This window comes from Tachypleus tridentatus, chromosome 13 (genome assembly GCF_004210375.1).
Source record: "Tachypleus tridentatus isolate NWPU-2018 chromosome 13, ASM421037v1, whole genome shotgun sequence".
Classification (NCBI taxonomy): Eukaryota; Metazoa; Arthropoda; class Merostomata; order Xiphosura; family Limulidae; genus Tachypleus; species Tachypleus tridentatus.
The window spans coordinates 75291051-75363139 of record NC_134837.1 but is presented as its reverse complement, the minus strand read 5'-3'; the positions used below and the strand labels follow the sequence as shown (position 1 = coordinate 75363139).

At 35.2% G+C, this 72089-nt stretch overlaps 1 long non-coding RNA gene across 3 annotated transcripts; it reads right to left on the bottom strand.

The window, feature by feature from the left end:
- Positions 1 to 21624: 21624 nt before the first annotated feature.
- LOC143240681 (uncharacterized) lies at positions 21625 to 57750 on the bottom strand. 3 transcript variants are annotated; one of them, XR_013021877.1, is made up of 3 exons: positions 57431 to 57750; positions 23098 to 23153; positions 21625 to 22626 (listed from the first exon to the last, which is right to left on the bottom strand). It is a non-coding gene; the product is annotated as an uncharacterized LOC143240681 (long non-coding RNA). The 3 variants fall into 3 exon arrangements; XR_013021875.1 differs by lacking the exon at positions 23098 to 23153 and having other exon boundaries at positions 21627 to 22626; positions 57431 to 57749; XR_013021876.1 differs by lacking the exons at positions 21625 to 22626; positions 23098 to 23153 and adding an exon at positions 41597 to 41742 and having other exon boundaries at positions 57431 to 57740.
- Positions 57751 to 72089: the final 14339 nt, after the last annotated feature.

Here is a 72089-nt window from a genome sequence, read left to right as displayed (position 1 = left end):
AGTATTAAACAAATTGTCATATGGACGAAATGATGATTTTATTTTCTTACCAAAATAATTTGAAAACCTTTAACGTCGTCTACACTACTTTAAATCGTGACAACGTTTCTTCTAGCTTTCTCTGGTGGTGATTTGCGGACTTAATCCTAAACATATTTTCAAACTTCGTGGCTGTCACACGTTCTATTTCTCATGAATGCTTTTACTCTTTCTCACACGGACTTGTCTCACGAACAAGTTGTTTACATTCACCTAGACATAGGTTCTGTTTTAGGTATTGCAACAAAATTTTGATACAAAACTTTGTTTTATTATAAGCATGACAACGTATAAGAAATCAACACAACAAGAATGCCACTCAAGTTTAAGAACTGTTTGCACTCTGCCTTTTGGCAAACCAGAAATGTATTGCTAAATAACCCAATTTACAGGGACAACAACGAGTTCTTTATTAAATAGTTCTTATCTGTACCGTCGAATAATGTTTGAGAATTGTGTTAATTGAGCTAAAAAGTGTAAAATAATTTGACTTAATTTAATAATAAGGTTTGATAATTTCTATGGTACATTAAAGGTACATGATATGCCCGCCCAGACTTAAATTTACATGGAAGACGAAGGCATGCGCAGATTGACATAATAATATTAACATACAGCGCATCGACGAAATCTGATGGCATTTTGAGCAAACTTAGAGAGAGTTGTTTTCATTTTTCACGTACGTCTCACTTGGTCACGAACTTTGAAAAATCAATCTCTACAAGCATTCTCAATAACGAACACAAAATTACACTAAAACAGTCCACCTCAATAAAACCGCATTAGATTGATTCTCCATCTACCAAGGGTATTATGCTTTGATGGTAAATGTAATTCAACAACTTCAAATTTGAGAAGTCAATATAGCGTGACTAGCTTCCAAATGTGAACCAGCTAAATCACACAGTTTGTTACACCCTGTCTGTTTTATTTATATAAATGAACCAACTAAACTACACAGTTTTTTAAACCCTGTCTGTTTTCTTTATATAAATGAACCAACTAAACTACACAGTTTGTAAAACTCTGTCTGTTTTCTTTATACAAATGAATCAACTAAACTACACAGTTTGCAAAACCTTGTCTGTTTTCTTTATATAAATGAACCAACTAAACTACACAGTTTGTAACACCCTGTCTGTTCTCTTTATATTAATGAACCAGCTAAATCACACCCTGTCTGTTCTCTTTATATTAATGAACCAGCTAAATCACACCCTGTCTGTTTCCTTCAAAAAAGTAAACAAGTTAAAAGCATAATTTGTACAACATTTCTTGTCTGCACCAGGTAAGTCAATAATTAAACTACAATTTACTAATCACCAAACCATCATTCTTTCCTCCAAATAAATAAATTCATTCTTTTATAAAATCAGTGAAATTACGTAATATTTTTTGCGGTAAACTTTGACTACTGAAAACAAAAACTTAGTGTACACATGCTGTCTATTTTCTCCATACAACCTGCGTTAGTTTAAACTATCTCAATAACTATTCCTAATTTGAAGTAAATGATCCTAAACTAAGTATTACAGTTTTCTAAGTCTAAAAATCATACAACTCATTTTACGACCCGAAACCACATAAAAACGTGTGAAAACGTTAAAAGTTTGCTGCACATTTCCCCACACTTTAAAAACTAATTAGTTTAATGTTTTTCAAGCTCCAGAGTGTTGGCCTAAAATTATTACCCGTCATTTGGATGACGTTAATAAACACATCAGTTCCGAATAAAATGGCGAAAAAACGAAACTTTTCTCGAATAAGAATAAGGTTTCAAATTGTTTTTTCTTTGTCTAATAGACAAGAAAAATACGGTCTTTACTAGAACTGCTCTATCATGATAGGTTAACAAACGTTACAGTTTTAAACTTTACCTAAACACGTCTCATTGTGTTCAGCGCCCTCATTAAATCGACTAAGTTGGCAAGAATTATGTATAGAATTTATAGAAAAACTACACAAGTTTCGTCACGTACATCATTATTCTTAGAAACATTCATTAATTGCGTAATTAGAATCCCATACTTATTATTCTCAATAAATATAATTTCATTTGAAATACGCACATACATATAATTATAAATAGTATTCAATAATTCTTCCATTTTCCGTCTTCAAAAAAAAAGAAAAAATAGAAAGAAAATCGTTTCCTTCGAATCTTACCTCACTGTATTCATGATTACAATTAACTTGTTCGATTTTTTTGCCTAGTGTTGTTCGGGTCTCAGATTGGTTCACTTTAGTGTTAGTATGTAAGTGGTTAAAACATATTTTGTCAAGAGAAATGTTTCTTGGTTTATGAACTACTGTGCGACAGCCAGAAGTCTCCGTACTCTTTCGTACCGCAGGTTTTACTGATCTTTATCGGTACTCCGTACTTTGATACATGAAAGCAGCTCCGTATTTCCTTCACAAAAAAGAAAGAAAAAAAACGTAACCACTGAAAGTTACGTTTAATCTTGCAAAGTAATTTGATGGCCTCGTCTGTCAAAAAACATGAGAACTTCCTTACGAGAGATATAACCTGGAATCTCTGCCGATCCCCGTCGTGAAATCACACTCAAACACAAGTTTGTTCGAGACTACTTCAATGGGCGAGCGAGGATATCACGTCACGTTAACACACACACGGCACGACTGCAAGCGAGGCTGCACCAGCCCTCCAAAGCTTTTCTTGCGCATGTACTCTACACATAGGTGCAAACGTAAATACAAGTGAGGAGAATTATGGCAGCACAAACGAAGGGAGATATCGACCGACCAGTGAGAAGCGTCCAATCACAGAGGACTCTGAAAAACAACGATAAATACGCCTTTTGACAACAGGGAGAAATCATCAGGAGGAGGAAAGATGGTCCTTAAGGAACTTGCATTATGTCAGCTACCTACTAGTAAGAACAGAATAGACACTACAGGTTCTTCTAGCGGGAAAAAGAGCAAACGTAATCAATAACTCTGATGACGCAAAGACATTCAATGGAACCGGTCAGAAAAGTGAGTTATAGTTAATACGATTTACCACACGGTGTTCTTACGACTTCATAAATCTAATCTTAAATACACTGTAAACAACAATAAATGAAACAAGTGACGATTAAATTTATTTTGGTTACACATAAGCACAGTGCATAAATATAAGCACGGTGCAAATCAGGAAAAAATAACGTGGAACATTCTGATAAATAATTTATTTAGAAAACAAATCAGCAACTCGTAAGATGTAACCTTTTGCAAGAACGTTTAAAAAAACAGTACGTAACTTTAGATTCTCAGACTGTGGTGTTTCTTTTTTTTGTCTTGTTTGTTTTAGAATTTACGCGCAAAGCTACAAAGGACCATCTACATATAGTTATTATTAATTTTGAACTGACAAACTATATGGTATGCCACGCTTCTGACCGAAATGTTGGATTTAACTGTCACTCTTATAATGCACTTATGGCTTCAAATTGCCAAGCGCGTTTTACCAGTAACGGGATGTGAACGCTGCACGCTCGGATTCAGTATCCGTGCACGCCAACATCGTGTAGTTTATTTTATTTTGATGATATATGTATCCAGGCCTAAATCTGACACTTTAGTAAGACGTTAGTTTTTTTAATATATACAATATGCTAATCTTTATGTATAAACATGTTGAAAGTGCTTTAAGTTTGATTGTTTTTTTTTAATGCGAACTGTTTGTTTTAAATTTCGCGCAAAGCTACACGAAGGCTATCTGCGTTACCCGTCATTAATTTAGCAGTGTAAGGTTACAAGGAAAGTAACTACTCATCACCACCCACCACCAACTTTGGACTACTCTTTCACCAACAAATAATGGAATTGACCGAAATATTATAAAGCCCACCCGGGTGAAAAGGCGAACGTGTTCAGTGTGACGGAGATTCGAACCCGGGGCTCTCAGATTACTAATCGAACGCCCTAACCATCTTGCCATGCCGGGGCTGAGAGAGAAGAGCAAAGACTTACTAGATAGTGAAATATAATATAAATATTAATCAAACTAAATTAATCAAAATAAAACTAAGCAACAACAACAAAGAAAAAAAAACAATTATGACATTGGTAACAAAATTGTACTACATGTCGCGCAACAAGCTAATTTTTTTGATGGGTCTAATTATACTTTCGAGATAACCTTAAGCCTAAAATCAAGCTGAAATAGCTACTTCGAGTTAAAAATACTCTTCTAATTGGCCTAACATGGCCAGGTGGTTAAGGAAATCCGAGGGTCACGGGTTCGAATCCTTGTCACACCAAACATGCTCGCCTTTTCAGCCGTGGGGTTGTTATAATGTTTCAGTCAATCCCACTATTCGTTGGTAATATAGTAGCCCAAGAGTTGGCGGTGGGTGGTGATGACTAGCTGTCTTCCCTCTGGTCTCACACTGCAAAATTAGGGACGGCGAGTGCAGATAGCCCTGGTGCAGCTTTGCGCGAAAATCAGTATAAACCAAACTCTTCTAATACATTCAATATTTCAGGGTGTCTGCTACATCAATATAGTCCTTGTAAATGAGCTCCTTTCTGACAGGTCTATTTCTGCTTCTATTTGATGATACTCGTGTACAAGTGATAAAAATACCTGTCCCATAAAATATTCTACATTCATTTGGAACAGGTTTCTTAACTTGAAACAAAGTATATGACAAGCATATGTATTACTTACTTCATTTCAAGCCGGGTTCGTATCCTTGCAATACCACAAAACATTACATGCAGCTCAGGCTTGTTTGCGTTATAAGAGTGACAGTCAGCCACTTAACGTGAATGGTGAGTGGACAGGTGCCGCTGACTGGCCGACTTTCATCTGTTTAGAACTTCGAAATCAGTAGCCTTGTCATAAATACAAATACAACATTTACACACGTTCTTCTTTCCAACCATATGACTTTCTTTTTTCGCCTATCAATTACAAATATGCAATGTGGTTTCTTTCTCTTTCTAACACTTTCTACCTCCCTTTCAGGCACGACATGGGTAGGTGATTAAGGCGATCGACTCGTAATCTAAGGGTCGCGGGTTCGAATCCCCGTCACACCAAACATGTTCGCTCTTTCAGCCGTGGAGGCGTTATAATGTGCGGTCGATTCCACTATTCGTTGGAAAAAGAGTATCTCAAGACTTGGCGATGAGTGGTGATGACTAGCTGCCTTCCTTCTAGTCTTTAACTGCTAAATTAGGAACGGTTAGCACAGTACCCTTTGCGTAGCTTGGCGCAAAATTAAAAAAAATATATATCTCACTTTTAATCTGTTTTTCTGCGGACATTCTTTACTGCGCATGTCACAAGGTTTTTTTAGCGAGTTACATTCAAAGTTTAATTAAACTATTTTTTGTTTGTGGTGTACTAATAAACGTAGCCTTTCTTTCATATCTTAATAATATATGCTGTAATTTTATATGGCGGTACTGAAAAAAAATGTTTACTCTATTACTTCTTTCGTCTTCTTAAATCATCAAATGTCAACGGTGCCATTAACTTTGACTTTCCAATCTTAAGTTTAACATAGTTCTCTTTTGCTATACCTTCTTTAATTTGTACTTATAATAATCAGAGAAAAGTTTTCTCTATTCTTTTTCTTACAAAACCTTCGGGACTACTCATATTATGATTTTTTCCACTACATGCTTTTCCTATGACTGAAAAAAAAATTTTTTTATTAAATTTCTTAAGACCTTACTTTGGTCATCTTTTCCTTACACCACTAAAATGTATTGTGTTTAGTTACAGACCTGCAAGTGCAGGTCCGGCAAGACGAGGTGGTTAAGACATTTAACTTGCAATCTAAGAATCGTGGGTTCGATTCACCATTACGCCAAACATGTTCGCCCTGTCAGCCATGTGAACGATATAATGTAATAATCAATCCCACTATTCGTTGGAAAAAAATAGTCCTAAAGATAACGGTTGGTGTTGTTGAATAGTAGCCTTTCCCTCTATACCACCGCTTTAAAATTTTGAACAGCTAGAACAAATAATCCTTCAGCAGTTTGACACTAATATATTTGAAGAAAAAACAGCATTATTTCTTATACCTAACTTTCCAAATTATATTTTCCAAATGTATTTTTGTTTGTTTTTTAAATCTCGCGAAAAGCTGCACGAGGACTATCTGCGCTAGCCTTCCCTGATGTAACAGTGTAAGGCTAGAGAGAAGGCCGCTAGATATCACTACCCACCGCCAACTCTTGGACTACTCTCTTATCAGCGAATAGTGGTATTGACCGTCACATTATAATTCCCCCACGGCTGAAAGGGCGAGCATGTTTGGCGTGACGGAGATTCGAACCCGCGATCCCCAGATTACGAGCCAATCGCCTTAACCACCTGGCCATGCCGGGCCTTTCCAAATGTAAAAAGGTGTGTTTTTTTTCTGAGTAATTCAACGATCCATTTTATACATCTACCCTCAACGTCTTTAACTTTTTACTCTTTTACAGCTTTTACAACTTCAAATTTCGTGTCAGTTGTTTACTTAGCCAAATTTTCAATGTAGCTCTTTTATCTGGTCACATCTTTTTTCCTGACTTTTTGTTTAAAGTAATTGAAATTCATTTATAAAACGCTGTATCTTTTTTCTGTTTTAGATCTCACGTGCATTCCTGGTAATCCTCCACTTCAAATATTCATACGGCCCGTCATGGATCGGTAGTTAAGGCACTCAACTCGTAATCCGAGGGTCGGGTGTTCGAATCCCCACCACACCAAACATCTTCGCCCCTTCAGCCGTGGGAGCATTATTATGTGACGGGCAATCCCACTATTCATTGGTAAAAGAGTAGCCCCAGAGTTGGCGGTGGGTGGTGATGACTAGCTGCTTTCCCTCTAGACTTATACTGCTAAATTAGGGACGGCTAGCGCAGATAGCCCTCGAGTAGCTTTGTGTGAAATTCAAACTTTTCATACTTTCTATTTTTTGTGCTGTTCCATTTTGAACGTTTACCCTTTACCTTCCCCCATTTTAAAACCTTTGACTTCTATAAATTAAGGTCATTGTATTTATTTCTAAACATTTTCCAAACGACATTAACATATTCTGCATTTCTTCCGCAAGAGTATTGATTTACATTTTGTTTGAAGTTAATCACAAAGCTACACAATGAACCATCTGTGCTCTTTCCACCACGGGTATCGAAATCCGGTTTTAGGGTTGTAAGTCCGCAGACCTGCCGCTGTTCCACTAGAGAGCTATAACTGTGTAATCTACAAACAATCTTTAAACAAAATAACTTTAATTTCCTATCACATTTATTCTTACGTTATTTTTCATCCAGTCGTCCTCTAAGTTATTCCAATAATTTAAAAATAATATCCGATTTAATGAACATTCTCGTCGAATTCCTTTGCAAAAAAAAAAAAAACACTGTCTGAACTTTTTTGTGTGCGGTATGTCTGCAGAAATGGTGTTTCGACATCGATGGTGGGCAGAGCACAGATAGCACATTGTGTAACTTTGTGCTTAATTATAAAGAAACTTTTTGCTTTTTCTCACCGTGTTCTGTATCTCCTCATACGTTTTTACTATATTTTATACCCCACCCGCTAGTACAGCGGTAAGTCTACGGAATTACAATGCAAAAATCAGGGTTTCGATTACCCTGGGTGGGCTCAGCAGATAGCCCGATGTGGCTTTGCTATAAAAAACGCACATATGCACTATATTCTACATTTTTCTACAGTTCTTTTTCTTAACTTTCTTAAATAACCGATTTCCATCTGTAGAATAATATGTCAATTTAATGGCAATAAAAAAAGACATACAACCATTTGTTTCTTTCATACTGTTTAAAATAAGCAGATTATCCTCTACTGCATATCCCTTTCTAAAACCAACTTGACTTTATATTATTTTATATAAACAAAAATTATCGTAAAACACCTTTATAAGTAACCCAATTCCTCTACAATATTTCATTTCTTTCTTATTTCGTGCATTATAAATCGGACAAATAATTGCCTTTTTTTTTGCATTTTCTTATAGTTTTTATTGCTTCTCACATTGGAGTTAAATATGGAGAGCTCATTTTTCCTATTTTTGCTACATTATAATATAACTCATTCAACTCTTCATCTTTGCTAAAGTTTTATCCCTCCTTCATCTCTTTACCTTGTTCTCTAATTCCTCTTCCATATAGGTTTCATGTTGTTCCTCATCTAATATTTTATTTACCCACTTTTAACATTCATCTGGATTTTACTCTCGTTTTTATAAAGTTTCCATAAAAATAATTATTTCAATTACTCTAAATCTGTTCATAATTTTACAAAATTCATTGCTATTTCTCCCACAATGTCCACTGTCTTCCTTATTCTTGTGACATATTTTATCAGATATCTTTATTTCTCTTCTAACATGTTCCTCTTATCTTTCCCCGTCCTCTGGAAAAATTTCAACTGCTTCTTTACCTCTCTTTTCCTTTTGCTCCTTTCGGTTATCCCTCAATTTCTACTCTTTTATTTGTCTTTCTCTTGTTAGACTTGATACAATTCCAGAAGTTTCCCCTTCTCTCTTGTCCTCTTAGTTGTTTTTCTTACTCTTCCTTCTTCTCTGACCTCTGACACAACACACACGTCACTTTGTTCTATTTTTCAGTTTACATATAAACATAATCACCTCCGTTGCCACATTACGATCCTGAATGCTTTATTTCTATTACAAAGTCCTGCTATAAGCCGCCATCTTTGTCCTCTCTTTTATCTTCTTTTCCTTTATATATCCTTTAATTATATCCATTCTTATTATTCATCTTCTCAGATTTCGTTTTAAATCTGACCACTTTCTTCCAGTTTGGGAATCTAATTTCAATCTCTTCTTTACCCCAGCTTGTTCCTTTGTTCATTCCTTTCGTGTCCCTGACATTCAAGTATTAACTCACAAAAGACTCGTTTTATCTGTGTCTTCAGTTTCTGCCACTTCTACGAGTCCTCTCTTTACCACATCCTATATTTCTGTTCCTTTTCGTTTTCCTTCATAATCCTTTCCTCTTAATCTGATCTTGAAATGTATTACTGGTCTTAAAGTAATTTATTTAAGTTTAAATTCCTCGTTATTAACTGATTCAATGTTGTTTTTATCTCTTCTCAAAACTCCTTTCTTTTACACACTAAGTTCTGCCTTCCGTTTCGAATTTTACTTCCGATCACTTCCACTTGTAATTCCTCCTTTTATCTATTTCTCTTCCTCTTGTTTTTGCTTCATTATTTCTTGAATTCTTTCACTTATTTTCGTAGTCTCCCCATTCACTTCTCGTCAAAGCGTGTTTCGTGATAGATTTCTTCTACTTTATTTCAAAATGGGGCTTTTTGTTCTTGATTCATTTCTTATATTTCTACTCTTTTCTCTTTTAAATCAGTGTATGTATTAAACTTTTAAACTTTCCGAAAACATTTCTTTTCTAGCCACAAAGATACATCTGTTTCAAACATTACTGTTTTGCTCTTCCTTCCAATAAATAAACTGTTCTATGTCTTCAGATATTTAACCTCACATCATTGTTCGTTCATTTCTTTTCTTCTTCAATGCTGTTTTCCTCTTCCATAAATTTCTTTTTATTTTATTCATTCAGAAAGTTTTATACTAAATAAACTTCGTTTAACACTCTCACTAGTACATTTCAGTAGTTTCAACAATACACGCTGAGCAGTCACCGCTGTCAAGTAACGCCTTGCTATACAAATATAAATACATACATAATTACCAATATATATGTTTGTGTGTATCATCAACAAGGTTGAGAAGTGTATGTCATGATATATCTATCTATCCGTATGTTTGGTTTGTTTGTTTGTTTTTAATTTCGCGCAAAGCTACACGAGCGCTATCTGCACTACCCATCCCTATTTTAGCAGTGTAACACTAGAGAGAAGGCAAGTAGACATCACCACCCACCGCCAACTCTTGGATTACTCTTTTACCAACGAATAGTGGGATTGACTGTCACATTATAACGCTCTCATGGCTGAAAGGGCAAGCATGTTTGGTGTGATGAGGATTCGAACCCGCGACCCTCGGATTACAAGTCAGATGCATTAACCACCTGGCCATGCCGGGCCTGTAGGGGCGGGGTTTATAATGAAATAATGTTTGGTACATTGTAAGTACATATTACACTGGGGAACACTTTTTCAGTAACTTTGAGTTGCATTGGATATTTTAACTGATTCTGAAGGAGTTTTAGGCGCTGATTTCAAATCTGAAATTAGTTTTTCTCTACAAGCTCTGGTTTGTATGCAATTTGAGGTTAATGAAATTGTACAAATGTGAACTTGCGTAAACCATGTATAAGCATTTTCACGTCCATATATATAGATAGCTTCTACTATTTTGATCATTCTTCTTTTGTTTCAGATCAAACATGGCTTCCAAAAATAGATATCGTTGCAGAAACAAGCCTGATGCCTTCTGCTACATATGTGGATGCTACACACTCAATCGTCAGAGACGTAACATATCCTCGTTCGTCAAGCGTGCCTACAAGGCATATTTTGAAGTTAATCTTGGTGATCAAGACAAGCAATGGGCTCCTCATGTTGTGTGCCACAATTGTGAGGAAATGCTTCGAGACTGGACCAAAGGAAAACGCAATGGTCTGCCTTAAAAAATAAATAAAAATGTCAAATTGCATAAAATCTGTGGCTTGCAGACAAAAACCGACTTCAGATTTGAAATCAACACACTCAAATACACTACAGAAAGGTCTTTTTTTAAATGCAACAAAATGAGTGTTCCCCAGTGTTATTAATGTACTAGCTTTCTGGTCAAAAGTAGACAGGGTCCAGGAAGGGAGTTAGTTACCTGTATCTTCCACTCAGTAATATAACCCACTACTACGTACATATATTGACTGTGGATATAAAAATGAAAACATTTGGAGAAAACTTATGTCATTTTAAACCCTTTTACACTTCTGATTCTTCCTACATAACTAATCATGACTTGATGAAAATTGTTGAATATCACAATTTCACTATATTTAGAAAACTACGAGATGAAAATAGATTTTGCCCACATCGTTTTCATTCAGAGTTCGCCTGGGATGGCAGGGTGGTTAGGGCGCTCGACTGGTAACCTGAGAATCGTGGGTTCGAATCCCCGTCACACCAAACACGCTCGCCCTTTCAGCCATGGGGGCGTTATAATTGTACAATCAATCCCACTATTCGTTGGTAAAAGAGTAGCTTTATATTTTATGGTGGATGGTAATGTCTAATTGCCTTCCCTCTTATCTTACACTGCTAAATTAGAAGTGTCTAGTGCAGATAGTCCTCGTGCAGCTTTGCGCGAAATTCAAAACAAAAAACGTTCTCAGCTTCAGACTGATTGATAAAATAGGCTTTTTTCTTTTTAAAAGCGAAAAACGTTATTAGAAAATTGATACGTGCACTGTAAGTTCGTCAATATTTCATATTCAATGGGAAGAATTACTGCTAATTCTGATTCAGTGTGAACATGTGTTGGCTGGAAGTACATGATACCTCGAAATAAAATATCACACAAAAAAACAACTTATATCACATTTTCACTTTAGATAGAAATGTTTAGGATGGTTTTCTCTGACAAAATATCAAATTAGGCATTTTCCTTACAGTACGTTGAATCTGTAAAAGTTATTTCGTCATTATAGCTAGGCTATAATATATACAAATATTTTTCAAGTCTATACAACCCCCTTGATGGCTCAGTGGTAAGTCTATAGCCTTACAACGTTAAAAATCGGGTTTCGATTCCTGCTATGGGCAGAGTATAGATTTAATTATTGCATTTATAGGCTTTATTTGCTGTATTAAAATCATGAGCACGGAAGGTTTCCAATCTTTTCATGTTAGAACAAATGTTTATTGATTTAATACTTGGCTTTGAATAATTAGTGAATTAAAAATTACTTGGGACAACGCTAAAATCTGGGGTTCGATTCCCCTCGATGGACGTAATAGATAGCCTAATGTAGCTTTGATATTATAAAAAACTCAAACAGTCAGTATTGTGTAACTTTGTACTCAACTACAAACCAACAATGTATATACAATGTTAATTCACTTTAACACATTTTTATGACAACAGAGCAGTGTTCTTGTTTTTTTACAGTCCGCTGCTGTTAAACAAATGTAGCTAATGAAAATATATTAGAATATATTTTCTCAAAATTTATAACACACGTATGCAAACTGTAAATGTATGTGTGTATCGCACAGGAGCCAACCAACAAGATAATTATTAACAGTTCGCTAAGCCTGGTTACACATATAAAAAAAATTAATTTTGATAATAAAACAGAAAATAAAAAATAGCACATTTACTACAGCAAACGTCATTAACTAAACCTATGTCAAAACGAGTTAAATTATAATTAATGTTGTCGATCTACCTGAAAATATCACTCAGTGAAACAGATGGGAAATAGAATTAGTTAATATTTTGAAACAGGTATAAACATAAACATAGCTTAAATGTTCACATAATAAACACGAACAACGAGAGTCTTTGGAGAACTAGTTCTACATACTAAATAAAAAAAAAATCACAGCAGAATTATTCCTTCCATGTTGGGGCCTGGCATGACCAAATGGTTAAGGCACTCGACTCGCAATCTGAGGGTCTCGGGTTCAAATCCCCATCGCACCAAACATGCTCGCCCTTTCAGCCGTGGGGGCGTTATAATGTTACGCTCAATCCCGATATTCGTTGATAAAAGAGTAGCCCAAGAGTTGGAGGTGGGTGGTGATGACTAGCTGCCTTCCCTCTAGTCTTATACTGCTAAATTAGGGACCGCTAGCGCAGATAGCCCTCAAGTAGCTTTGCGCGAAATTCAAAACAAATAATTCGTTTTTACCAACGAATAGTGGGATTAACCGTAACATTATAACGCCACACGGCTGATAAGGTGAGCATCTTTCGTGTGACAGGGATTTGATCCCGCGACCCTCGGATTACGAGTCGAGTGCCTTAACCACCTGGCCAGGCCGAACCAACCTAACTCTGGCTTTATTTCATCCTAGTAATTCTCCAAGATTGAATTTTAGGTTCATATATAAAGCACTTTCATGTGTGTTGATTACATATACTAATACACGTACGCTATGGCACACACACACAAGATTGTGGGAGGTGAGAAATGTCATGTTTCTTAGTAAAGTATGTGATTTGTAATTTTTTTTATAAATATTGCACTTCCTGTTTCAGAATAATTAAATATGAAACATACACTTTTATATAACGTGTGACAAGATGTCAGTTTCACGTCAGTGATTTACAAAACCAGTGTTACATCGTTTCGTTATCATTTTATTTTGTTTGTCGTTTAAGTGGTAGCAGTTCAAACAGAAAGCACAACTCGGGGAGGGTGTAAAAACACTGCGGTAAGATGCAACGTCAGCTCTCTTACTGTATTCCATTAAATCTCTTATGAAAATTCAATACAACCCACTACGTGATGTGTAATTCAATACTTTCCTCCAGGTGATATTTAATTCAGTTCTGTTCACTACGTGATATGTAATTCAGAACTATCCAATATGTAGTGTAAAATTAATTAATATCCACTACAGTGTGTGTAATTCAGTATTATCCATAATGTGATGTGCAATTCACCACTGTCCACTTCGTGAAACATAATTCAATTCTGTCCAGTTCGTGATGTATATACACTACATAAACTCGAGCCACATATAATCCACATAATATTAGACCAACGTAACCTGGTTTATTATACAAGAAGTTTCATTTCTCTTCTAAATAAGAGAAACTGCTAACATATCACAATATACGGCACGTATAAAGACTGTTACTATATGTCACAATAAACCGCACGTAATATATCAGTGGGAGTTCAATCCCATGACGTCCTGTGCATGAGTTTTGAACACAATATTATATTGTTGACCAGCTAGATCGGTAAGCTCTGAAACAAGAGATCTTGACCACAGTGATATTACTTCCAATCAAAGTTACATTTCTTACCGGTAGTTCATGTGGTTCTGCGAAAATTCACGTGCATAAAAAAAATATCAAAATCAAGTAAGCGTTGTTTTTTCACACCTTTTATGATTTTCGAGCTTTGTCAATTTCAAGTCTTAGGGATTCTGATGTACGGTCGTTTTCTCTTTGTCTTTGTATCCATTACAAAAAAGGCCCGGCATGACCAGGTGGTTAAGGCACTCGACTCGCAATCCGAGGGTCGTGGGTTCGAATCCCCTTCACATCAAACATGCTCGCCCTTTGAACCGTGGTGGCATTATAATGTTACGGTCAATCCCACTATTCGTTGGTAAAAGAGTAGCCCAAGAGTTGGAAGTGGGTGGTGATTAGCTTCCTTCCCTCTAGTTTTACACTGTTAAATTAGGAACCACTAGCGCAGATAGCCCTCGAGTAGCTTTGCGCGAAATTCAAAACAAACAAACCATTACAAAAAAAAAAAAGAGGTTAATAAGAGGCCACTTTATAACTAGTCAGAATCTGCGGACATTGTTTAATCAGTCATGTTCTCGACCAAACTACTTAAAATATTAGACACATGTGATTCATTGAAGAAGTTCTATGACGACGAGCAGAGACAAAATAGTTTATGGCCTGAAGATGGGTATGTAACAGAATGTATGTTTTCAAGAAAAAATCCTATATAATCCTGTTATCGTGCTACTTAATACCATCAGATATCACGTACTGCATGTCCATGTATGTGAAGAGCAAAGCCTGTAAAGTGAAGGTTAAAAAATGTCAAGTCCATAATTCAAAGGATAAACAAGAAATTCGACAATAAGGTAGAGGCTGAAACTGCTTTATAGGACTTTTAATGTTTAAGGATGCTATAAAATAATGGGTTTTGAAACTTATGACAGTTTAACAGACGTGTGTTGCTTTTCCTGAGTTACTTCCACCACGACAAAATCCTCTCAGAAAAAATAATTGAAATTAATAAATGTATTTGAATTACGCCTTAAAGCAGTGTACCTACTGGCATCTGTTGGAGTGTATGTCAAACGTTAGCCAGCAGGTAACTTCTATCCTGCATTGTTTTTATGGTACTATTTACAAGCATAAATGTAAGGTAACTACAAGAAAGGTACCTTTGAAAAATCATGTGAAACTTTGAAATATATGTTTACATTTTTGCTATTTCGTTTTTAATTAAAGGTTTTATTCCAATGCATACAACTTTATTACGCCAACACATGAAAATATTAAACGCATACAAAGAAAATAAAACTTATTAAATTATTTAGATTCGCAGTTGCAGGGAAATGGATAAAAAATCGAAATATTGTACTCCCCATGAAAATGTTTAAACAGAAACTAAAGGTTTTGAATAAAACACCACAAACTACGAGGAAGAGAAGACAAATGTAACGACTTATCATTATAAGATAACACTACTACTGAAATACAAATGCAACCGCAAAACATTCTGTCAAAACCTACTAAAGAAAAGCCATGAATAAAAATTCTAACGCTGATGTTTTCATCCTCTGAGTCACGGAACTAAAACGTCTGTACAATTTGGAGGGAATATCAAGGGACAACAATGAAGGGAGAGAGTAGTAGTAATAGGATATCTCAAATGTTGAGAAAAGTGTAAGAAATACACCGCGTAAAAAACTGAGTGCTTCCTGTCATCGGATCGATAACCATATGTGGCAAGCAAAACTGATTTGTATCGTATTTTCTTCCATAATATGTATTATGTATCTTTAGTCGTGATTATTCTACAGAAAGGTTCGTTAGATGAGTATAACACCAGATACTTTTCATGTCATCATAATGCCACAAAATAATTTCCTGACTAATAAACCCTAAATCCTTCAGTGCCAAACATCAAACTAGAACACCACAAACGTTTGAGGTCAGTAAATCTTGGGAAATGTACATCAAATAAAATGAAATAAAATTATATTTCCTAAACGTCAAAAGGTCAGTTACAACCCCTTGAGAGGCCTGGCATGGCCAGGTGGTTAAGGCGTTCGACTCATAATCTGAGGGTCGCGAGTTCGAATCTCCGTCACAACAAACATGCTCGACCTTTCAGCGTTATAAAGTGACGGTCAATCCCACTATTCGTTGGTAAAAGAGTAGCCTAAGAGTTGGCGGTGGGTAGTGATAAATAGCTGCCTTCCTTCTAGTTCTGCACTGCGAAATTAGGGACGGCTAGCGCAGATAGCCCTCGTATAGCTTTGCGCGAAATTCAAAAAACAAACAAACTCTTGAGTGGATTTTCTCATCGTATCAAACAGAGTGTACCAAATTATCTAGTTAAATTAGTTGTCTGTCATACTAGTTTATAACAAATTGTTTTGAAAAGAACACAGTTAGTGCGGAGCATCTTTTAGATAATTACCATCCATTCTATGTTTTTTTACACTGTTAACTAACTTTGATGGAAGCCAACAATGTTTGAGCGTTGCCATTACTGTTGCAAAGCTTTTCGTGGAAATCTGCCATATTTACATATCACAAAATTCACAGGGTACAAGTACATGGTAAAAAACTTTAACAGGCTTAGCATATTTATTAACACGTTGGCTCCCAAGCCTAATTTCGCGAAACTTTCCAGGGTCCCACTAGTCATTTTACAACTATATTCTTTAGGAAGTGCGTATATGAAGCCGTTGTGTGCCAGTCAATAGGTAGCCTTTTAAAAAGAAAATAGAGCACGCACGACTCACCGGTGGGTCGTGTGGGAGCTAACGTGTTAAAGGGGAGACTAAAATTTATCTTTACGATTTATTTTACTGAAATATAATTAAATAGAAATTTGTAAATATCTCATGCCAAACACTGCAAGAAAAACTTAAAAGTTTGTTCATTTAGACCTTATGTACAGTCGATGATCTTCTGAGAAACTGATTTCGTTACAATAATTTATGTTTTACATTTCGAAAAGAACAAAACATTTCCTTAGTACAATAACCATAGTTCTACAAACACGAAAAAGAAGTTTAAATGGGAAATTCAAGAATACCAGTAAACAATAAAGTAATTATATTTAGGGCTCTAGTCCACATCACTTCGTGGGGACAGCATCGCTCACTAGATTCAAGCTTTGGACTCGCAGATGAATTGTTGCGTATTCAAGGTTCGTTCCTTCTTTAGCAAGAAATTTTAACCCAACTGTTTCAGTTTACCCAGCTAGCTATACGATGGGTATCAGCTGTTAGCTGGGAGGTTAACCTGTGATTGATTGGCATCTTGCCCAAGAGGAGAATTTGTCAACATCCTCATCTAGACAGCATCGCTCACTAGATTCAAGCTTTGGATTCGCAGATGAATTGTTGCGTATTCAAGGTTCGTTCTTTCTTTAGAAAGAAATTTTAACCCAACTGTTTCAGTTTACCCAGCTAGCTATACGATGGGTATCAGCTGTTAGCTGGGAGGTTAACCTGTGATTGATTGGCATCTTGCCCAAGAGGAGAATTTGTCAACATCCTCATCTAGACAGCATCGCTCACTAGATTCAAGCTTTGGATTCGCAGATGAATTGTTGCGTATTCAAGGTTCGTTCTTTCTTTAGAAAGAAATTTTAACCCAACTGTTTCAGTTTACCCAGCTAGCTATACGATGGGTATCAGCTGTTAGCTGGGAGGTTAACCTGTGATTGATTGGCATCTTGCCCAAGAGGAGAATTTGTCAACATCCTCATCTGCTATAGTGCCAATAAACCTGGAGTTCAGCACTGGTTCCCAAGCGTAATCTCGACAATAGACCTTTGACTTCATCACCTAACGTGACAGAAGCAAAGTGATTCATAGTTCTCCAATTATCTTTTTATCTCCAATTTTATGAAAAATCAAATCCATGAACTAATTGAATTGGTGCAGCAAAGCACTGTTGACAGTTCAAAAGGAAAATTCACTCATTCTCTTTTCTCAATTTACTTAATTATCTCGAAAATGAGAAAGATTCAGAACTGATAATAAACACGTTTCTTATTCAAAATTAAACTGCAGCGAAAAGAGTTGAAGTTGAGCATCACGTAACAGCTAACAACCGAGACCTCTGAGAGGATGTTAACCCAAGAACCATTGTAAGAACGTGAAGACCTGCGATATCTAACCCCACAATAATTAATAAAATATGTTTATAGTAAAATTTACGTATATAAACAGAATTTTCACTCCAATAATCTAGGTAGAAACACTCCATAAAGTGCCTGCATCAAAAATATTCAAAATATTGCTGTTAAAGAAACTGCAAAATGACTTTTAAGAAATACTGAAATAAATGCAACTATTAGTAACAAGTAAATTCATTATGTTGTAAGTTGTTACCATAAGTCCCCAGTAACATAATAGTATCTCTTATACTACTTATCCGACTTATACTACTAGAAACCGGATTTCGATACTCGGAATGGGCAGAACTCAGAGAGCCCTTTGCATAACATCGTGCTTGATAACAAATAACAATAATTTTACCACAAAATATTGTTGATTCGAGCGTGAAGTTTCCCAATGAATCAGTGGTAAATGTGATGGTTTGCAACGCTTAAAATCAGAATTATATATAGTTTATATACCTTTTTTTAAATGGCTGCTTTTAATTTTAGCAAACCACTCATTAAGTCGGTAACAAAGATCAAAATTAGGATTGTTGCGACAGTAATCTGGACTGACGTAAGGTATTAATTGTAAGCCATTTTCAATACTTTTTAGACGCAAGTGGGAAATTTCTTATACACTTAGAAGCCCGGCATGACCAGGTGGTTAAGGTACTTGACTTACTGAGGGTCGAAGGTTTGAATCCCTGTCACACCAAACATGTTCGCCCTTTCAGCCGTAGGTCGGTATAACGTGACGGTAAATCCCATCACCAACGAACAGTGTCGACTGGCCGCATTACCTCTAGTCTTACACTGCTAAAATAGAGATGGCTAGTGCAGATATCCCTGGTGTAGGTTTGCGCGAAATTCAAACACAAAGAAAAAACAAACTATATTCTGCTTAGTAGATTTTTATTACATTCATGTCCAGCTCCGTAACATAAAACAGCATTATTTAAAAGACTCATCTATTTAAAACATACACCCTTCTCATGTATAGAGTATCCCACTTAATAATGTGTAAAAGATCCTTAGGGTTTGTTTGCTCATATTGCACAGCAAAGAATTTGTATACAGAAGTTCATGTAATTAATTCCGTATACATTTATTTTTAATTTTTTCCCCTAAACAGTATTTCAGTAGTCAAATAATTTTAGTGCATACATCGTACGCGTAGCACTGGTTTACTCCTTGTTTAAAGCATATTATTGTAAGAGGCTTAAAAAAAACACACAAATAAAGAGAAATGCCAATTCAAAAATATAGATGGCACGCTCAGCGGCGAATTTAAAGTTGTGTGGTCCCAGGGTCTAAAAAGTTTTGTGGGCTTTACGTCCCATGTACATTTACATAGAATAAAATTATCAGTGGGCCCCCATTAAGGCCATTGGCACTAGGGCTGAGTCCCTCTATCCCCTACCTAAATACGCCACTGGGAACACTCTTCTATTGACATCTTACATTCAAACCGTTAGATACATGTTTTTAAGTGTCTAAAAATCCTGGATTTGCTCATTACCTCAGCAGTCTCCGAACGTTATCACACTTTTGATAAGCTTTTCGGAATAACCTTTAATAGAGGAAGGCCTTTGGGCATTAAGAAAAGAAATGAAATTCTCTTCCTCATTTGCCCCAATGTTTTGAATATCCACTCTTCTCGTAACTAACGACAGCTAACCTTTATCGTAATTACCATTTTTTTCATGGGTTTAATTTTTATAAATAACAGAAGCAACGACTCCTTTCGAGAGTATCTGTACCAGATAATTTAGGATTCCTGGAGTTAAATAACACCAACTTGCTTCGCTCGTTAAAATCTATGGATGTGTTCAAATTTTTATCGATTCTATTTGAACTAAACAAAAATTGGGTTTCTAGGTAGATTGAACCTATCAGTAATTCTATGAAAAATGTTTTGTTTTGTTTTTTCTATTTACCAAATGCATAACTATTGCATTTATCATATTAAGTATAACTCTTAAATAATATTGTTTAGTATTGATTAAAGTTTGAGTTGTACTATTTACTGTAGAGATAGTTTTTTTTCCATTTCATAAAGTATTTCACAAGTTACTTCTCTCCAGATATTATATTTTTTGTTTTTTATATACTGCCAAAAATGAAAAAAATTCGTTGGTCAGCTATATTTTGTCATCTTAGTTAAACAAATTACAGAAACAAAATTAATACTGCCTATAACTTTAAAGAATATGCCAACCATGGACGTGGACCTTTTACCACTTTCTTCTGTTTTTTAATCAATTATCCTCTGAAAACATTTTCCAGGCTGATTTTCATTAGGTGAAAAAAAATTATATATAGCCACATCCATGTTTTATTACTACAACTCTTGTTTGGTGGTATATATTTTGTTCGGTGGTACATATTTTGTTCGGTGATATATATTTTACTCGGTGGTACATAATTTGTTCGGTGGTACATATTTTGCTCGGTGATATATATTTTGCTCGGTGGTATATATTTTGTTCGGTGATATATATTTTGTTCGGTGATATATATTTTGTTCGGTGGTATATACTTTGCTCGGTGATATATATTTTGCTCGGTAGTATATATTTTGTTCGGTAGTATATATTTTGTTCGGTGGTACATATTTTGTGCACATGAACGTATACAAAAAAAATGTCCGCTTTCGATACTTTGTTAATTTTATTCTTCAAAAAAAAAATTTGCCACTTTGATGAGTCTATTTGTTTTCTTATAGCAAAGCCACATCGGGCTATCTGATGAGTCCCCCACGGGAAACTTCGATAAGTAAACGATAAGTGAAGAGAGACGTAACTTTCCCATAGATACATGGATAATACGGCTTGAGCTCCAATTAGGGAAAATTATGTTTGTTTGCTCGTTTTGTGTTTTGAAACTGAAAAAATAGGACTGCAGACTTTTGTTTCAAATATTGGTTTTTTATCGAAATATTTTATTATTAGCTAGTATTCTAAGGTGAACTGGTTAGTTTAGAATAGTATCCGAAAATAAGAAAAGAATCGTTTAAAATAATTACAGAATTAAAATTTTGGTTTTGACTGAATTGAAGAAAATGTGTCTGTGTGTGTGTGTTTTCCTATAGCAAAGCCACATTGAGCTATTTGATGAGTCCACCGAGGAGAACCAAACCCCCTTATTTTAGCGTTGTAAATCTGTAGACTTACCGCTGTTCCAGCGGGGGACTGAAGAAAAAGACCACATACACAGTGTATTAACAATAAAAATTAACGTACGAGGTCTTAGAAAGATAGAATAATACTACTGTCTGATATAAGAGCCCCCCAGTGGCTCAGCGGTGTGTCTGCAGACTTACAACGCTAAAAACTGGGTTTCGATACCCGTGGTGGGCAGAGCACAGATAGCCAATTGTATAGCTTTGTGCTTAATTCAAAACAACAATAACTGATATACGAATTGACGAGAAGCAAGTTTGAAGGAAAATATGTTTTAGACAGAAAACGATTATTCTATACAAAAAACATAAAAATAATATAAAGTTATAAAATCATTCTTCTCAGTGAATCAAATCACATCTGGTCATTCCGCAGTAAAACTACGGTGGAAATATCCTTCATCTGCTGTCAAACTTCTGCACAACTGACTCCAGAAGGATACTACATAAAGTTAATTATCATAGTACCCCAATGGCATAGCTCTCGATAGAGTTTGTTTGTTTTGTTTGTTTTGGAATTTCGCACAAAGCTACTCGAGGGCTATCTGTGCTAGCCGTCCCTAATTTAGCAGTGTAAGACTAGAGGGAAGGCAGCTAGTCATCACCAACCACCGCCAACTCTTAGGCTACTCTTTTACCAACGAATAGTGGGATTGACCGTCACATTATACGCCCCCACGGCTGGGAGGGCGAGCATGTTTAACGCGACGCGGGCGCGAACCCGCGACCCTCGGATTACGAGTCGCACGCCTTACGCGCTTGGCCATGCCAGGCCCTCGACAGAGAGCTCGAACAATATCGAATGTGGTTACAATAAGTAACTAGAAATCCACATGAAGTATCTATTTTCGCTCTTGTAAAACCTTTACGCGCGTATGTGTAAAATTTTAGGTACATAAAATAAATAAATTGATTCCAAACAAACACATAATTTAATATAAAATTACACTGTGTAATATTATGTGTTTATTTTCTATATTATTGTAAAAATTACGTTAAACGCTTAATAAAATTATTTTATATAATACTAATTACATAATATATTCTAAATGTTACTACAACCTTGCACCTTGATTCAACTTGTTTCTGTACTTTTTTTATGATCCCTAATTCTTCTTATTCGGCCCGGCATGGCCAGGTGGTTAAGGCACTCGATTCGTAATCTGAGGATCGCAGGTTCGACTTCCCGTCACACCAAACATGCTCGCCCCTCAGCAGTGGGGGCGGTATAATGTGACGATCAATGCCACTATTCGTTGGTGAAGGTGTAGCCCAAAAGTTAGTAGTGGGTAGTGATTACTAGCTGCCTTCCTTTTTGTCTTAAACTGCTAAATTAAGGATGGCTAGTGCAGATAGTCCTCGAGTAGCTTTACGCGAAATTCAAAAAATATTTTTTTTAAATTAACAATTTTTTACTAATCTGGTTTATTAAATTTTTTTGTCTATGTATGGAGAATACATCTTAAGCTACAAACATGCATACGCATTCAGTTGAATGTTACATATTTTCCAACAGTTTACTACTGCATTGGTATTTTCCCACTCAACAACCACGTTCAACTTATTAAAAATAAATAACAAATGTACATCAGAGAATAAATACATATACTTGTATGCAACTGCAACAAACAAAATGTAGTGTTATTTTCAAAGAACCATCTTGAAGGCAAAAATATATCATCACTGATTTAATGACCGACTTTCATCTATATTACAGTGTAATGTAACAAAAGATGACCAGCAACAAATCAATCTCATCAGAAAGGACTAGAATAATATTTATTCTAAGATAATAAATACAGATTCATGCAAGTAAAGAAATGCAGTAACGTGCTTACCTTGTTAGGTCCACCATATGTTTGTTCTTCAACAGCCTCCAGTGCACAAATGTTTGCTAGAATAAGGCGATAAAAATAATGCACGCAAAATAGACAACACCCACGCACTTAGCATAAGTCGCCAAATATCGACAACCACTATCTTAACATCAACCATTTAAAAATAGCAATAGCTGTGCGAAATAGTGCTATACACATTGGTAATAATTACTGAATATCCTCTCACAATTTCAGAAATAATCACCACCGTTGCCTTAGTTGATAAAAAACTACAATAATTGTCTGTTGTTAAAAACGTGCTGAAATATAATCGTGGAAATCCACGTAGAGACAGGAAAGACAAGTAACGATGAATAATATCAACTCGAATACTGATATGTAACAGCGAAATTAAGAACATGTGGCAGTTTCAAATTAATGCTCTAGAAAACGAACGAGTTGTAGCTTTCAACTAAAGTGCACAGTAGAGAAGCACAGGATTTTATGACAAAAAAGTAAATTTAGCAGCACGACAAAATTAAGAGGTCAAATTAAGTTTTAAAGTACTATTTGAGTTTTGGTTTTTGTCCTGTGTGATCGCACACTATAGTAGATATCACTTGCAATAATTTTTTGTGGAGTCATAATAAGGATTTGTAGCTTGACAAACAATCAGCAGTAAATATTCAGCCTTATTAGCTTAGTTTTTGCGATCCTTATTTATGGATTTTAAATTCTGAATTTCTAATTATATTGTATGTTTTGAATGCATAAAAGTGGGCAAATATTTACTTAGAGTAAGACACATCCCTATTAAACATTTATAAAATCTTACCAGTAGAAATATGTCTTTTCATATTAACCAAATACGTCTTAAATATCGCTTTAAAAAAAGGTTTGTGCCTTTTAAAGTAATTATTTACTGAGCTAGGTGGTTTTGTGTTTGAGGCTTCGTGTAAACTCGCGTTTAATACGCGTTGAGTACAAAAACATCCGCTCAGAACAAAATCGTATCTAAGAGATTTTTTATAACCACATAATTCAACTTTTAATGAAACATACACATCTTTTTAATAAGTTATGGACATTCGCAGCACTTCATATAGTGTATCTGTCTAGGTGCAAAATATCCAATCGATGTTGCAGTAGGTTTGTGATACAGTAATATTAATAATAATATAAACAAATAGGTAAATTTTGATTTTGTCTACAAATGTGAAATCACTTATTTTGCTTATTATTAATGTTTGGGTGGCTTTAATTATAGAAAGGGAAGGTTTTGAATATTGTTTCAAGAATAAGTCTTCTTTTCAAAATGATTTTTACTCGAAAGTTCTATTTGAGTTTTGAGCAAATTCTCGTGCGATCCCTATTATGAACCACCACTGTGATTCATGATAGATCACCATTAAAAAAACTCGGCTTTCTTGTTTCGATAAGCCTTTTTTGAAGGTTAATGAGAAAATTCCAAAACCAGTATAACACAGTAATAAGTGATGAATCGAACGATAGTTTTGCTTCAGATTTCTTTTTTAAACACTGTATCAATTGATTTTATAAAATTCCGTGACAGGTACGTAGAATATTATGTTATTTTATTTTACTGTAGAATATCACATCAAATGATTTGTTCAAAACGGTAACAGTTAAAGATGATTAAAAAAACCTTCACAGTTACAGCAAAAACTCGTGTATGTCTCTTTAAAACAACAATTAACATCAAAACTTGAGGCATTGTGGTTGACTACAGTCTGTTGAAATTATTCTCAAATTCAACATAAAAATTAAAACTAGGATATTGTTTGTTTAGATATACAGTAAATCGATTAACCTGATCCTTATTATGAAATAAAACAAAACCATCTACAGATCATAGATTTCATTATCAAACACAAAATGGAAATCCCTCGTGCTAAATTCTGATAGTTTATAAAGAACACTTTTGGAATAGTTTGGATAAAACTATGATGTAGAAGGTTTGTAGCTCATTGAATATTCCCTCTAATGAAACATTTAAAACTAAGAGTTCAACATAAAAAATTGACAGATTTTGCAAATTGTTCAGGTGTGGTTTGAATTTCGTGCAAAGCTACGCGAGAGCTATCTGCGCTAGCCGTCCCTAATTTAGCAGTTTAAGACTAGAGGGAAGGCAGCTAGTCATCACTACCCACTGTCAACTCTTGGACTACTCTTTTACTAACGTATAGTGGGACTGACCGTCACGTTATAACGCCTCCACGGCTGAAAGGGCGAACCCGCGACCCTCAGATTTCGAGTCGAGTGCCTTAACCACCTGGACATGCTGGGCCACCAGTTTTAAGCTCTTTCCTTTAATTCGCACGTTTAATCCTTTTTTTTTTCTTTAGCCACACCTTTTTTAACACCTAAAGTGTTCTTGATTAGATTATATATAAAATAACCCTTCCATATGTTCAATTCGAAATGGAATTTGCTCTCAAGTGTGAATTACAAATAAAATGAATAATGTCGTGTTACATATTCTTATCCTAAAAATCTGATGCGTATCTGGTTTAAATAAAATTGGTAAAGACAGTAATCTACTTCATTTATCTAGCACACACCATAACAGTTGTTTTTTATGAAAAATTATATATATATATATATCTTACACAGCTACTCATGCCTATCGTATCCCAGTTCGCCTAATGATCCCAGTATTAGGCGAAATCCTCATCGGCATTGGATATGGCAGATGAAATGTGGTTATCGTATTATAGCATACTATTTGCTTTCTCTTATGTGTTCTTAGAATAACTGTACTGAATGAAGAGAGATGAGTTTGTTGTTCTTCAAGCTTACATCACAGATTCGTGATGACGAGAATACATTTTTACGTCACTTTTTTAGTTGTTTTACGACGTATAAGAAGGTGCCCAATATTATTTTTCAGTTGTTATCTTAGGAGAACTATGTTTCAGTCATCTTTCTGTTATGTTGTTCAAAAGTTCAGTTTCTGGTTAACGTCTCCAGTCACTCCTAATCTCTATAGTTTGAATCGCACACAATTTAATTAAACTCAATTAAACTTCTCATTCGCCTGGCGCGAAACAAAAAGCGTTTCCTAACTTAGAAAAATCGGTATCTTTACCCGTGACAAGTTACATATCTTGCGCTGCTTTGGCTGAGTTATTGCCAGAGCCTTTGATTAACTGTCAGAAAAATCCCATAAGTGATTTACTGTGTTGCTGAAAAGAACGGGAAAATCTTTAATGCAGCTAAATCACGCAACGATATATAACATACAAAATTGACAAGACGTATAATTAGGCAGAAAAAAGCAAACAAAAACGCTTTAGTTAAACGTGACGTGTTAGTCGAATTTAATTTCTTACCGGTTAGAACATAATCTTAGTTAATGGTAAGCGTAACTATAAACATACTTAATTGCTTACTTGTTGGCTTAACTTGTCTGTAAAAAGAAAAATGTCTTAATTGGAAGAAACTAAATGCAGTAGTTAAAGTTAATACACATACCATCTGTTACACTCTTAACGTTACCTTTCACTTAAATTAACGAGAAAGATAATTCACAAAATACGCAGATTGAAATGCTAGATTAAAAGACGGTCCATAGATTAAACAAATTAAATATCGTTAGCGTAAGTTTTATGTGCTTCATCCCTTCCTGAATAAATTATAAATACTTCCAAATTTATACGTAGCCCCAAAAATTTCATAAGAAGTTATACATTAAAGGATATATATTTTTTAAAATGAATATACAATACAGAGATATTCACATATACGTGTATAGGCGACGTGAACAGAGCCTGTGCCTATAATTCAGTAATGAACAACAAAATATTAAAAATAAAATTAAACGAAAATAATCTTTTTTTTGTACACCACTAGGTGGTGGTTTGTATTGTTTGTTTTTTATCAAGCACAAAGCTACAACATGGGCTATCTATGCTGTACCCATCACGGATATTGAAACTCGATTTTAAATCGTTGTAAGCCTTCAGAGTTACCACAGAGCCGCTAGAGGCGCGTCGTGTTATTTTTTTTTTTTTTCAAGTTAAGCGCAAAGCTGGTCAATGAGCTATTTGTGCTCTGCCCACCACAGGTAACAAAAAAAAGGTTTGTTTATTTTTGAATTTCGCACAAAGCTACCTGAGGGCTATCTGTGCTAGCCGTCCTTAATTTAGTAGCGTAAGACTAGAGGGAAGGCAACTAGTCATCACCACCCAGCGTCGACTCTTGGGCTACTCTTTTACCAATGAATAGTGGGATTAACCGTCACATTATAACGCCCCCACGGCTGAAAGGGCGAGCATGTTTTGCGCGACGGGAATGCGAACTCGCGACCCTCAGATTTCAAGTCGCACGCCTTAACACGCTTGGCCATGCCGAGCCCCCCACAGGTAACAAAACCAGGCTTCTAACGTTGTAAATCCGCAGATATGCCGTTGTGCCACTGAGAGGCCATGTCGAATAAATTATTAATTTCACGAAAGGTTTTTCAAATAACTATTTTAATTGATTTTTAAAACGTCAAATCTACTGTAACAAAACATACAACCAATGATTGATGGACATTATCGATTACGTTATATTGATAATGAGCCGTTTGATTTTTCGTTCATCACACGTCTCTCTTCGATACATATTCCGTATCAATACATCGAATATCCTAGTTCAAGTAATATACGTAACTTAAAAGTATCAAACAGTGTATTAAATATGCTACATAAATCAAATTTAATTCTACATAGATTCTTTGGTCCAAACTATATAATTCTTAAGCAACTCTAAGATTTAATGTTTCAACTAGCTGTTTTTTATTTAATAAGACAATGACTAAAAATTGCTTGTTTGATGCCACAAATAAAAATATTGACATCTAACGTAAACATTCGCAAATGTACATTCATATATTAAGCATCGGCCTGGCATGCCTTGTGGTTAGGAAGCTCTACTCACAATCTGTGGGTCACGATTTTGAATCCCCATCATGCTCACCCTTTCAGCCGTGAGGGCGTTATTATGTAATACTCAATCTCAGTATTTTTTGATAAAACAGTAGCCTGAGAGTGCCAACTTAAAACTATTGTGGGTGATGTTGACAAGTCATAAACTGCTAAATTAAGGATGGCTAGTGCAGATAGTCCTCGTGTAAGTAAGCGCGGAATTCAAAACAAACCAAATGTTAAATCTCAAACATTCTTATATTTTTCTCAGCAGCTACGATAAGTCCATATTGCTCAAAGAAAAAAATATATTTTCAATTTCTTACAGTAACTATGCATAACCAAACGTTACATCTTGTGATCAACAAGTCATGAAAATGTAGCACGTGTGCGTGAATTCTCCATTAAGAGAGTGTGACAATACCAATACAAGTGGCAGGTGATCTATACCATACTATAGACATATACGAGTTACAAAACATTACCAGTAAAATATTCATGGCCAGGTGAGGTGGTTAGGGCGCTTGACTTGTAATCTGAGGGTCGCTGTTCGAATCCTTGTCGCACCAAACATGCTTGTTTGGGGGCGTTAAAATGTTCCGATCAATCCCACTATTCGTTGGTAAAAGAGTAGCTCAACCGTTGGCAATTGGTGGTGATGACTAGCTGCCTTCCCTCTCGTTTTACACTGCTAAATTAGGAATGGTTAGCGCAGATGAGCCTCGTGTAGCTTTGCGCGAAACTCAAAAACAAAAAACAAAGAACTCTGTTGAATGTATGCCATAGCAGATGAGGCATTTCCTTTTGAAACATGCTGACTTACACATTTATTTAATCCATTCACCACAACTGCACATCTTACATTGTATTTGGTCAGTTGTATAACTTCTAAATTGTGTTGCTACTCTTATCATTTTTAGAGTATTCTGCACACTTATTAAAGCTAATGAAAATATAAATACATTTACACAGTATAAGTATAGGGTGCTGTGCAAAAGTGTTAGGACAAGAGAATATTTTGTCATTCTTTTCATCTTAAGGGGCAAGTTTTTCCATTCCATCACATAACACAAATTTCAACACTATGGTAATGCTTCACTGATACATGTTGAAAACTGAATAAGTCAGGGTGAGATTACTTATCACTCTTCAGAATTACCATATACTCGTAACAAAGGATTGTCATAAAGGTTCTGTTCGAATGAACGCACTGATCAAATTTAGGGTCTGAAATAATTGCCATGCTAACCATGCAGTATCTTAACTATACAGAAAGAAGCTAGCATATGGTGCCGGTATATACAAGAATAAATCAATTTGTTAGCACTCCATACGTAATCCTTGATCAAAATTGTGTTTAATACTATATATGAAGTTTTGTTGTCATGCCACGGTACAAAAAACCGTAGAGAACTGTCAGTAAAGTAGTGAGTTCGCATAAACGATTTACGTCATGCTAGTTGGGCTCTACGACGAATTGTTACAGACTTGAAATGCTTCCCAAACACTGTCAAGTACACCATATATCATGAGGCCAAGACAGGTAAGTTTGAAAATACGAAAGGAAAAAGCAGAACACGTAAAGTTAATGATAGTTATGTTAAGTATCTTCGTTTATGTAGCCTTAGGGACATAAGGAAGACTGCCACTGATCTCACGTATGTGACATAAACAACCATGTACCAAATGATACAAAAGTGTTCAGATCTACAGTATCAAGAAGACTCAACGAGAATGGAATATTTGGTCATGTAGCAGTTAAAAAATTCTTTACTTCGATCTACAAATTTGATAAAAAGGTACAAAAACTGGACTGTTGATGATTAGAAAGGGGTGTTATTGATGGATGAGTCCAAGGTGAAATATGTTAAAGCGTAGGTTGTACGTCCGGCGGAAGAAAGGTGACAGATACTTACCTCAATCTATAGCATCTACCATGAGCACGGAAGAAGCAGTGTGTTAATTTGGGGTGCTTTTCTGCTGAGGAGGCAGGAGATATTTGCAAAATAGATGGAATAACTGACTAGTGCGAGTACCATTAGATCTTTATACCCAGTGGTTTGCATGTTGTTGGTGAAGAATTCTACAACCAAGTAGATAATGACCCAAACTCTCTTCTGACCTATGCAGAAGTTACTTAGCTAAGAAAGAAGCTGCTGGAGTCATTCAAATGATGCAATGACCCCCACAGAACCCTGATCTTAACCCAATTAAGCATATTTCTGATTGATAGATAAAAAACTTGACAACTTAAAAGATTCACCGATAGAAACTTTACGGAAGTGTATTAGAGACAGTTGGAGTAAAATCCCAAAAGACACTTTGATTAAATGTTTTGCAACAATGCCTGAAAGTCTGTCAGCAGTTAATAAAGCAAAACGAGGACTCACAAAATATTAACTGTTTCCTGAACTCAAGAACTTCCACTGCGTTTCTCTTGTACTAAATATGAATATTAAGAAAATGTTGATGTTTCACCTGTGATTTATATTCTGTTTAAAAGTATCCTGGAATCTAATATTTGATGTTGTTCTAACATATACCACTTGTAAATCTTTTTTATCCAACATAAGATGTCTCAACAAATACCCGAGTAATCTCCACAAGTTAAGTTAAAGTCAAATTCATTCTGGGGCCTGGCATGTCCTGGTGGTTTGGGACTTTTAATTCGCAATCTGCGAATCGTGAGCTCGAACCTTGTCACCAAACATGCTTGTCCTTTCAGACTAGAAGTATTATAGCGTGACGATCAATCCCACTATTCGTTGGTAAAGGATAGCCCAAAGGTTGACGATGGATGATTTTTACTATCTTCCTTTAAGATAAGGGGCGGCTAGCAAAGATAACACTGGAGTAGTTTTACAAGAAATTCAACAAAACAACTCCAGTAAGTTATAGTTATATGTACTCGTAGATATGTCGGCTGTTTGTGCTAGTTACTGCTAATCGTATTATTCATACATCAATGAAAAAATTTAGAAATAGTGAACATTTTCTAAAAAAAATGATTTTTTTCTGAAAGTACTACATGGGAAAAGTGTTCTGATTGTGTTATTCAGTCATGCTCAAGTCACTTTATCTAAATAAGTTAATGTACAGAACTAAAAAATACGTACAAGGTTTACTGATATAAACTACAATGCTTGTATGTATGAAAAGTGATACAATTTGTTGAAAAGATAACAATTTTTACTTAAGAACTCCAGTTTTTTTAATGCTACGTTTAAAAATCATATGAATAAAGATGTAATCAAACCCTCAATTCATTTTCTTCTTGTGAGGAGAGAACTTTGATACAAAATTATGTTGTATTATAAAAAATGTTTTTTGTATATATCATTTATTTTTTTAATTGTCATAATCTTGAAGACCCAAAATATGAATTTTTTGTATAGATTGTTGCTTGTGGTGTCATTCAATAGGTAACGCAACTCTGCATTTATTATTTCGGCAACATACGTAGATACTTACATATATATTGTATATTTATACACGCTACGTTCATTAGTACCATATATTCAAATGGTAATTGACTGGATAAAATAAATGTAAACGTAATAAATAACCCAAATATACAAAACTGCAGGGGGAGTGCGTAGGTGTGCCAAACTATTTATAATTCGCGTTTTTATCACAAAATCGAAAAATCGCATTCTTCACTTTCGGGTCATGGATGCGATGTAAGGTTGACAGATATCCCTGGAGTAGCTTTGCGCGAAATTCAACAAAACAATCACCTTTACACGTGAAATAAAGATAAATGATTTTTAAAGCCAATGAGGTTGATAGTCAAATATCAGACAAAAGTACTCCAAAAATTAGCGATGGGCGCTGTTTACTAGCTGCTTTTCCTCTAGTGCATCAGTTTAAAAATTAGCGGACAGCGCAAATATCAGAGCCCTTTGAGTATCTTCACTCGTATATCCAAGAGCGAACAAACCAAAAGTTAGCGCCATCTATTAGCAAAGAAATAACACACGCGGACGAAAGACAATATAAACAAATATTCATTCTAAAATTTATCATGCAGTTTGGTATCTGCAAATATTAGGAAATACAATGGGTTTGATAAAGGTATCAAACAAACATAAAAATGTTAGGCAAACCCAAACATACAGGATAAAATATTTAAACACACAATTCGTATTTTTTTTAAATAACAAAGTGAATGTTACCTATACGTTTCACCTTTCTTGATCAATCAGCACCAAATTTTACACAGTGATACAGGACTTTGGTTTGGTTTGGTTTGTTTTGAATCACGCGTAAAGCTACACGATAGCTATCTGCGCTAGCCATCCCTAGTTTAGAAGTGTAAGACTAGAGGGAAGGCAGGTAGTCATCACCACCCACCACCAACTCTTGGGCTACTCTTTTACTAACGAATAGTGTAATTAAATATCACATTATAATGCTCCAAATATTGAAAGAGCGAGCATGTTTGGTGTGACGGGGATTCGAACTCTCGACCCTCAGATAATGGTTCGAGTGCATTAACCACCGGACCATATATCACCCTGCATTACAGGATGATATGTGAAATGTCATAGAGGGTTAAATCCCCTGTAATTTCATATATAATTTGGGAAAACGAACAATACATTCACGTTTTCACGTTTCTTGATCAATCACCACCAAAGCTGGCATAGTGATATTGGATGACATGAGGAAGGTCATGAGATGTGTGGAACTCCGTCTAATTTTATACCTAATTTCGGAAACTGCTAATGCTGGATGTCCTTCAACATTAAAGTGAACTTTGAAACCATTATTAATAACATTATTTAGAACAATGTCTTTCATTTCAGTATTGATACCTTTGATGTATCTTTATTGCAATTTTAATGTTTATTGTGTTAAGAAAAAATAGAAGCAAATTTTCCTATCCTTTGTTACAAACACCCTTTTGTATTACTCCACTTTGTGTGTGTTTTGTTGTCGTTGTTTTTGTATAGGCTAAGGAAAAGAATACACGTGAACATTTTAGGTCTGAATAATTTAAAAACATTTAAAAGAGAAACATGGTGTGCGTCTTTCGTTGTTGTTTTTTCACGGGTGAGTGAGCTTGGCAACTTGTCACGCTTCTTGGATAATTCAAAATAACAAGTGTTCCTCAGGCTATCGAGTAACGAAACAAGTTCTTGGATTAAAACTAAAACATAATTTATGCAAAACAGATAACACGCTGAACACAGTACATATAACCGTACACAAAGTACAATAGGAAACATTCCCAACTAGCCCATCTTCATTTATGCTGTGATGTGCATTTAAACATATCGACAACTTTGGTTTGCAGTGCCGAATCCCATTTTCGTACATTTTATCGTTTCCATGACAACAAGCCAGAAGCCGAAAGCTCTGGACTGGAAAAGCGACGTGCTTTAATTCTTGGTATCCTGTAATGAGTTAGGTCCAGGTATGCGTGTATACGACTCTTTTTGTGAGTTTGTATACAATATAAACATTTTGTGGATCGGTTACGCATTGCTAATTAACTTCTCTCTTCTCTGAACGAGGACTCTTTAATACGATGACGTAAGAGTATCATAACCTCACAGCAACTGGTTTTATCGGGTCATATAACAAAGTATAAAAATGATAAGAAAGTATCAAAATCACAGTTTGTAAATACGTGGGTGTGATTCCAATTACCATACTTCGAGTTAGGGTTACTGCAAATTTTGAATAAGCAACTGTAAATTCAATGTTATCGAATGCGAAACGAAAATCGGACTCTCTCTCTCTGTACGGGTATTTTGATGTTTGTCTACCCAGGAGGGTTAGGTTTCTTTAACCTCTTCCTCTTTCCTTTAAATTTTTGTCTTGCAAATGTCAAACGTATTTATATATGGTACACGAGGACCAGAGTAACCCGCACTTACTCAGGCCCCTTTCAGGGCAATGTCCATGCACGATCTATACATACACTTGGTGCAAATAAAACATTTCTCTTACAGTTCCATAGATTATTTGCATTTTCAGCAGTTAGGTATTAACTATAAAATGTTTACATAAAAAAAAACCTCTCAATGTTTTATAATTAATCTCTAAACTAATGTGGAGTCTAGTTAATAGGTGGCCTTTTATTATTATTTTTATTTAATTAATTTTATTTAGAAAATATATGTTCACTGGGGAAAGGTGCTTAGGTCTATCATCATCATGTAAACAATACCTGTCAAGTTCGCTCACTGATTCATTTTTTATCCAATTTTTATTAAAATAATTTATTGTACTATGTTTGCTTTGTTTGTTTTTGAATTTCGCACGAAACTACTCGAGGGCTATTTGTGCTAGCTGTCCATAATTTAGCAGTGTAAGACTAGAGGGAAGGCAGCTAGTCATCACCACCCAACGCCAACTCTGGGGCTACTCTTTTACCAACGAATAGTGGGATTGACCATCACATTATAACGCCCCCAGGGCTGAAAGGGCGAGCATGTTTGGCGCGACTGGGATGCGAATCCGCGACCCTCAGATTACGAGTTGCATGCCTTAACACGCTTGGCCAAGTCGGTCCTTTTGTACTATGTAAGAGTCTATATGCTATTATTTCCACGTGTTCGTATTTATGCTTAAATTCGGAAGATGTTGTTCTAGGTACTTTATAAGTTGTTGTGAGTAATGTATTTTGTATTGTTTGTAGTTTTGTTTGAAGTAGTTTTTTGCTTACATTTATCCATGCAGGAGCTGCAGAGTCAATGACGGGTCTAATGTATGTTTTATATATTTTTATTATGTTGTCTGTCGTAGCTCCACTGTTTTTGCCAGTTAGACTCCTAGCATAGTTTATTCTTCGCCATATTTTTGTTCCAATATTATTTTTATGGTTTACCCACGTAAGTTTCGAATCAAACGTGAGTCCTAAGTATTTTGCTGATGTAGTAAACTGAAGTTGTTCACCATTCATGTAGATCTCTGGTTGTACTTTTTTATGTTTAGTTAATTTTGTGAATACTACTAGTTGTGTTTATTTTTATTATGTATTTTTGACAATATTCACTTATTCTGTTTAATTGTGGTTGTATGTTTGTGACTGCTATTGCTGATGTTGGTGCATTTTTCCAGATTGCTACATCTTCTGCGAATTGTGATGAGTATCTATTATTTGGATCTTTTAGAGGCATATTATTCACGTACATGATGAATAGGATAGGGCTAAATACTCCTCCTTAACGAACACCAGCTTCTGGAGCGAAACTCTCAGAGAATGTACCTTCAACATTTATTCTGCATGTTCTGTTTTCCAGAAAGTTTGACAGCCAGCGAATAGTTCCCCGCGGCAGTCCCATTTCTTACATTCTGAACCGGAGACCGTTGTGCCATACAGTGTCGAATGTTTTCTTAATATCGAGAAATCGAGTGACAGTGCATTCTCTTTTATTAAAACTATTTACAGTTATTTCTGTTAATCTTATTAACTGGTCTGTTGTTTGTCTGAATTTTCTGAAACCATTTTGTTCTTCTGGTAATTTTGATGTTGCCTCCAGGAATGCGGAGAGTCTGTTACTAATTATTCTCTCCAAAATATTGCCTACACAGCTGGTCAGGCTGATTAGTCGGTAGCTATTTGGGTTATTGACTGGCTTTCCTTCTTTGTGGAACATTAATACATTTGCATGGTTCCAAGAAACCGGGATATAACCAGAATATATTAATATATTAAAAATTGCTGTAAGATGTTCAAATAATTTCAGAGTGCCTTTCTTAAGAAAAATGGCTTGTATACCATCTTCTTCTGGTGATTTATTTTTAGTGTTTGTTATTGCTTCTATGAGTTCTTGTGCTATAATTGTGTTTGTGTTGTTGGTTTGATAATTATTTAACTCTACTGGGAAGAGTGGTTTGAATAATTCACTGTTGTTCATTATAAAGTTATTTACTTTATTATAGTAGTATGTGTTCATGTCTGGGTCGTTATTTGTTTTAAACGTATTTTCAAGTTCCTGTTTGAATGTTTCGGCTTTTTCTTTATTTGTATATGCTGTGGTAATATTGTGCTCTAAAAGCGAGTATTTTTCTTGTTGTTGTATCTCCATTTGTTAGTCTTTTTAGATGTGTCCAAAATTGTTTCGGATCTGTTTTGTCGTTAAGTTTGGTGTAGAAATCGTCCCATTTTTCTTGTTTTAATAATTTAACTTCTGCACTAATTTGGTTTCTTATTCTGTTTATTTGTGTTTTTAATTCGCTATCTCTTGTGTCCATGTATTGTCTTCTTAATTGTCGTCTGTGCTTAATTAGTGTTAACATTTGTTTGTGAGGTTTCCATGTGTTATTTTTAGTTTTATGTTGTTGTTTTGGTATTGTCTGATTAGCTGCGGTTTCAAGGCATTCCGTAATTATTTGACAGTAATTATCAATATCTAGTTTATTTTTAGATGTTGTTATAATTTTGTTTGGCAATCGATGGTCTAATTGTTTTTGGTATTCTTTCCTATTTGCTCTTTTGTAATCGAATTTTTCTTTTCTATGTATAATATTTTTATGGGGGGGGTCATTATTCTATACGATGTGTTTTGAATTTCGCGCAAAGCTACGAGGGTTGTCTGCGCTAGCCGTCCCTAATTTACTATCATAATGCAATATGTCACTATGTAAATAATTTGTTTTAAAATAAGTCGAACCGATTTCAAGCAAGCTGTTACTATAAGTTGTTCATAAGGTTTTAATCAGACGTGTTTTCTATAAGAGCGCGAGTTGGCCTTGTGTAGAGCTCTGGAATACAGAACTGACGAACCGAGTACGAATCCGTACGAGAAAATGGCATAACTGTATGTCTGCGGATTTACACCGCCACAAATTGGGTTTCGATACCCCTGGTGGGCAGAGCATAGATAGCTCTTTGTGCAGCTTTGTGCTTAAGCGCAAAACAAAGACCAAATATGCTCCTGCACTTTACAGCTGCAGATACGCTATAAGAGTGGCAGTCAGTCCTTTAACATGCATGCTCATCAGTAGTTCAAAATTTAGGACAACGGCAGATAGCCTGAAAAACTTTGCAATGTACACTAAATACAAGTACAAATATATGTATCACTCCAACCAATATGTTTCATTCAGTTTATATAAGGATGTAAACACATTTAACATATTATCTAATACTCGAGTCGAGTTAGTATTAGTTTACCGTTGAGCTTCATGGAAAAAAACTTGTATTATTTACGTATTTCATTCTGTTGAATAATTTTACTCAGTGTACACGTTTATTTGATATACAGTATGATTTTGTTTTCTCGGTTCATATTAACATATTGTGATTTATGTTACGTGATTCTGATTGAGGTACGTGCTTACGTAAAAAAAAAAAAAAAAAAGTGTGTTTTCTACCATCATTGTAATGTTTACTCAGTTTGCTTCGAATGTATACTTAAGAAAAGCTTATTTAGAATTTACTATTTACATTGAACTAATAATACTTACTAGAAACAAAACAAATGGAAGTATTAAAAAAAGGACGGGACTGGTGACTGATAAAAGTAATTGAAATAACATTACATGTGTGTTCATTCGTGTGTTGTTGTTTGTTGTTTTTAAGTTCCGCGCAAGAATAGTCGAGAGCCATCCGAGAAAACCACCTCTACTTTTGAAGTGACAGACTAGAAAAACATAACTAGTCAACACCACAGCCTTAACAGCCTGGCGATGCCGAAGCTTGAAGAAGTGAGTGATGGAATTTAATCATATCGCTTTAAGTGGTAGTGCTGATGGCTGAAAGGTCGAATTATCCAAAACCGTGTGCAACCTATCTTTGGGCTACTCAAAGTATTATTTAATTAAGTTAAATAATTATAGATAAATCCAACGCGTGGGTTACTCTTTACCAGCAATAGTGGCGTTGGCTGAAATATTATAATATTACGACAGTGGAAGGGACGAGCAAGTATAGAGATGGAATTTTAACTCGCCACCCTCAGATTCCATGACGCAAATGACGATAAAAAGGCAGTAGGACTATATTTTGCTATGAGATGACTAGCGATCACGCGTTTCAAGAGTCCATAAAATTAAAAAAAAGGCTATGAGTTGTCTTCCAGGTTGAGGATGGGACACAACTTGACAAAGTAAAACTGTGTTTGAGGTAATATAAAAAGAAATGACCCAATCCAAGGAACGTGACGTGTCTTTTGCTAATAACGGTGAGGACAGACAATACGTATGTAAAGGCTTAGAAAGAGATAACCGAAATTTGTTCACAGACAGAAAATACACAAATGTAGTTTTTCTAAGCGTTTCGCTGAAGTTTTATTTTGGGCACTGGTTTCGAAACCAATGAGTTCAGAAAGACTGTAAATGTTCTTTTCATTTGATGGTATTCTGCTACTATGTTATGACGATAGTATTCTCAACACACATGGAAGCTGCTACTATGTTATGATGATAGTATTCTCAACACACATGGAAGCTGCTACTATGTTATGACGATAGTATTCTCAACACACATGGAAGCTGCTACTATGTTATGACGATAGTATTCTCAACACACATGGAAGCTGCTACTATGTTATGACGATAGTATTCTCAACACACATGGAAGCTGCTACTATGTTATGACGATAGTATTCTCAACACACATGGAAGCTGCTACTATGTTATGACGATAGTATTCTCAACACACATGGAAGCTGCTACTATGTTATGACGATAGTATTCTCAACACACATGGAAGCTGCTACTATGTTATGACGATAGTATTCTCAACACACATGGAAGCTGCTACTATGTTATGACGATAGTATTCTCAACACACATGGAAGCTGCTACTATGTTATGATGATAGTATTCTCAACACACATGGAAGCTGCTACTATGTTATGATGATAGTATTCTCAACACACATGGAAGCTGCTACTATGTTATGATGATAGTATTCTCAACACACATAGAAGCTGCTACTATGTTATGATGATAGTATTCTCAACACACATGGAAGCTGCTACTATGTTATGATGATAGTATTCTCAACACACATGGAAGCTGCTACTATGTTATGATGATAGTATTCTCAACACACATGGAAGCTGCTACTATGTTATGATGATAGTATTCTCAACACACATGGAAGCTGCTACTATGTTATGATGATAGTATTCTCAACACACATGGAAGCTGCTACTATGTTATGATGATAGTATTCTCAACACACATGGAAGCTGCTACTATGTTATGATGATAGTATTCTCAACACACATGGAAGCTGCTACTATGTTATGATGATAGTATTCTCAACACACATGGAAGCTGCTACTATGTTATGATGATAGTATTCTCAACACACATGGAAGCTGCTACTATATTATGATGATAGTATTCTCAACACACATGGAAGCTGCTACTATGTTATGATGATAGTATTCTCAACACACATGGAAGCTGCTACTATGTTATGATGATAGTATTCTCAACACACATGGAAGCTGCTACTATGTTATGGTGATAGTATTCTCAACAACACATGGAAGCTGCTACTATGTTATGATGATAGTATTCTCAACACACATGGAAGCTGCTACTATGTTATGATGATAGTATTCTCAACACACATGGAAGCTGCTACTATGTTATGATGATAGTATTCTCAACACACATGGAAGCTGCTACTATGTTATGGTGATAGTATTCCCAACACACATGGAAGCTGCTACTATGTTATGGTGATAGTATTCCCAAAACACATGGAAGCTGCTACTATGTTATGAAACTGATATTATTTGTGCCTTACATTAAACATGGAAACACGACAGATCCTTGTAGTAATTATGTTTCATGATGACCATGAAAGCAGCTTTTGTGGGTTATGCACATATCATAATTCTTTTGCCCCAAACATTTTTAGCCTGAATATTTACTTGTTCCCTCATTTTCAGAACAGAAATGTTTAATTATTTATTTACATTTTTTATATTTTTATATTCATGATTTAAATCTGTAGCAACAACAAAATCACACTAAAATTATACAGCGTTTCATGACATAAAATATATTACGTTTTGTGTTTATTTTTTGACCAAAAACACATTGGAAAATCTACTGTGCCTTCCGCGAAGATGGAACCGAGGGTTTTAGCGTTGTAAGTCCGTAAATTTACCGCTGTCCCACCAGAGGGCATTATAGTAGTATTTGAAATTTATTGATAGAGATTAATTGCCTATGGCTACGGAAATATATTTTTCAACCTCCAGGAAGCGATAGCTCCTCCACCCCACTCTCACATAAAACAAAAAAGGTTGACACATTTCTGAGTAGCTTTGCGTGAAATTCAAAAACAAACAAATTTTTGAACTGTGTGATCCCTTTATTTTGTCTTCTGATGGATTAATTGTTTGTTTTTTGAATTTCGTGCAAAGCTTCACGAGAGTTATCTGCATTAGCCGTCCCTAATTTAACAGTCTAAGACTAGAGGAAAGACAGCTAGTCATCACCATTCACCGCCAACTCTTGGGCTACTCTTTTACCAACGAAAGGTGAGATTGACCATAACATTATAACGCCTCTATGGCTGAAAGGGCGAGCATGTTTGGATTCGAACCCGCGACCCTCGGAAAACGAATCGACTGCCTTAACCACCCGCCCATGCCGGGCCGGAATTTATTTGGAAAAACAGATACCGAAATTGTTACAAGGATAAAGTTAATACCTCCACAAGGAATTCACAAGCATTGGGCCAAATTGTAAAGTTTAATGCTAAAATTGATTAAAAAAATATCAGTTAATTAACGATAAAAAATTAATTTTACAGAGTTTGCTCATTTTAAATATCAGGATATCAAATTAATTTCAAAAACCGCAAACAAAATAATAAGTTTCAACTTGTAGATAACAAACATGAACCAATTTTTACAGTAGGTGATTTTTTTCTTCCCTAAACATAAGCAGAAAAACTGTTCCAATCATTTCCAGAAGTAATATTAATTAAGATGTAAACTGAAGTCTATAAATTAAATATTAAGGGAAATTACGTTAATGACAAGAATAAAAAAGTTATCCATATTATAATCACATTTAGATTAGATTATCTTCTTTACCACTTTCTGAAACGAATCCCAAATTTGCATACGCGGTTCCTATCACCCATAAAGGTTGTTAGTTTAATGGGTTGGAATATCAATTAGTGAAGAAATTTACCTAGAAAATCGATACAGTGGGCTAATGCTTTAGTTTCAAAATCGTTTCTACACTATACCTTGGTCTATTAAAAACGCCCGGCATGGCCAGGTGGTAAAGGCACTCGACTCGTAATCTGAGGGTAGCGGGTTCGAATCCCCGTCACATCAGACATGCTCGACCTTTCAGCCGTGAGAGCGTTATAATGTGACGGTCAATCCCACTGTTCGTTGGTAAAAGAGTGGCCCAAGAATTAGCGGTGGGTGGTGATGACTAGCTGCTTTCCCTCTAGTCTTACACTGCCTAATTAGGGCCGGCTAGCGCAGATAGCCCTGGAATAGCTTTGCGTGAAATTCAAAACAAACAAAAACTATCAAAAACGTATCAATTAGGCTTAACCTACACAACTATATTATTACATTTAGCATATTCACAACACTACGGTTTGTACGAATGCAAAAAAAACACCCATGTGCTAAATTAGATCACATTAGGTAAGCAAGTATTTATTTATATATACATTAAAACACCGGAATATCAGACTATTCAGTTTTTTCTCCTCTTCATCTTTATTTTCTATCGGTTTCGTGACTTCAAAGGTCACTCTTCAAGATATAATTTTACTATGAATCTATAATAAAAAACATACAAGTACCATTTTTCAACTAAACGGAAATAATCTAAATTAAATACACATATATTTTTTCCAAATGTACAAACACATAATTCACTCCACGTATAAATTGAGTAATTTTTGAGCATTTTAAATAAATAAAATTAATCAATATGTTTTTCCTTTCAAATTAAGTTTAGAATATTGCTTCTAATTATACTTTGTTTCTAATTATTATTGCATGATATAACAGGTCCGGCATGGCCAGGTGGGGTGGTTAGGGCGCTTGACTCGTAATCTGAGGTTCGTGGGTTCGAATTCCCGTCGCACCAAACACGCTCAATCTTTCAGCCATGGGTGGGGGTTATAATGTTACAGTCAATCCCGTTATTCGTTGGTAAAAGAGTAGCCCAACAGTTGTAGGTGGGTGGTGATGACTAGCTGCCTTCCCTCTAGTCTTACATTACTAAATTAGAGACGGCTAACGCAAATAGCCCTCGTATAGCTTTGCGCTAAATTCAAACTGTCATATAACTTAATTTGAGCTCTTACGTAATTTTTTCTTTTCTGTTAGTCTTAGCAACAGTTTCCATGGTTTCACAATTCCTATACATATATATTACGTGTAACTGATGACACACAAGAAAGATTGTAAAGTTTATTATTTAATTTTTATTTGCCTATTCATTTTACAAAGTTACAACCATGTAGAGCAACTACACAAAGGAAAAAAATACACGATTTCGCCTTATCGTGTAGTGTTAGTTTATTCCTGTAGTTTCTATGTTATGGGTTGGCTATAATTTGCTCACGAATGTTGTGATTCAACGATTTTATGTTATATCTTTTTTTTTTTTGGTTCTGGATAGTTATCATAAAAAAAAGGGAATATAGTTTAATGTAAAAATATAATCTCCATTACCAGGAGTACAGTGGTTAGTTTATCCGAACTGTGGACCTGAGGTTATGTGTTTTTTGTCTGGTTACTGCCACAAAGGAAAAAGAAATCGTGCTCTGCACTTTGGGGCCGTGTGTGCGTTATAATAGTGACGGTCAAATCCAATTATTCGGCCTGACAAGAACTGGTGGAGGAAAGAGCCTTACATCTAGTCTATCGCTTCAAAGTTAACTTTGCGCGAGATTCAACGAACAAAGAAACGTTCCCTGGCGGTAGAAACTTCTTACATACAATGATTAGCTGTCAATTTCACGGGCTATACTGACATTCTGCTCTGGCTATATACGTGCTTTGTGCTAGTTAATTAGACAGGCCTGCTGATACTTATAAGATATGCCACTGAATAGTTCCATTCGTTAAACACTGGGCCAATCGCAACACAGTTGGTTAGTCAGCCGAACAATTTCGTGTTTCTCTTCCAGTTAGCGAAAAAATTAAATAAAAATACACTCAGCAATTTTGGATCCGTGGGCGCCTTATAATACCAGCAATCAAAACTTGATATTTAATAGTATATTCTAAGAGTTGGCGGTTGGTGGTGTTGACTAGCTGCCTTCCCTCTACTCTAACCTTCGAAATTAATGTCAGCTAGTGCAGAATAGCCCTCAGGTAGCTTTGCACGAAATCAAACTAAAACAAGAAAGAGTCATTAGAGTTGCTAGACAATAATGCGTATTTACGTGAAAATATGCCAAGTATTTCAAATTTTAGCCGCTAGTTGCCTAGCGTAAACAACAACAACAAATCTTCAGTTCACGTACCCTGCACGTCGTTAAACATACTGTAGATTGTAGAAGAATAAATATGTAAGTTGTCGAGTAGCTTAATTTGTGAAATACACTTCATTTGATTCTTTTCTACCATTAAATTGTTTCATGTACAAACCTAACAAGACGAAATGTCGAAAGCGCCACCTAAATATACGGCGATTACCTGAAAAAAAAAAAAATAAAATCATCGGTATTACTTGGGAAAATCGGAACAGGCACAAGGTGTTTCACAAGTAGATTACATGTCGAATATTTTTATTCGCCAACAATTATCGATTATATTTCACTCATTTGTCTCTCTCGTACATATCAGTAGCTTGATATGGACTCGTAGTTAAGAAACTGGATTTTGTAATCTAGGGGTCATAGTACTGGAACTCCTGTCCAAGCATCCTTTCCCTAACGCTCGTAGAAGGAAACCCAGGAGTTGGCGGTGGATAGCATTTACCATTTGTCTTAATTCTATCACTTCAAAATTTGGGACGACAAGTGCAGGTAGCATCTTACGTGAAATTCAGTACACAAACAAACACTAGAATTCTGATTTGGATTAACTGTTTGTCATCGTGTAGGTTATTTTAAGGATCAACGAATACTTTCCAGAATAAATAATGCTTTCAGAAGCTTTCCTTAAATATAGGACTGACATGCTGATGGTAGACAATAGAGAGAATACCTTCTGTAACAATACAGGAACACTCTGTACCACACCTAACCCTGACCCAGCATGGCTAGGCGGTTAAGGTATTCGACTGATAATCTGAAAGTCGCAGATTCGAATCCCCATTCCAACAAACATGCTCGCCCTTTCAGCCAGGGGCGCTCTAATTTGACAAGCAGTAGCCCAACAGTTGGCGGTGGATGGTGATGACTAGCTGCTTTCCTCTAGTCTTACACTACTAAATTAGGAACGGCTAGCGCAGATAGCCCTCGTGTAGCTTTGCGCGAAATTCAAAACAAATCAAAACCTAACCCTATCAGGATAAAACCTAAGATTTTCGATTTGCCTCTGGTGAAAGATAGTTCCTCTCTGACAAGTAGTTTTATGGTATAATTATTCTAAATGCGGAGTTGTTTCAGTATAACCCCCCCCCCCCTTTGTATGTACAAGTCTCCTAAAGCGTCAACAAGTATAATGAACTTAGATGGCATTTGAGTCGTTTATTTATAGAGCAGTTCAGCTTTTTGGCGAACGTCCGCTGTTATTACCTAGTTTCTATAAAGAGATCTATGTACTCTATGACACTTTTTTTGTATGACTGTTCAGATAAATATATAATACTCACTACTGTAGTTTTATTATAGTTAATGATGCTGCTGATGACGTCTGATACAAATGACAAAAATGATGTTACAACTAAATAATGACAAGGAACTCGATAACCTAAACCCTCTCAAAAAGATAAAGACTGGTTCCTTTCTACTGAACGATACATTTGTGCTTTCAGCTACGATTGTATTTTGTTCTCTTAAGCAAGTTATATTTCAAACATATAATCATAAACATGTTTCACGTGAAGAAATGTCAAACACTAATCAACTATTGTCGACTGGATCAGTTTACTCCTAACACTAATCCCCCTCCCAGTGGCACAGCGGTATTTCTGCGGACTTACAACGCTAGAATCCGAGTTTCTGTGGGCAAAACACAGACAACCCTTTGTGTAGCTTTGTGATTAATTACAAACAAATAAAAACCAAATTATTGTTGATAATATTTGGTTTACAATTTATTTTGTAAAAAACCATGCACAACACTTGATATTCTATTATAAACAGATACAAATAACGGTACGTATAATTAATAAACATTTTCGTGTTTGTATATTTAGTTTGGAAAACGCATTCAATGACAGATACGTTTCAAGAAATACTGATCTTCCACTTCGAGGTAGAAACATAATGAATCAATCAGTGACAGAGCAGGGTAAGATTTGCCTTTAAAAAACAGATGGAGGCTATTCGAATTACGTTGAGTTTGATCTAACTTGTTTAAGTAAAACTAAAACCTTCACAAAGAAGAAAATCAATACAGACAAGAATACAAGAGAACTTTCACTCAGTAACCTATGTACAGTTAAATTTCACAAAGTACACTATTGATATAACCATCCCTTGAACTACTTTACTTACAGTTAAACTACTTTTTATAACTAACATGTCTTTAAAATATGAATCTCTCAAACGTTCACTCTAAATAAGCAAATGATTCGTTCAGTACGTTTAATTCTCGACGAGTTACAATCGTTATTACTGGATACAGGTTTCGTACTTCAAAAACTTAATTCACTCAAAACAACGTTGGTTTTTTATACTCTGGATACGATAAAGCACTTCAGTTTTAGAATCAGGAAGTCAAAACCTTTCAGCTGATGTACTTGGACATGTCTAAGGTCTCACAGATTAATTTATTGTAATCCTGCCTAAAAACATTTCGATTAGAGAAGGTAAGCTTGTTCTGATAAGTAATAAAACTTAATCAGGTGTACTCATGTCCCATGCTTCCTATCGTTGTTCAATAAGTCATGAGAACATTACAATACCATACAGTTTCTATTGTAATATATCTGTAATATACAACTGAATGAAAGCCAACTTTTTTTCTGTTAGCAGTATGAACAACAGTGGTGTGTGTGTGGTAAGGGGTCTAAAGTAGGATCCCTATAAAAACTACTGTTGTTCACACGATGTTTTGGGTGACACGTTGGCGGTAAAACAAAACAAAAAATGTTACAGACTGGCTACAGGTTTCAGAGTAGTTAGTAGTACGTGAACTCGTTTTCATATCGCCAATACAATTACATGGAGACGTGAAAAGGGTAGATCATGATCGATAGCATTAGAAGATGGCAGTTTTTAACTGTCAGCTCCTTAACAGAATACAAATTTCAGTGCAGCAACTGGAGAGATCAGAAACACATTTCATTTGTATTTATATCAGACAGCTAATAATGTGCTTCCTCTAATTCATCACTATAAATCATGATTTCGGTAATGTCAAGAACACGTGAACTGGCCAAGTGATATGTAGACAGATTTCATACACACAAATGAATCGGACTTCACATCGCAGACATATACCAGACGTGTACACATTATAGAAGGTGCTCAGAGCCAAGTCCAAGCTCCATTTCATGAACAGAAAAGATTCATCGTCTGGACAAGAATAACTACTGGTGGTCGGACTGAGTTTTATGAATGGCATTGATTTAGGAATTCTGTCTTAGTACTGTTACTTGTAGATGTAGTTGGTCAGAATATTCATCTTATGGTTGGTAACACTTGCAATTCGTGTCGATGAATTGGAAACAAGTCTGATGGAATAGTGACCACATTATCCCAACAGTTCACTGGTTCGCACATTTTAAATTTGCAACATCAGTGTTTGACTTGTATAAGTGCCCGTGATGGTCACACACGCTTTATTAGCAAACGTTTTCCAATCATTCAGGCCCGGCATGGCCAGGTGGTTAAGGCGCTCGACTTGTAATCTGAGGGGCGTGGGTTCGCATCCCCCTCGCACCAAACATGCTCGCCCTTTCAGCCGTGGGGGCGTTCTAATGTGATGATCAATCCCGCTATTCGTGGGTAAAAGAGTAGCCCAAGAGTTGGCAGTGTGTGGTGATGACTAGCTGCCTTCCCTCTAGTCTCACACTGCTAAATTAGGGACGGCTAGCACAGATAGCCCTCGAGTAACTTTGCGCGAAATTCAAAACAAACCGATCATTTAATGGATTGCAAAATGTGTGGTTCCAAGTAATCACTTATGAACATTAACTCTAATAGCAGACATTTGCATGTCGAATAACATATCTGGTCAGCTGGCACTAGTTTTACACACAAATTCAGGGTATTAAAAAATCAGTACAGAAGTTCTTGTTATCTCTTAATTCTTTCGAATAGTGTATATTTTTAAAGTACTAACTTTAAATTTATTTAAATAATATTTTAAATTTTGATCACTACATTAATGTAGTGCCCGGCATGGCCGAGCGCGTTAGGCGTGCGACTCGTAATCCGAGGGTCGCGGGTTCGCATCCCAGTCGCGCTAAACATGCTCGCCCTTTCAGCCGTGGGGACGTTATAATGTGACGGTCAATCCCTCTATTCGTTGGTACAAGAGTAGCCCAAGAGTTGGCGGTGGGTGGTGATGACTAGCTACCTTCCCTCTAGTCTTACACTGCTAAATTAGGGACGGCTCAGGTTTCTCCTCCTGGTTTGGGGTTGTGCAGTAGGCTAACAATCTGCTCACTTAAAAAACCAGCCTGTTAATGAATCCGCAAGCTATTGCGGCCCTATGTTCCTTCATGGAATCGAGTGGCTTAATAATAATACATTAATGTTAAGTGAATGAAGTAAAATTTCAACAATTCACAAATAATATGCTAGTGGCTCAGCGGTAAGTAACACTAAAAAACCAAGTTTCGATATCTACGACGGGTATAGCACAGATATTTCACTGTGTAGCTTTATGCTTAGCGGCAAATAAACAAACAAAATTTACAAATTATAAACTGTCTGCAGCATTGTGGGTGCACGATCTTGCAAGCCTTGGCAGTAAATATAGTTTTGAGTAACAAGTTTCATTTTTCGTCTTCAGTAAAAGGAAACTCTATGTCACAAAAGGTTGTTAAATATACACGACTGTGTTAGTTTACTTAATTTTAGAAGTGACAGTTTATCGCAAGTTTGTTTATGTGAATGTTTACAATTCACACGCTGCGCAGTTCACTTGTCGTGACTTGACGATTGTTATATTATTGCATCACATCATTAATTAAGCATAATTTTAATTAATAATTAAGCATCATAGTAGTCCTTGGTGTGTGGAACGCTTTAGGCCTCTGTCAGGCTATAAATATGCGTCCAAAATATAGTTACATAGTTAGTCATACAGTTAGATAAGTCTGTTAGCTTAGCTATAAAAAGCTTATAGTGACGATTTCTAAAGTAAAATTATCGCATATTGTATTGTAATAACAGAGTAAAGAAGAGATCATTGGAATTGTCAGTTGTGTTCTAAAGTAACTTACAAACCTGTGAATATTTTGGCGAAAAGAGACAATTATTTAAAGCTCTGGATCAAATGTGACAAGCAACAACGTAAAGAACATTTGTATATACATTTGACTTGTTTTAATATATCACTTTACAACAAGTGGACTGTGTGCTGTTTGTTTATTGTTGAAAATTTTTACCAGAAAGCCACAGTAACCTACTGTAAAGAATCCAGTCCATACACAAACAAGTGACAAAGATTAACGTGTTATTTGTAAAATTTAACTAATTCCGTGATATATTTGATCAATACATAATATCAGTATAATTTTATCCTGAAACTACAAACTTACACTTAATAGAGATCAATAAGTCATACCAAGAGAACTTTCAAATTTTATAAAACATTGACCAAACCTTCCCTGAGGTAAATGTTTATACAGTATTCTGTGTTATATATTGGGTTTAACGACTCTGTATAATTTTGTTTCAATTTAAATTTTATTTATGTAAGAGAATGATACCTCACAGGTATTCAAGGCATATTGTTTATGTATATAGCATTATTTTCAAATCTCTGGTAAACTACCTCAGCAACAGAAGCGTCGCTAGGAACTTAAAGAATTTGGGGCTCAGGACCATAGGCAGGGGAATTTTCGGTGTTTCAGAACGATACTGATCACATTTTTTTTATTCTGATCTATTCAAGACCTCAACTGGGAATTCAAGGCACTATTAAATAGAATCACGGCACGGGCACCATGGTCAGTGACTACCAACATCTCTGCCCAGAAAGACGAGTAATTTCTTAATTTCTAGAAACTTGAAATGAAAAAATATGACTCAGTTTAATAAAAAAAATTAGAACAATGTTCGTTTCGTAATTTCTGGGTTAATCTTTCGAAATAAAGTAATAAAATTTTACGTTTGCACAACCTTAATCTTTAGTATCAAACTGCGCAATATTTTTTCTTCTCTGCTACTAAACGATTGAAACTGTTGCTGAATAATTTGATGATGCTGATTCCACAACCCATATTGAAAATTACTGACGACCCCTAGTTATCGAGTTATGATAGATTTATTCAAAATATTCTTACATATCGTAAAAATAACAAACTTTTCTTTAATAGCTTTCATTATTCATTGAACATTGCATTTAGAAATGTATAATTTGTACATTCTGATAAGCTTCTCTGATATTCAAGGCTTACTTTTCCGGTTGTGCAAAAGTACAGCTTTCAGACTAACTTCAGAAAAGTCGATAAAATGTTTCCATTCTTGAGGATGATGTTCAGAACCCATTAAAGCAGCAACATTCGTACAGTAACACAAAATGTCTTGCATGTTGTATTGAGAAACAAAACATCGAATGGCAACTTCGGTAAACTGAAATTCTTGCTTGTGGAGCTCATAAATGATATTGCTATAAATAAGGACCAAGAAATTCCCCATGCTGGTTTGATGGAGGCAAGTCATGTGTGAGATTATCTAGCTCTTCTTATGGATGTGACGCTGGAAAGTTTGAGATTTGGTTTCATTGCAAATGCAGTATATCTGGATATTTAATATATTGTTTATTCATATAAAAAATAAAGTATTATATTTGGGCTCACGCCATATAATGGGAACTGCAAATGACACAAGTGCTCTCTCTTTATTTAGCCACTGAGTCAAGTCAGAATTGCAAACTGTATAACACACATGTGTTATCATCCTTCTTGGTCGCCAATGTTACACCTGAAATAGTTGTAGTAAGCTACCTTTACCGTATGTGTGACGATTTTCCTTCGTTTAACCGTAATATATTTTCCACAAATTTAATAAAACTTGCTTGGGAAATTTTTGCACTTATGGAATTTAATTGAACTGGAAATAGTCGGCATTCAAATGATATTCCAAATATATATATATATATATATATAGAGAGAGAGAGAGAGAGTCATGCTTACATAATTAAAGTTTAAAAGATTTTAAAAGATAAAGGTATGCGGAATTTGATAATATTATGGGTATGATGTGAAGACGACGATCGGATTTTGTTTTGACTGTGCATGGAGTGAGGCAAAGTGACCAACTGAGTAAGTGAGAAGCTTCGTGCTCCACCCTTTTTATGTTCAGTCGAGGAATTTCTTAAATGTTCTAGAAAGCCGAGCACGTGATAACATCGTGATTCCGTGGAAATGAAGAAAAAGTAGTACAATTCGCTATAATTATATCGATTACATCGGAAACAAACAGAATACATGAACAATATATTTGGGATTTTGCACCAACAACATACAGTTAATGTGTGAAGTTATTAAAAATGTATACTTTTACCCATTAAACTGTCAAAATAAACATTTCACAGCTGTATTGCATTGAGTTAATTGTTGGTATTTCACATAATTCTCATAAAATATTAAGATATTACATAACTCAAAATCTAAAAATGATGGACAAATTCTGGTTACATTTTTAAAAACAGTACCATCAAATCACCCTGAATCACGTCGCGAATTTTTTGTTGTCCGGTGTTATCTTGCATCACTAGGCCTAAGACAGTATAGTATAATATAGTAAGTCTATAAAGCATTTAATATTTGCTTTCGTTAATGATCTTAAATAACAAGTTTTTAATTAGTATTTTTACTTGCGTTTTTTTTAAATCGATTGATGATTTTGAGTTGACTTGTGATGAAATACACACAAAATCACTACAGTCAGACTCATGTTAAAAGAATGTCATATTTTCGATTTGAAGCAGGACACCAAATCTCTGGCAATGGAATTGGTTTTGATCAGCCTTTAGTTATTTGCGATTATAATGCTAATTCTTCAAGAGATAATATAAACTTACTTTGTTTATGCTTACGTAATTAAGTTAGTTCTAGTTTAGAACTGTGAGTGTTTTTCAAGAAATTACGTACAGAAGCTGACCTTTAGTTCTGTATAACTTTCGGCCTAGAAACTGATCCAAGTTACTTAAAATATTGTAAAGCAAAAACCTCCAAAGTACGATTTGTTTGTTTTATAAGCAAACACAAAGCTCTGCTCACTACAGGCATCGAAACCCGATTTCGAGTGTTATAACTCCGCAGACATACCGAGATAATTCTTACGAAAGACTATTCTTAAATGCATACTTATCTAATTGCGTAGGGCAGAAGAGTAAAAAAAAACGTTTTGAGAATGTAAGCAATTTTTGATGATACTTCGTGATGACGAGAAACCCACTTGAAGTAAAAATATATCTCAAGACGTCTGGTATTGGTATTAAAACTTTTATTAAAATAAGGTAGAGAACAACCTTCCGACCCGCCAGCCATCTTGTCATACATTTTGATGATACTATTAGTGATTTAACCCTAACTGTACAGATGATATGAGTTGCATTACGAGACCACAATCCTGATCGCATAAGAAAAAAAGAAAAAAAATGACGAATAGAAACTGTAAGCAATTCATATGCTCAGGGGTGTCACTTAGGGATGGTCGTCAATCTCTAGATCGGGAAATGTCCCCCCAAATAGCAGTTTCTATGAGGTCATGCCAGGTTAGCACATATACACAAATTACGCCACAACATATGATCTCGATTGAATTGAGGAGCCCACGAGAGGTCAGCCGTCTTTCTCCCACACATACAAGCCTTTTGTGCCACCCGATGTTTAAATATTCAGTACGTACATATATATATGTATGTATGTATGTATTACAATACCAAAACAAAATAAAACTCATTCACGTGCATCATGAACAGAAATATCTTCTCTCATGATTAAACTTTCCACGGATGTCAGTTATATACACGTTTCTAAACCTTACATTTTTATCCTCATTGCTAAGATGTCTCCCGCTGGTCCAGTGGTAAATCTACGGATTTACAATGCTAAAATCAGGGATTCGATTCCCTTCGATGGACTCAGCAGATAGCCCGATGTGGCTTTGCTATAAGAAAACACACACACACTACCAAGATATTGAAAAAAAAATCATAATATCCAATGAGAAAACCATTATTGCAGAAATACACAAAATGTTAAAATAATAGCGCATTTTGTAAAACAACAGATTCCTTAAACTAAAGCAAAAATTTGAAAGATAATTTTATTTTATTGTACAATACTGAATTGTTAAAAAACTCGTATATACAAAATAAGTTAACCAATCAAATTAATGCTTACCTTTTAGTTGATAACCTCTGGTGTTGTAATAATAATTGATTTTTTTTATACTGGTATTTTAATACGGGTTTAATATGTGTATTTGTAATTATGTGTTTCTTTGTTTGTCTCGAAAACGGCTACTTCCCCTAGCTGTCCCTAATTTTGAACTGATAAGACTACAGAACAGAGTTAGTGAAAAGCATCCAATGGCAACCCTTGGGGCAATTTTATCGAATGGTGGAGTTTGGCCATTACTATTATAATATACAGCCCTAAAGAGCTGAACACGATTTTGTGGCAAAACCATGGATCCTCGAATCCATAGTTCGGCATGTTCGTTAATTACACAGCACGCTTGGTCCAACTAAATATTCATCCCCCACGTAAAAGGTTCTGTAAATATAGCTGAGTCACGAATAAACAACAAGGGTCTGATACTACACCAAAAATGTAAAACTTGCGCGTAGAGTTCTTTTCCATACCTTTTGAACTTCACATGCTTACAAGCTAATTATTTACGTAAGAAAAGCCTTCAGGTATTTAAAAACCCTTGGATTTGTTTTAAATTTCATGCAAACCTACATGGAGGCTATCTACACTACCTGTCTAATTCAGCAGAAAAAGACTAGATGGAAGGCAGCTAGTCATCACCACCTACCACCAGCTCTTGAGCTACTCTTTTACCAACGAATAGTGGGATTGATTGAAACATTATAACGCCTCCACAGCTGAAATGACGGGCATGTTTGGTGAGATGGGGATTCGAACTTGCAACCCTTCAAACCCTTGAAAAAGATCAGTATATCTTGGCAAACGATTTTAACTTAAATACGAAAAAAAAAAAAAATGTTTTTGATTATTTGAATGAAAGAACTGAAGAACCATTAATTCTAATTTGTGCCAATTATGATGCTTATCCATTTGCGTACTTCTTTTTAAATATTAGGATAGAGTCATGATAACGAGCACCCGGACAGAGACTGCATGATTTATACTAAAGATCTAAATTGAAGTAAAAAAGGAGTCGCAATGCTCTATGTTTAGATAATTTCGAGGTTCATTGTCATACATTTAGCCATTAATTTTACTTCACTCGCATGAAAAAGACAAATCAAATGTTTAAGATCTTATTACGGTTATCTAAATCTTGATCATCATCTTGGATGTACGTGGCCTTTATGTTAGCGTACCGGGCTGTGGATCCTAAGGTGAATAGTTCAAATACCTTTACAAAAACAAAACAAAAACACAATAAAATAATTACTCACTGTACTTTGGTACCATGAGTGTGTTATAAAAGTAACGGTCAAATTCTACTATTCGATTAAAGTAGCTCAAAATTTGGTCACTGGTGCTGTTGACCAGGAACTTTCTCTCGTGTCTAATTCATAATTAAAAAAAGGTGACGCAGACAACTCTCATGTAGCTTTATGAATGTGTCAGAAACAAACAATCGGTGTAGCATTAAAAAAAATTTAGTTACTTATCGAAAACACTTCTTTATGACTAAGTTGAAGTGAGCAATGTATAACAATTTTGGATACGTAACCAAGTATTCACTGTCTATTATTACACTAAGCAACAGTAATGATGCACATTGGAAGCAATGTATTTAACTTGTTCGGGTTTGTTGAATTTCATGCAAAGATGCTCGAAAACTATCTGCTTCAGCCCTCTCCCCCAATTTAGCAGAGTAAGGCTAGAAGGAAGGCAGCTAGTCATCACCACCCACCGCCAACTCTTGAGCTACTCCTTTACCAACGAATAGTGAAATTGACCGTAAAATTATAACGCCCACACGGCTGAAAGGGCAAGCATGTTTGGTGTGACGGGGATTCGAACCCGCGATCCTTGGATTACGAATCTATGCCCAAGTCACATGGCCATGCCGGACCAAACTAAAGGGAAGGCAGTTAGTCAACACCACTCACCTCTTGGGTTTCTCTTTACCAACAAATAATGTGACTCACCAGCATAGAGTGCTCCTACAGCTGAAAGGGTATGTTCGATAAGGGGTTTAGATCTCGCAGTTTGCGAAAAGAGTGCCCTGACCATGAGGTCATGTCAGACAACATTAGAACTAATACTCGGAAGTAAGCATACATCATATATTTTGCGTTTGTTACATTCCATATATATATATATGTGTGTGTGGAATTCAACAGATGCAAATGGTACCAATTTAAACCTTCGAGAACGTATTTGTATAAAATGGACAAAAGTTTGGACAAAACAAAATAATGGAATGTAAAAAATGGCAGTCCTAAATTTGCATATGGTCAATGATTCATCACCTAGTAATTAGTTTGGATTGTTTTGTTTTGAATTTCGCACAAAAGGCTATCTGCGCTAGCCGTCCCTAATTTTGCAGTGTAAGGCTAGAACGAAGGCAGCTAGTCATCACCACCCACCGCTATCTCTTGGGCTACTCTTTTACCAACGAATAGTGGGATTGACCATCACATTAATAACGCCTTCACGGTTGAAAGGGCAAGCATGTTTGGTGTGACCGGGATTCAAACCCGCGACCCTCAGATTACGAGTCGAGTGCCTTAACCACCTGGCCATGACGAGCCATACCTAGTAATTAGATGTGTATATATAGGTATTTCACATCTTATAAGCAGCATGACAGCTTACATTTACACAATAACAATTTAGGTGCTAAATGTTGTCCTGGCTTGTCATGGTGGTTAGGGTGCTCGACTCAACCTGAGGATCACGGGTTCTAATCCTCGTCACACAACATATGCTCTCCCTTTCAACCGTGGAAGTGTTAAAATGTGATGGTTAATCACACAAGTCGTTGGTAAAAGCGCAAGATTTGGTGTGGATGGTGATGACACGCTGCCTTCCCTCTAGTCTAAGACTGCTAAATTAAAGAGGGCGAACGCAAATATTCATCGTGTAGCTTTGCGCGAAATTCAAAAACAAATACTTAATGTTTCGCGACGTATATAATCTAATACTTACGATATTAAAATTTTATGTAATTTTTATTTACACAAAAGAAGAGTTTATGTTTGTTCCCTTTTCAAGAGAAATTTCTTCTTAAAAATCAATTATATAATAATACATCGCCATATAACAACTTATGTACAATAAAGTTTGGTTAAATAACTATTGGTCATTGATTTATTTAAAACAAGCTCAGTTTAGTTGGTAGATTAAAAAAAAAAGTAATTCTTCCAGCTAAACAAACACTTCAGAGTAAAGTACATGTTTTAAGTAGTGGTAGGTTGAGCACACAGTTTTGAAACATCTGGTCTTTAGGCAACCTGACATTCTATTTTCGCAAATGAACACACTCAACAAAAGCTACATTCCAAGAACCACGTACTGTGACAAACAGATGCTGAACTAACAATAACAAACCAAACAGATGTATTCGGTTTGGCTCAATAAATATTGGTCCGCCAACTTGCACTTATTCAAAATTGTAAGGTTATTCAATAAATAACATTTACAAAATATCTGAAAATGAGTATGCTATTCGTTGCGCTGTAATGATCGATAAGCAGTTTTTTTTTAATTATAATAAAAATTTTCCTCCGTGTAGCACCGCCACACGTAGGATGTTCGGAAAGTTTCACACCAACACCAGTACAACGACTTTCTTTCTTTCTTTCTGTTCTTTTTACTGTTTGAATCGCCTTCTATTTATAAAATTGCATTTCATACTCAAAAAAGTTTGAATGTTGAGGAACAAAATGTAGCAACAGCAATTATACAGCAAGCATATATAAATTAAAAAGTACTCAAAAAATAAAAAGATGCACTGATATATTGCACTAATTTAACAATTAGGTTAAAAACATTCAATAAATATATCTGACCAGTATATGTGCTCGTATAAAGTAACATGTCAAAAGATGCCCTTAGTAACTACCTCTCAGTATTTCCCGCGGAAAACAGAGTGCAATATAGTCCGTTTTACAGCTCTACATAAAATAAAAAAACAAGTATTTGAACCCGATTCAAAATATATCCATAGGGATAGTAACTTATCATAATAAAATGCTGACGATAACATCTATTTGGACATTACAAAATGTCCTGGTTAAAACTCCACACTTTGTACTTTGAAAGTTTGAGAACATATCTTCGATTAGAGAAGAAACTACGATACCAGTGCCATAATATCATTAGCTTGCGACTTGGCTTTTATTTCAGTTAATAACGGCTTTATTTTTACTTTAAGATTGTATTAAGAAAACAACGAGTATATGATTCACTACGTATATTGTTTCAAAAGTAGAATTGGTAATTATCATCCAATAAAAATGGTTCTCATTTAATTTTGAAAAAGCACGCCGATTTATGTGGAAATCACTATTCTTGCTGATAATTCACATGCTGACTGTAGAAAAATTCATCAACATACAATTTTAGCTTCGTGAGTATTTACAATTTACTGAACGAACTCTTTTACATAAACCGCGTAAAAATTATTGACTAACTTTTTTTTCGACCTTCGTGATTATTGTTATGTTTTGATTGGAATGAAATGCTGTTGACAGGTTTATTACATTTTAAATGTTCTTCACCGTGTTTGTTTTTGTCGTTGCGTTTTGTTGGATTTTTTTCACATACCTACGTAACTAGTCTCATTAAATTTATAAGTTACATCACAATCTACTGAGCAAATCTAGTTTTATTTATCAAGGGCGCCAAGCTTGAGTGGCCGTGGATAACAGGTTACGTTGTAAGAACTCGCCTACGCCTATAACAGCTTGAAAAGAATCTCTTTTAAACTGTGGTTATTTATGTATTTCGTACATTGATATAAAAATACGTTTAATATAAAAAATATTTTTTATTGAACTAACCTTGTATCTTTCTGTCGTTTCAATTCATTCATCTCCAAAGCAAACTGAAGCTTATTGAAATCATACACCAAAACATCTTTCTCTTGATTCAAAAGTGCGTTTTCATATTCTAAAGCCTCAATTTGAATAAACTGTTTTTTAATAAGCTTATCCTTTTCTTCAATGATCTTTTGAAGTTCTTCCAAGCGTTTGTTACTTTCGTTTGAATAATCGGTAGAGTGTTCGTTCATTTTTAAAGAACAGCTAAAGACTTAATAACACAGGCGTCTGCTACAAACACAGCGTGCGCCATAATGGCAATTTAAAATCGATATGCTATTTACACACCAAAAATAGGCTTTAACTTCAGAGCATTAATAACTTTAATAAAAGTAAATAAATAAATTTTACTTTTTTTTTAGAAGTAATTTTTCAGAAGTTTAACAAGAACTACACATGTTTTTGCCACATTTACTATACGAAATTTCTACTGTGTTTCGGCGGATTAATCAAGTGACTTATTACCACAAGCTAAGCTTACGGAAGTGGGTACACATAGCAATTAGGGTAGATAGAGAAGCGATCTAGAAAATTTATGGCAAATAAACTACGTAATAATATTCACACTCGAATCTTGATTAAGTAATTCCTAGTGAACAATGGCAATGTAACACTAATATTATTCTCAGGGACAAATTAATCCCTCGTAAAGCTTCAAGAAGAAACAACCCTGAGGCCCAAAAATTTTCATTCGTATTAATGGGGTGTGGAGCTGGTATTGCTGTTTTAGATTTGACTCAAAAACATTTGGCCAATTTTCTGCCCTTAACCTCCATAATTCTGGAGCTCATATTTGGTGCACCCGTCATGTTTCTCAGGAATCTGGACCCACCATCACTGTAGTTTGGTTGTCAATATCCAATGCCACATGTGAGGGTAAAATCATAACTGGTCATGCTGCAGGATAGGATGTTTTTATTCCAGTCACTTCATCTGACATTTTAATTCAAGCAACTCCAGTTCCAAGTTTAACTCATTTTTGTCATGAGCGTCAACAAGAAACGGGTTATCACTCAAGTCAAAGTTGTTGAGGTATTAACCTACAAAGCCCATGGTTTTCTTGTGGTCAACATTATGTTGGTTGTCCAGGTTTTGTGATCCGCTCAAACGTTTTTTTATCTTAGCACCAGATGGGAAACAACCAGTATTGTCTATCCGTAGATACTGCAAGATTAAAAGATTTTTGGTTGTATATCTTGTATTTAAAATAGGTTCAAATATACACACAGTTGGCCAGTAAAGTATTAGTCTAGTAACCTGAGCAAAACCAGGTACTTTGGCTCGTAATAAATACGTAGGTCTTTAAATATAAAATTATTGGTATACAAATGATATTTACATGTTGAACATTTGAGCTTGGTTAAACAAACAAGAACATGCAGGAGCAGCATAGATACTTATTTGTGTACAGTATATACTTTTTAGATGCATAATTTTATATTTTAACAAAATTGAAACTTATGTGAAACTAAAATAGAATGCTTATAATTTTATCTTCATATGACTTATCACAGTGAACAACCACTACCTAATGTAGTATAGTTCAGCTATGTATCATAATCTTGCTGGCTCTGTGTCTGATATATATAATTAGTAATTTAGAACTAAGCTATTCATGAAATAATAAGAAAATAGAAACTATGTAAAGCAATCGCAGTTGTTGTCTACCTGGAAAGTCTTTTTCTGCGTCCTTGAGAAAAGGTAAGATGCAAACTACAGCTTGAGTAGATTGTTCATTAATCTGGCCCTAATTATAATACTAATAACAGAGTAAGCAGTAAAACTGGTTGTTTTTTCATGGGATAATTTATCCAAAAAATAAACTTGAAAAGCTACTAAATTTGTGCTGGACTCTTTAAAAAGTTGTAACTTGCATTAGTGCCATCACAATTTAAATAGTAGATAGTTTTTTTTTCTAATTATTGGTTTAATAAATCATTTAGTAAAATAAGTGACAGAAGTAGAACCACAAATACAGTGTTCTTGACATATTTTTCAATCCAGAATAACATATACATATACAGTATATCCAAGATTTGAATGTTGGGGTGGTTATTATTCAGGATTAATAATATATAAATAATGAAAGGAAAAACTAGACACATTGTAGCTGAATTTATTATTACTCTGTAATTTAATGCTAACTTTATTTCCATATTTAAATTGATAATTTTATAAATGCGATGTTATGTTGTAATTTAAACACTATGTTTTATGAGATTGATATTTAACAAAATGGCACTGCATGTTTCTCTTCTGCTACTTCCTTCTAGTTTCAACCTGCAAATTTATGTGTTTACTTGGGTTGCTGTAATATTTCAGAGGGCATTTTTTTTTGCTTAAAATAAAAGCTTAGCAATAACATTTAGGACGTGACCACATTTTTGTTTCAAGTTTAATAATAAAAACTAATCTTTCAAAACATAGCCAATGGTAATTTGTGGATAATATTTTTTATGCTAATTTTTCATTGTTTAAGTACAAAATGTTACTTTTGGTTTGTACATGGATAGTATTATTAAAGTTAGGTAGAAATAAAACAACTTTAATTGCATTAAGAAATTAATTAATTTAAACCATGTATATATATAATTTGATTATGTTCCAGAGACTCACTTTATCTGATTATGACAGAAATATATCACTGTTATCTTTAATTGTTTAGATTTTAAGCACAAAATAAACAAACAAATAAAATAATATGAAATATTATAATAACAAGAAAAACAATCCTTATTTAAATTACAGCTCTATATGTTTAAGTTACATGTTTTTTTAGCTTATTTGAAGAATCAAGGCTTTTGTTGAAAGGTTTTTGTTTTGTCACGACGAGGAACACAGTTATAATCACATATTTTTCAGGATATCACAAAATGTCTATTTATTTTTTTCCATCAAGTACAAGTATATTGCTCTTAACAGTTAAACTGTGATGTAGTTTTAATGTAACTAACATACCGTCTTTTGCAAGAATATGTGGCATGTCTTTTTGCATTTATAGTTATATATTATAATAATAAATTTAAAATTTTTCCCACAGCCCTTTCTGTTGTAAAGTATGACACTTGGTTGTAAAGTATTATCTCTGTTACAGTTTTGAAAAGTTTCATTTTCTGCTCTATTTGAACATCTTGGGAAAAAAAACCCAGTATGATATTATGTGTACAATTCATCATTCAAACCATAAAAGGATGTAACTTTATATGGGAAATACTACAGGGTGTTCAGAAAGTCACTGTGCACTTATATATTTATTAACAGACATGTTTTAATATAGAATACAGGAGGTAAATATGAATGACAATTGTAAACAATGTTGAAAGTGACCCCCATTGGCATCAATACAGGCCTGGATCCTTCTTATTTTGTTTCTAAACACCACTATCAGTTGCTGGCTTGAAATAGACTGAATTAATGCTGATTACAAAACTGCACAGTGACTTTCCGAACACCCTGTAGTAGCAACAATATTAATTTTTTTCAAATTCATTATAACTTAGTATGCAGTCTTAAAATCCTAGGAACTGGATTTCAATACCCATGATGAGCAGAGCACAAATAGCCCATTGTGTAGCTTTGTGTTTAATTCTAAACAATCAACCATTATAGTTTAGTATCAGAGTATCTGTAGTTCACTGAAAATTAACTTTAACATAGAAAATTTGGTTAAAAGTAAATCTTGTATGCATGGTTGTGGGTCAAAGTGCATATGTCACCAAGCTGCTACCAAGTGGCATTCAGTATGATTTTATGTATTTGATATCTGATTCATAAACTATTTATATTACCGTATATTGCTGACTTAACAACAGCTCATGTTGAAGACAGTGAATCCAAATACAATTTAAAAGGATATTAAAAAGAAAAAAAAATGTAGATGTGCATTTTGGAGGTTATGCAAACGTTACAATGAACATTAGTATTTTATTCTTTATATGTATGTAACCTTATGCCTCACCTTGTGAAGACTAAAACTGTCAGTTCAAGAACATATCATGAGCACAAGTACTTGTGTATCAAATCTGTTTTTTGTGTACAACTAACCTATACATTTTACTAAATGTTTTTCATATTTTGTGTATATAATACACATTTAGTAAATTCAAACTTTTACTCAACATTCCTTCTCCAATAGGCCCGGCGTGGCCAGGTGGGTTAAGGCATTCGACTCGTAATCTGAGGGTTGCAGGTTTAAATCCCAGTCACACCAAACATGCTCGCCCTTTCAGCCATGGAGGCATTATAATGTGACAGTCAATCCCACTATTTGTTGGTAAAAGAGTAGCCCAAGAGTTGGCAGTGGGTGATGATGACTAGCTGCCTTCCCTCTAGTCTCACACTGCAAAATTAGGGATGGCTAGCACAGATAGCCCTTGAGTAGCTTTGCATGAAATTCAAACAAACAAATCTCCAATAAGGGGTTAGTCCATTGGGTTGACCCCCATACACAAATGGTTAATGTGTGAGTTTCTCCATAGAAACATCTCTTCCTCAAAAACTGTAACAAAACTGAAAAGGCAGTTTCAGTTTATTTGAAAAATATTACTTGTATCTGAGATTAGATCACTTGTTCTATCACTAAGAAAACAATTTTTTTTAGATCACCAACAACTGAAGACAAAAGGACTACATTAGTTCCTAGTGAGCCTTGGGTATAAAACACTGTGTGATTAGCATTCAGTGTGAATATTGTAATAAAGAAATGTTAAATATTTTCTAAAATTAGTAATTAAATGCTATATATGTGTGTATGCAAGAGACTGTTTGCTTGAATTTATTAAACTTTTATTTCTATGAAATCACATGTTACTTGGTGGAACACCTGGCAGATGAGGTTTTAGTATCCACATCTTTGAACTGAAACATACTTTTGTATGTCTTTGTTTTATAATTTGTTCTACTGCAGGGGGCTTTTTTAGTTTGAACACCATATAAATTTGATTGCATTTGTAATTGAGCTTGGTAATTTATTAATTATTTTAGTTATTACTTATTCCCAAATTTAGCTACAATTCATGCTAATGATACACAGTTATAGAATCACCATATAAAAAAGTGTGTTTGATTACACTGACCAGCGAGAACTTAAGAAATGATGTACAATAATGTTTTAGTTAATGAATATGAAGAATTTTTGTATAAGCCACAGGCTCCCAAACTTTTGCAGCAGTGAATTTGTAGATACTGAATACCTTAACAGTATGGGCACCACTGCTATAAGAGCTACAAAAGACATTTTAAAATGAAACTTCCATCCATGATCAAGGTTGGATTAATAGTTGTAGTTAGGTTCTCACAGTGAGAAGCAAATCTGTACCTTATTGCAATTTTTGAGAGAAATTTAACTTGCATTAAAGAATGTAGTTATTATTGATGAACTGTAAATACATGTTTTCAAAATATAATAAAACATATATAGTGGATAGTTAAACTAAGATGTTGGAAAGTCCACAAAATCAATAATAGAATAATATTTGATGTATAAAATGTACACTCCTGACCAATCATTTAGAGAATGTTCTTAACAATGAGTATGACTATTTTTTTTTGGTATAAAGGATAGCTTTAGAACAAAATGTCACAAGACATTGTTGCTGTGATGTTCTATATGCCCAACAGATGGTGGTGTTTTCTTTCATAAATATCCCATTCAGATACTGATGCATTATTACATAATGAACTTTGTCTGCTGCATTGTGTACATGTTCATGTGGCTCTACAGTAGATGAGAGGACCAGCTAAACATGACCCATACTATAACTTCACTTTCAGTTATCTGGACTCTTGGAGTAATATATGTATAGTGTAGTGTTTCATGGATTTCTGCTGCTTTATAATCCATTCCTCTGTTGAAAATAGGGGGATGTGTGATTCTTCAGACCACTTGACCTTGTTTCACTGGCTTATTTTCCATTCATATGCTTCAAGCACCAATGCTGAAAAATTTTCTTATTATCCATGCTTATAAGGAATATTTGTACAGATAATATGTTATTGTATTCTCTAAATGCACAATGTTTGAGTGCTTGTTGTTGACAGTTTGTGGGACCTCAGTAGTAAGTAAACAAATTGTACAGGCTTAATCCCTCTGATTTGCTCAATACCACAGCTAAATTTTTGCAAGCATTGTCATTCCAAGGACATTTGGGAGACTGTGTTGATGGACATGTTGTGCAGTGCAGTCAGTGCATTGAGGAACAAACCAGTTGGTCCTGATAAAATCACCAAGATCCGTCTGCTTTCCCATAATTACTAGTGATTAATTGCTTACAACTTGCACAGTTCAAATAGGTCTAGTAGGTCATGTGAAGCCTTCAGTTTGCATATATTCTGCATTAAGGAAATTTCTGTTTTTATCTACATTCTCCAATTTTTTTGGCTTGGCAGTGAAGATTATAAAGTTGTAAGTTTTCTTCTCCCAGTATGTTATTTCTCCTGACAACTTTACTTAATAAAGGTATCTACGTGATTGAAACCTGTGTGAAACAGGTTATGCAAAGGTATATTTTTTTCTTATATAGGACTCACTTTTCATAGCCAGTTAGTCTAATATTTGGATAAAAAAGTTGTAAAAACAAAATTCTGTGTAAGAATGTATATTTCTATATCCACAAGCATAAGAGATTAACTAAATATTGGTTAGGCTCTAAGACACTATTTCTTTTATATTACGTTTATAATGTAAAATTAAAAGATAAGTTACACTTTCAGCTTATTACAGCTACCACTGAAGCAGGATAAGTCCATAAGAAGAGGACAAAAGGAGAAATTACAGTTTCTAAAGAGAATAGTTGATGAGAGATTAACTCAAGGATTACCAATGGGGTCAGATTACATTGACTTTTCAAACATTTTTTTGAAACTAATATATGTATATATATATATATAATGCCCAAATGTGTAGAACATTTTTCAAATAAAAAAGGTATAGCAGTATTATAGTACTTACATTTTAAATAAAAAAACTATCTGATCCCAAGTTGTTTATGGTGTCATGTGTTATGTATTTGTTTGTGACCACTCGGTAATCCGAGGGTCGCGGGTTCAAATCCCGCATCACATATGTCGTTATAATGGTCAAATTCGTTGGTAAAAGAGTAGCTCAAGAGTTGGTGGTGGGTGGTGATGACTAGCTGCCTTCCCTCTAGTCTTACACTGCTAAATTAAGGAGAGCTAGCGCAAATAGCCCTCGAGTAATTTTGCGCGAAATTCAAAACAAACCCGGCCCGGCATGGCCAAGCGTGTCAAGGCATGCGACTCGTAATCTGAGAGTCGCGGGTTCGCATCCCCGTCGCGCCAAACATGCTCGCCCTTTAAGCCGTGGGGAGTTATAATGTGACGGTCAATCCCACTATTCGTTAGTAAAAGAGTAGCCCAAGGGTTGGCGGTTGGTGGTGATGACTAGCTGCCTTCCCTATAGTCTTACACTGCTAAATTAGGGACGGCTAGCACAGATAGCCCTCGAGTAGCTTAGTACGAAATTCAAAACAAAATAAAAACAAAAAAAATCAAAACAAACCGCCTTCCAGTGGTATAACGGTGAGTCTACGGAGTTATAACGCTAAAACCAGGAGTTCGATTCCCTCTGTGGACTCAGCTAATAGCCCGATGTGGCTTTGCTATAAGGAAACATACACCCTTCAAAACATACTAAAACAAGCCAATCTAAAGTGAAAGTCTGGCATAGTGACTATATATTTCTTAAAAATAAATTACAGAAAAATATGGTTATATTTCATCGTAAGTGTTGTTAAGTTTTATAATAGACGTACAACAAGGACCATTTGGATCTCCGAACTTGTTCCTTAAAACCCACCCAGTATTTTCAGGAAATCTCATTTACTGGGTCTGGAAATATTGTGCAAAGAGTTAAAAGAAACTAGGACAACATAGAAAAACAGTTGAATAAATACAAATGTATCTCAATTTACAGCATGTAACAGTCTGGTTTCTATATTCAAGAAAAGTAAGAAAACAGTTACGTTATTTTTTTCGTGGAGTTTTCATTCAAATAGATCTGAGAGTAGTTTTAAAACCTAAGTGTAGATTATAAAAAGTTTTGAAACTTAAACCTTCAGCTGCGGCTGACATCGCATAATGTTAGCAAAGGCGACTGCAGTTGCCATCATATGATGCAACATTTTGAATGGCCAACCGTAAAAATTCATGAATCTTTACGCATGAAATGTTACATAGATTTACATAAGCCTCAAACTAGGGGTTAAAGATAAGATTTTTCAATAAAAACATCGAATGTTGTTTACGGGTTTACTTGTGATGCTGGTTATATAGAATCTATCACTTGAGTACAGGAAAATTAGTCCAAAAAATTGGCCCGACATGACCAGTTGGTTAAGGTTGTAGAATCGTAATCTAAGGATTGCGGGTTCGAGTCCCCATCGAACCAAACATGCTCACCCTTTTAGCCGTGGGGGCGTTATAATGTGACACTCAATGCTACTATTCGTTGGTAAAAAAATAGCCTAAGAGTTGGCGGTGGGTGGTGATGACTGGCTGACCTCCTCCTGGTTTTAAACTGATAAATTAGGGACGGCTAGCACAGATAGCACTCGTGTAGTATTGTGTGAAATTCAAAAACAAACAAACATAAAAAAATAAGAATAAAGGAACGTGTCATAAGAAGCAAACTTGGAATGATGAGTTCAGGATTATGACAAGTAACCATGAATCAAAGAAATCTTATTAATTGAGGGACTAAAATCCAAAATTAATTATTATCTATTTGTAATTAAGTACAAAGCAGAAGCTGCACAATGAGTTATCTATACTCTGCTACCAAAGGTATTGAAAACTGATTTCTAATGTTTTAAGTTCGCAGTTATACCCCTGTGTCACCGTGGGTTATCATCTATGAAATTGCAAGTTAGTGAACTCTCAACATAATTATTTCTTTACCTTATATGTAAAAAAAAAAAAAAATCCTTTCTTATGCGTGGTGAAAATTCTTTATACATTTTTTACTTTTTTATTTATTTCTAACTTATATCTTACAGCTATTGAACTGGATCTCACATTATTCCCCTCGAGGTGGATTCCTGTATGTAGTAAGGGGACCTGTCAGTGCAGGTTCTGTATTTTCAGTTCACTTCATTTTGGATCCAAACATCCATCCACACGTTTGAAGGAGGTTGGTCATGGTTGATGTCACCTGATCTAAATGTTTAAAGCTGGAGGAGGCTGACTGGCTCTCCTTCACCACTGTCTTAGAACTAGATTCTGCTGTCGTTAGTCTTTCGTCTATTAACAACTGCATGTTCATTCTATTTCTGAAACCTCGACACATTTTCCATTGTATCCTCGTCCATGGTTGTCTCCAGCCTGTCAGCAGTCATGGAAAGCTCGGAAACCAGTCTAGGATACGTTTGACAGGTATCCTACTCTTTACAACCACAGTGCTTTCCAGCAAGGCTGTGACCATGCTTGGCAGGTCAAACACCAAAGCCAGAAGGAATCTTGGATTAATGGTTGTTGTGCTCAACAAAAGATGGTACATCTTTTGTACCATCAATTTCAAAGTCGTCTGGGACAAGTTATGGAAAGTCAATGAGAAACATTCTTCCCATCTCCTTTCCATCTTTCTTTACAACTGGGACAAGTTATGGAAAGTCAATGAGAAACATTCTTCCCATCTCCTTTCCATCTTTCTTTACAACTAGGACAAGTTATGGAGAGTAAATGAGAAACATTCTTCCCATCTCCTTTCCATCTTTCTTTACAACTGCTAGAAAGTTGCTGATGTACAAAGCATCGCCAATACTGTGTCGGAGTGCTTTTCTTATCTCTCCAGCACTTCTGTTTCTTCCCCTGCCTACTTGACCATCAAGTCTCGGGTAGAATATTCACCATTTTCCTTTAGGGCTAATCATCTCTCTGGCTATAATCACAATTTTACATTAGTGGAGCTTAAGCTTTCTCTTCGTTGGCCTGCAGTACATCAGTCAGGCCTGATGACATTCACTTTGAGATGCTGTGCCATCTTTTTTCTGCTTCATTTGCTCTTTTTGTTGTTGTTTTAACTGGATTTAGCAGGATAACGTTTTACTCATGCGTAGGACAAGACTACTATTCTACCTTTTCTAAGACTGGGAAAAATCCCAAGATTCCTTCTAATTTTAGTTCCATTATTTTGACCAGCTGTCTCTACAAAGTTTTGGAGAGGATGGTTAATGTTCATCTTGTTTGGTTCCTTGAATCAAATCACCTTTTCTTGCCCATTCACTGTATGTTTTGTTGATATTGCTCCACTGTATACCACCCAATTCGACATGAAACATTGATCAGAGAAACCTTCTTCAAGAGAACATCTTGTGTTTGTTTTCTTCAATCTTGAGAAGACTAATAACACCATAGGGAGGTATAGCATTTTGTTGGACATCCACTCCTATGAGTTGAATGACTATTTACTTTTTATCGCTCGACAGATGATTCTTAGTCTGTGTGGGTTCGTCCATTTTTCATTATTTCACACAGGATATTGGAGTCCCATAGGGCTGTATCTTGAGTGACACTCTTTTCGCTGGTAAAATCAATGCTATTGGGTCCTATGTATGACCACAGGTTGGTTATTATTTCTCATATTAAAGAACGTCGAGTCAAGTGCACATGGGCATTGAACATCCTCCATATTCTCTCTTATCCACTTCTGGGGGAGTGAATTTTCTTTCTCTGCTGATGATCTGTCATGCCCTCATTCCATCTAAACTGGGCTTTGGTTCTTCCAGGATGTCTGTCTCAAAAACGTTGGACCCCATTCACCATCTGAGGCTTTGGCTTTGCATGGGGAACTTACACTTTTGCCAGGCCACAAAAGCTCCACGACGAGCGAATTAATTCTGGGTTGATACGCTGTACACTTTTCTTGACGGCTAGCTAGCTTGAAGTACACGTAAGGTTTTCACCAACGACAATATCTAATATCCTTGTAAAGATACTAACGTCCGAAGCTAATTCACTGAAGTTAAACCGTTTGTAATGTTCGATCTCTATAAACGTTCCTAGTCAAATATCTGTAGTTTTCAGATTAATAAGCATTTATCACAGTTGTAGTTTCTAGGGTTTAGAGTATACTAACTGCAACAACAATGTTAAACTCTCTCCCTGCGTTTTGTGATGGCCATGTTAAGTTCCATACATTTATAAATTTATATTAAACTGAAACGTAGATATTAAAATAAACATATAACAATAAAGTCATTGCACTTTCAACTTTTCTCTTGTTGAAACTTAATATATATTTGTTGCACACATCATTCTATCTTCTTTCATTACAGTTAGAAACAATTTTTCCACCATTAACTACCAAATTGGGTTGAATTATTACAGCTGTAGAACTAGTGTAAACGAAAATATTGCAAAGCTTCCAATCAGTTAACTCGTGGACTCACAGACTGATTTATTTAAATAATAGGGCAGATGGACTATTTTCAGCTTAACACTGTATGTCTTAATAATTCTTGTTTCCCATTGTCTGTTTAAGACTTTATTGTTCCTTTGATCTGGTTGGACCGAAATATCCATCTTTAGTGTACTTCCTTCTTGTTGTAGTAGAGCTATTGATTACTCACAATTGCAATTGCAATGCATAATTTTTCTGAAGTTTCTTCTTTCTGGTATCCTTTATGGGGAGCTCTTTTTCCACACAGGCTTTTATTGCAGTTCCTGGTAATGGCCTAGCATGGCCAGGTGGTTAAGGCCCTCGACTCGTAATCCGAGGGTCTCGGGTTCGAATCCCCGTCACACCAAACATCACACGTCGATCCCATTATTCGTTAGTAAAATAGTAACCCAAGAGTTGGTGGTGGGCGGTGATGACCAGTTGCCTTCCCTCTTGTCTTAGCACTGCTAAATTAGGGACGGCTAGCGCAAATAACCCTCATGCAGCTTTGCGTGAAATTCAAACCCTCTGTAGTTTCTGGATAATGTCTTTATTTGTTTATCTATGACGTTAATGAGTTCTCTCCATATTGCCAACTACAGAGCTTTTTTTAAAGATGTACATCTACTCTGCTTCAATGTAATTTTCAATATTTCTTGGCCAGGTTGTTAGGGTGCTCGACTCATAATCTGAGGATCTCGGGTTTGAATTCCTGTCATACCAAACGTGCTAGCTTTTTTAGCCATGGGAGCGTTATAATGTGATGGTTAATCCCATTATTCATTGGTAAAAGAATAGCCCAAGAGTTGGTGGTGGGTGGTGATAACTAGCTGCCTTCCCTCTGCTGCATTAGAAATGTCTAGCGCAGATAGCCCTCGTGTAGCTTTGTGCGAAATTCAAAACAAATAAACATTATTCTCTCTGGAGTAACACTCAAATTTGATGAAAAGTGCTTATTGGTTGTTTCAGCTCTTAGCTGGAAGGTTATTTAATGTTGTTAAAGTTAATCCCTTTAAATGGGCAATAAGAAAAACATCTTGTTGTTCACTGTTCCACCAGTTCAGTCTTCAGATTATTTTAAACCAAACCCAGTATAACTTCCATGGTACCTTTCTATCATTGTCTAGTGATTTCTCCATTAACTGATGTTAAACTAGCAAGCTACATTCTGAAATCAAATTTGGTAGTGTCGTCACTGAAGAATCCAGGGAGATCCTTCAGTAACAGGTGTTAATAAGGGTAAACAAAAAATGTTCTTATTTCATACTTAGCAGTGAATGGTGCTTGGTATTTGGAATTTTTGAGCTCATTCAGAAATAGGGGTATGGTTTGTTTAATATTTGCCTTTAATAATTTCCACACGTCTTATTCTGTAACTGATGTTATTTTATGCTTTAATGATGCTGTTTTTCACCTTGTTAATGACTTTCTTTACTTTAATTGTGACTTTGCCAGTGCCCTTTAGCACGTTTTTAACCTTATCAATATTGCTTTTCTATTCTTCTCTGTCTTATCCTTGAATATAATTCAGTCTTTTTGCAATTTATTTGTATATTTCTGATAGTTTCATTGATATTGCTGTCAATTACATTATTTTCTATTTCAAATTATTCTTTAAATAGTATATCTCTTTCTTTTTCATCTTATTTTAATTTGGGCCTGGCATGGCCAGGTGATTAGTGTGCTTGACTTGCAATTTAAGGCTCATAGGTTCGGATCTCAATCTCACCACACATGATGTTCCTTTCAGCTGTGGGGGCTTTATAGTATGACAGTCAATCCCGGTATTCGTTGGTAAAAGAGTAGCCCAAGAGTTGACAGTGGGTGGTGATAACTAGCTGTTCTTTCTAGTCTTTCAGTCCTAAAATAGGGACGGCTAGTGCAGATAGCCCTCGTGTAATTTTGCGTGAAACTCAAAACAATTATTATTATTTTTTTGTAAATTTCTTCTTGATCTTTAATTTCCATCTCTTTGTTGTACTTTTCTATGCCACTATTCCTGATATACGACGTTCTGTGAAGTGTCAAATATGTTGAGATAAAGGAGAAACAAAGTTAACAAGGATAAAAGGAAACTTTAAACTTTTAACCCTAGAAATATCTTGAAACTAATGTCATAATAAATTATTAAAAACCCACAGCGCTCTTTAGCCGTGAAGTAAATTACAACCTTAAAAGTATAGCTTACAGCAATAGAATACTACACAATAATAAAACGCCTATAAACCTCACAAAGATAGGTGTTTTCTTTTACTCTACATCTCGACACTTCTTCGGTGTATAAACATGGAATATAGATAGAAACCAGAATTCAAAACATGAAGTAAAAATAATGAGATTTTGTGAGAATATATAATCACTTCAGTTTGCGTTTCATTTTATTAGGAAAACAAACTACAATAAATTACATATAAACCATAATCGCTTCTTCCGTGATACTGACATGAAGTAATCACACTCTATCACATGATTAAAAACACTCTCTCATTATTTACAGAAGTCTCAATACCAATCAAGCTCCTGAGTTACTTATTCCGTAGCTGCTCCAAGTAAGATCCAAAGACCGAAGAAAAACGCCGTTACAATAACACTTGTCCATGTTACCATGGGCTTGTACCAAGTTTGTTCCCCACAACTTGTGAGAGGGGGTATGAATTCAGTTTCAAGCATGCTACCTTCACCCCAAGTTACCCGAAATCGCGATAGGGAATGGACATGAACATAAGTAATTATGATGTATTTTGGTTCAGTGAATTTGAAAACCTACCATAAGATCGCATCATCTTGAATGATCTTTTGGGTTCATTTTATTCTCTCCCCCTTAATAAGAGTGGCTGTGTCATATAAATAAAGACACTACCGGTTACTCCGAGTAACCCTGCCAAATTGAAGGTCATTGAAGAGCAGTTCCGAAACTGTGAGTTGTGACACACTGATGAACTGCAAGTAGTATTAGGTGGGTCGTATTAAAGACACAGTAAAACATAAATTTACACTTATCTTAAAATTATGTACTTTTAAAATAATGATCCTAAAATGTTTTGAACAAACAAAACAAGAGACAAAATAAAAACGTAATGTTAATTAATGATCCATTTAACAATAACCAATGTTTGTCATGTAACTTTATTCTTAATCACGCGACGGTTAATATTTATTCTAAACACATTATCCTCATATTTTCAGTCCTCCAGTTGCACAGCGGAATATCTACTTACAACGTCA